Source organism: Vipera berus (genome assembly GCF_964194415.1).
Source record: "Vipera berus genome assembly, chromosome: 7".
Classification (NCBI taxonomy): domain Eukaryota; kingdom Metazoa; phylum Chordata; class Lepidosauria; order Squamata; family Viperidae; genus Vipera; species Vipera berus.
Genome location: NC_138209.1, coordinates 36,363,864 through 36,429,946, shown reverse-complemented (window position 1 = coordinate 36,429,946; position 66,083 = coordinate 36,363,864). Strand labels below are relative to the sequence as shown.

The window sequence follows — 66,083 nt, the reverse complement described above, 5'->3', positions numbered from 1 at the left end:
TACTATTGGATTGCAAAATATAAATGATTTCTATATTGTGTGTTAATCTTTGAAGAGTATTTATGGAATTAGTGATATTCCAAAGTTAGTGACTGAACTACAAACATTGTTCTGAGAACATTCTAATTTTGTTTTCAAAAATCAGATGGGGGGAAAATAGGACCTTTTTAGCTTAACACATTTTATTAAAAGGCATAAGCTTTCTTGAGCTTCAGCTAACATCATGAGATGCATATAAGTAACATTTAAATTGGGGTGAAGCAAAGTGAAGACTAGATAGTTATGTAGACACTGATTACATAAGATACTAATTACAAGTACCTCATAAAATAATAATTGTATTGTGTTAAAAACATAGCATTTGTTTGCCATTTATTTATTTATTTAATTAGTTTTATATACCACCCTATTCCCGAAGGACTCAGGGCAGTTTACAGGGCAAAGTTTAAAAACAATATAAAAGTTAAAATAGAAATAGAATTAAATTAAATTAAATTAAATTAAATTAATTACTAGCCCAACAAATTAAAACAACGTTTAAAACTTAAAACCCCTCAGTCCAGGCCAGATAGATCAAAGAGCCAAGTTTTCAGGTCCCGACGAAATGAACAAAGGTTGGGGGCGGTCTGGAGTTCCACAGGTAGGTCATTCCATAGGGAAGGCGGGCCCACAGAGAACGCCCTCCCTCTGGGGATCATCCGCTGGCTCTCCCTGACCGGCAGCACCCTAAGGAGGCCCTCCCTATGGGAGCGCACAGGACAATGGGAAGTTGACGCTGGCAGCAGGTGCTCCCTAAGATAATCCGGGCCCATGCCATTTAGGGCTTTATAGGTCGTCACCAGCACCTTGAATCTCACCCGGAGGGCAACTGGAAGCCAATGCAGCTCGTGGAGAAGAGGCGTTACATGGGAGTATCAGGAGACTCCCATCACAACTTGTGTGGCTGCATTCTGCACCAGCTGAAGCCTCTGAGTGGTCCTCAAGGGCAGCCCCATGTAGAGAGCGTTGCAGTAGTCTAACCGGGAGGTCACGAGCGCATGAGTGACTGTGTGTAGGGCATCTCGGTCCAGATACGGCCGCAACTGGCACACCAGGCAAACCTGGGCAAAAGCCCCCCTGGTCACGGCTCCTATATGGTCTTCCAAACTGAGCCGTGAATCCAGGAAGAAGCCCAAGTTGCAAGCCCTATCAACCATTGCCATTGCCTCACTTGGAATATAAGTTGATATTTTTAGAGATAGTGTGAAACCTTCTGATATATATGAGTTCAGAAATATCTCACTCAGTAAATTTCATTTCAAAGACGGGCAATCTGTGATCTGGAATGGGATTCCCTGGAAAAGTGAAGTGATATGATATTACTTTGTCCTAGCTTTGAGGGAAAGCCTAAACAGTTTCTTTCATATTTTTTTTTGCCCCAAACGTGGTATGTTTGCCATGAATAGATTCACAGACATATTACTGCAAATGGTGCATATGTACACTTGAATATAGTGCATTCAGTTGCTAGGACCAGAAAACTATTGTTGGTGTAACAACATATATGTGTATGAAATGGTACCATTTGTCTGAAATGGTATAGGGTCTCCTGCTTGTGCATGAGATTGGACTAGAAGACCTCCAAGGTCCCTCCCAACAATAGTTTCAATGACCGTGGTGATCTTGAGAAGATGAACAAGCAACATTTGAATTCTTCCTGCAGTTGAAATACACTAGCATTTTTAAACATTATATTTTCTTTCTAAAAATAAAATCATCCCTATTGGTGCAAGTAGTGTGTTTCACTTTCAGTGGGAACATTTGATACATATGCAGAAGTAAATTATATTGAATTCAATTCCTAGAATTGGATCTTTAATACCAATAGTTATTCTCTGTGTGTTTGATATTCTATATATCAAATAAAGAATACTAAATTACACACTACATGTCTGTATTGTGGATGACTAGGTAGACAGACATGCAACAGTTCCATTCAATCTTTTTTCAAAAGAATAAAAACTAGAACACAGCTCCGAAGCCAATAGATGGCAGCATAGCTCTTCTCATTAGCTCCTCAAATTATTTGCAGGTGGAAGTTGGCAGAAGTTATTATCAGAATAAATACTACTAAACTAGATTTTCTTGAGTTCTCAATTTATTTGTCTGTCTTATTCTTTTGATCTGATTTATTATTTTTACTCCCATTTTTCTTTCGGGGACACTCAAAGCAGTTTACAAGATTAAAACAGTAAAAGATTAAAGCATAGATAACAAACAGCCATCATACAAACAAATAGTTCAAGACAGCAGCAGTTAAAGGTAACCCAAACCAGATTAAAAACAGCCAAGCACAAGAAATCACAAGAAACTACACTAAAAATGGCTAAAGCTAAATAGTTCTGAGTAAATGTCTTAATGTTAAAAGATACTTTTGTTACTGCTTGTGTAGTATATGAAAAGACATGCATCAAAGAGACAGTAACAACACAGATTAATTTCCAGAATAAAAATGGGAACTGAAACCTGTGTGAAAACAAGTCTTTGATGTAGATACCCTTTCCTAATGTTTGATGTGAGTTGACAATTTACTCAATGATCATGGGTGGATTTTGAATCCATTAGGAACATTATTATCTGCTCTTATGGCATATATTCAAGAATAAAACCATATTTTAATCCAATTGAGTTTTGATACAAATTAGAGCTATAAAATAAATCTATTATAGTAAGAGAAGAGGACTATTCTCTTTATAGTAAGAGAATAAAGAGTACTTTATTCAGTAAGTCTGAAATCCAACATACACGTAGAGTTTAAGAATTCATAATTTTGTGAATGCATGAATATTGTCATTCCATAAAAATTAATGAGATTAATTTTGACCATAATTAGCAACATTCACTATTGTACCTGAACTTAGAACATAGAAATATTGAGATATTTTCTTTCTCTGTTGCCTTATAAATTTATTTATTTATAATGAGACTTATATGCTGCCCTATCTCCCGAAGGACTCAGGGCAGCTAACAACAATAAAATACAAATAAATACAAATATTAAAAAAAGAATTAAATTGTGTCAAAGTCCCACTAAAACCAATAAAAACATTTAAAATCATAATTAAAAACCCCATTATCATCAGTCCAGGTCAGCCTGTTGGAAAAGATATGTCTTAAGGTCACGGCAAAAGGACCGAAGGTCTGGGGCCATCTGGAGCTCCCGGGGGAGTTGATTCCACCAAGCAGGTGCCCCAACAGAGAAGGCCCTCCCCCTGGGGGTTGCCAGCCGACATTGTCTGGCTGACGGCACCCTGAGGAGGTCCTCTCTGTGTGAGCACACAGGGTGATGGGAAAATGTTCCTGGCAGCAGCCGGTCCTGCAAATATCCCGGGCCTAAGCCATGTAGGGCTTTATAGGTAAGAACCAGAACCTTGAATCTCACCTGGAGGGCAACCAGTAGCCAATGCAGCTCATGCAGGAGGGGTGTAATATGGGAGTATTGGGATGCTCCCATCACAACCCACGCGGCCGCATTCTGCACCAGCTGAAGCCTCCGGGTGGTCTTCAAGGGCAGCCCCATGTAGAGAGCATTGCAGTAATCTACCCAGGAGGTGATAACTGCATGAGTGACCGTACGTAAAGCATCTCGGTCCAGATAGGGTTGCAACTGGTGCACCAGGTGAACCTGTGCAAATGCCCCCCTGGAAGAAGATACATTTATCTCTTGCAATAAGTGCATATTTCCACTGACTGGAATAACCTGCTCATTAATTGAGGATACATAAATTTAACTAGGGTCAGATTTCTCATGAGAATGTTAAGTAGCAATGATAGTACAAAGAATCATTGCTTCTTCAGATGGATATTGGTGTCTGAACAGAACTTGTATGTAACTTCAACCAAACTTAAAACAAAGCAAATGATAGCCAGTGGGAACACTTAGATTACTGTGGCTATTTTAGGGGTAAAGAACTAAACAATGTTTTCATCTGCAAGTAACTGGGAAATCTAGGATTAAACTAGATTATGAGGTTTTTTAAGAATACCAGAAGAAAGGAATGACAAACTATTTCTATATTTTTGCAATAATTTTGTTGACATACCTACCAGAGTCAAACTACGTAATATGTTGCTTTTTTACATTCCTGTCTCTACTGTCTCCAAATATGCAAAATAGTAACAGAGGACACACAATTCATTTAGATTTCCTTTACTGCTCAACAGTATGTAAAACTATTTGTAGATAAGCAGGGAAACAAAAAGTTTCTTCTTTTCTTTATTTGGCTTCTACATTATTTATTTGAAAACATATCTGTTCTAGGCAAAAGTATGAATAGAAGTCCAGTGACAAAAGTTTGTTCAAATATAAAAACATACAATAACAGATTTTAGTGTTATTTGACATATTTTGTATTCTCTTACTACATCAGATTAGCAATTGGATATAGTACAGTGGATGTTAAAAATGAACTTAAAGTCTGTCAGATCCAAATCAAATTCTGCATCTATATTTCACCTAGCTATCACGACGATTAAAGGCCTAGAGCAGGGGTGTCAAACTCAATTTCATTGAGGGCCGCATCAGCATTGTGGTTGCCCTCAGGGGGCCGGTTGGTTATGGCCAGGGTGGGCGTGGCCTACTGGGTGGGCATGGCTAGAGTGCGTATGGCCTACTGGGTGGGCGTGGCCAGCTCTACATCGTTCGCATCAAGGGTGCCTATGGGGGCCTGGGCAGGAGTGGGACAGATCTGGGGGTCTCTGGCAGAAGGAGGGTCTCTGGGCCAAGGCAGTGGGGGCCGTTCCCTCACTGTTTCCAGGATGGCTTTGCGGGCCGCATGAAACCACTTTGCAGGCCGCATCCGGCCCCCGGGCCTTGTGTTTGACATGTCTGGCCTAGAGACTAAAACATATGAAGAATGGTTGCAGGATTTGTGAATGGCCAGTTTAGAGAAAAGGATGACTGGGGGAGCGCCACAAAGAGGAGGAGGCAATTTATTTTCAAAAGCACCAGAGGGCAGGACAAGAAACAATGGATAGAAACTAATCAAAGAGAGAAGCAAAATGGTATTAAGGAGAAACTTCCTAACGGTGAGGACAATCAACCAGTGGAACAACTTGCCTTTAGAAGTTGTAGATGCTTTATCACTGGAGGTTTTTAAGAAGAGACTGGACAGTCACTTGTCTAAAATGATATAGGATTTCCTGCTTGAACAGGGGGCTGGACTAGAAGACTTCCAAGGTCCCTTCCAGCTCTATTCTGATTATGATTCATTAATTTTAGTTATGTATTAAACAAATTTATATAATTGCCCAGCTCACACCTAGGTGTCTTCACACAGCTTACAAAATTTAACTCTTGTCACATTGTTCTGTTCTTATTCTTTCCTTCCAATTGCCACTTCCCTTACCTTTGGATTGAAGACACTGGGAAACAGGAAGTTTCTTAATATATGCTCTACTATGCTGTACCAAAAGGTGGATGAAGTATACAGTGGTCTCTTCTGATTAACTTTTTTTTAAAAAAAGAAACTAAACAAATAGCAATACATTGTTTTTATTTGATTTGCTATTTTTATCAACAGGTCAAATCTAGACCATTAAATATGTCCTATTTTTTAAAAAAACAAATTGATCTTATAGCAATACTTCTGCTTTCTCCTATCTTGTTTTATTTTTTTATTTCTTTTTTATTTCTTTATTTTGATTGCTTCATTGCCCACAACAACTAAAATACAACAACAACTAAGAAACAATTTGGACTCCTGTTGATGTGGAAAGTATATAGGAACAATCAGGTCAACTATTCAGGGTAGTTTTCTAACTGAAGGCTTCTGTAAGATAGCTAATAACTTATTTATAGACAGCCTCAGGAAAGCCTGTGAACCATCTAATCAATCAATCATTCAAAGGGGAGCCTATTTAATTCATCAAACCTCTGAAGGCTATGAAATCTCATTTTAATTCATCATATAATTATTTGTCCATGACTTGAAAGTTATAATAAGTTATTCATTCAATTATTCTTATTAAACTGTTCCATACCAGTCAAATGCAATATAGGCTTATTATGTATATTAAACTTAATACATATTGGGATAATTTTATGGTTGTCATAGAAGTCAGGAATCCTGAGCCATGTGTGACAGCCTCAATATGCTTTTTCCAATTTTAACTGAATAAAAGAAAAATTGTTAGAAAGAAAATTGTTCAGTTCGGGGTTTTCTCTTTGGGTCCATATATGTCCCACAGTAATTAATGGGACAGCAGTTTCTTTCCAAATAATTTTTGCTTTTGGGTACATTATGTGTTTTTTTAATTTCAAAGAATTAATTTAGTATCATTCCAATTTATGAAATTATTTTGCCATCCAGACTGAATCATAATATATTTCTAAATATATTATTTTTTAAGAAACATCTTTAATATTTGCTTTGTTTCTCAGAATATTTTTTTGAAGAGGCAACATTACAATGTTATGCTAAACCTGCAGTTAAATTAGTTAAGTTTTACTTATGTTTGTTAAAGCTAATGTAAAAGCACCACTTCAAAAAATAACACAAATTTAAAAACACTGTAAGGATGTAGGAAAATTGATTAATCTTGCTAGTGACGTTAGAGGATTAAATAACTAAGAAGACATTAATAATTTAAGCTTTAATAATGAAAAAGTCTACACTATTAAGTCCCAATAACAATCACAATTATACAAAATTTGTCTACTTTTCTAAATATATTAACAGGCATATTAGCCAATAGCATATGAGTTCTTCCACATGAAACTTTCTTGGACAGTTTAGCTGTGGAAACTATTTTCTGGCCAGACCACCCTGATGCTAGGGAGGTATTGTGCTTCAACAACTTTGAAGATTGGTGTCAAGGACACATCATTTCTATTCTGAATTGGCTCCCTTGAACCTGAATGAAACTAAATCCTAGGTTATGAAACCAGAGTTCCTAAGATTCAAATCAATACACTTTTTCAAAAATGTCTTTAAACCACCCCAAAGTCTCAAAGAGGCCACTGTAAAATTCAGAATCCATTTAACTAAAATTTCAGATGACAAAACTTTGTGCTGCATAGTCTAAAACAGGGGTTCCCAACCTCTAGTCCATGGACCAGCAATGGTCTGCGGCATGCCAGCAACTGGGCAGTGCAAACAACAAAGCCCCATCTATGGGATGCAATAGCATGAAAAACCACGCCCCCTCTGGTCCACAGAAAAATCTCCCTCCATGGAACTTGTCCTTGGGGCACAAAAGGTTGAGGGCTGCTGGTCTAAAGAAGCTAGTCAAAACTCTAAATATGACAAGGAGTTGAAAATATTCTAAAAATCATGAAGTACAGATCTTAAGCATTGGAATCTTTAAGGAGTCTTGAAACTTCATAAATTTAAATCAGTGAATCACAACACTAACCATTTAAACTTGATAGAATCTTACAAATTAGGATCAGGCACTGTGCTATTCAGAAAATGCAGACATTCATTTGAGGCTATATATTAATAATTGTGAGAGGGATCTTGGAATGCTAATGAAAAACCAGTTAAATATGAGCCAATAATGTGCTGCAGCCACACAAAAAAGTCAAATGAATCCTAGGCAGCATTAACAGATGGATAGAATCAAGATCACATGAAATGTTAGCACCACTTTATAATGCCTTGGTAAGACCACACTTGGAATATTGCATCCAGTGTTGGTCACCATAATATAAAAAAGATGTTGAGACCCTAGAAAGAGTCAGAGAAAAGCAACAAAGATGGACTGAAGATTAAAACATATGAAGAATGGTGGAAGGAATTGGTTATGTCTAGTTTAATCAAAATGACTATGGGTGACATGATAACAGTGTTACAATATCTAAGGGGTCAACCTATTCTCCAAACACCCAAAGACAGAACAAGAACTAATGGATGAAAGCTAATAAATGAGAGAACTAACCTAGAAATAAGGAGAAATATCCTGATAGAACAATTTATTCAGTGGAACAACTTGCCTTCAAAAGTTGTAGGTGCTCCATCACAGGAAGTTTTTAAAAAGAGATTGAACAGCCATTTGTCTGAAATAGTATAGGGTCTACTGCTAAGCAAGGGACTGGACTAAAGTCCCTTCTAACTCTGTTATTCTGTTCTGTTGGCTCAGTTTTTGACAGCTTTTCTTTGCTCCCTCATTGCAGGAAATCATTTAAAAAATCTTGATATTGAAAATTTTTGATTTGCTCTATAAAGATATTAATTATTTTCCAATTAGAGCTTTTTGGTAAAGACCACTATATTTATACAAGAATAATAAATGCAAGTTTCTTTTTCATGATATAAGACAAGTCTGAATACTTCATTTTAAATAAACGTGCTTTGCAGAGAGGATACAGTAAGTGTGTCACAAGTATAAAGGAGAAATGAAATGTATTAATTAGCTAATTTAGAGGATGAAATTCAATATTGCTCAGAGTTTAGGTTTAGGATAAAGCTAGCTCCTTGAATTTGACCTGGAAGCAAACAGGCAGCCTATGTAACTTGTGTAATATGGGTTCTTCTGGAGTATAAATATTTGAATAGTTTTCAAGGGTAGCCCTTAAGCATTACAGTAGTCTAATACGGAGGTGACTAGGGCATACAGTAAGTATATGTACATGCTTATTCAGACCAATATAGAAATATTTATGTTGTTTATATTTAATGGCTATTGTTTAAATTCAAATATCCAAATGAATTGGAAATTAATTCAGTTTTTCAGATTTACTCAGAAAAATGACTTCATTTTAGTGACAGTTACTTAAAACTGACAAGAGTTTTCCCACTCTTTTTTCTTTGAGCTGAGGACAGGGAGCTTAATGGAAATACACTTACTACATACCACACAGTTCTATCTCTAAAGATCAATTTCATCTATAGCACTTAGCAATAGCACTTAGACTTATATACCACTTCACAGTGCTTTACAGCCTTCTCTAAGCAGTTTACAGAGTTAGCATATTACCCCTGACCATCTCGGTCCTCATTTTTTATCCCCCCGCCCGTCTGCTAGGTGGTTGCAGCAAGTTTTGGTCACTTCACATGACCCTGGGACACTGTGACTGTCATAAATATGAATCAGTTGTCCAGCATCTGAATGTAAATCACAAGACCCTAGAGATGCTGCAATATTCCAGCTGATCAGTGCTTCTGGCCTCAGAAGCACCAAGATCAGCACCAAGCTCCAGCTGGAGCCTGGTGCTGATCCTGGCGCTTCCACTGAGCCCTGACAGCCCCAAAGAAGCACTCATCCTGGTGCTTCCACTGAGCCCTGACAGCCCTGCAGCTCCAGTCATCTCTCACTCAGGGTTGTGCGGTGCTGCCACCGGTTCAGCTCATACCCCTCCCCCGCTACCACTTTTCTAGGATGGTCACGTACCAGCTGCCAGGTGCAAATGTACCACAGGTGGTACTCGCACCACTGTTTGAAAAGCCCTCGTTTAAAGCTCCTCTTGTCATGGAACTAGGTTGTCTGACAGACTGCCTCTCTCTGTTTACATCAGCCAATCCCATTAGATCTGGCAAAGAAAGTGGTACCATCTGCCAAAGAGCCACTTTTAATGAGTCTTAGCAGAAAGGTCTCCTCTGTCATGGTGCCTGCCCTCTCCTGAAGTCAGATTAGCTCTATTCCTGCTATCATTCCAGAAGCCCTTCAAGACTTCATTGGCATGGGGACTCCAGGAAACCAGAGACATTCTTAGATGACTCCATTGTGGTTATGTTTTATTTTCTCCGTGTGCATTTTATATTTTAATTTTTTAGTATTTTTCGATAATGACATTCTATATTTTTAGGATTGTTTTATACTGTCCAGTATACTTTTTATACTTTGTTTTATACTGTCCAGAATTGGTACTTGTTAGATGGGTGACTATATAAATGTGATTAATAAATTTAAAATATCTATCTATCATCTATCTATCATCTATACACACAACTTCCTTAAAATACATTTTGGTAAGGCTGATTAACAGAAGGTGATGTTATGATGAAAAATTGAATTCAGGCAAATTAAAGTGAGTTCAAACTCCCATTTCATATGTATCATTCTGTTACAAATCTAAGTAGAGATATGGTAAATGTAATTAAGTAGGAAGGGAAGATATAGAAACATAGGCATAGAGAGCTACCAAAATAAAATTACTTACAATAGATGGGCAAGCATTTCTTCATATTTTTCAGTTTATTTTTTGTTGGTTGATTTATACAATCAGCAAGGTTGATTATCTCTCATTATTGGGTATGTTTTGAGAATTATAAATCTAAATGAACGTTTATACTTCAATTAAAAATATCTTCTAGTAAATGATGGTAAATTGCACTGATATTTGTTAGCAGTTTACCACTGAAATTCAGAGTCTTCAGAAGGTTTGGTTCCAAACAGCCAGGGAACTGTAATTTATGAGAACAACTGTGCTTGGTCTTTGCTCTTTTTCAGAAGACTCCAACTCTGAGTGGTAACACCTCCAAATACCCACCTGCCCTTTATGAATTACTTATGTAAAGCTAGATCATTGGCAGAAGTTCCCACCCTGCCTGGGCAATCCCAACCACCCAGAAAACTAGAGGCCCAATATAGTAACTGTCACTGTGTTTTTTTTCTGTTTTGTCTTGTAGCTTGTAGCTCAGGGTTTCTCTCAATGTTATCCTGAGGACTATACAAATACTTATTCACCCACAGTGCGGACTGAGAGTGTGAAAATCACCTTAGCCACTGCAACTATCCTTGGTTTAGAGGTTTTCCAGTTTGATGTTGAAACGGTTTATCTACACACTGATCTAGATGAAGAAATCTATGTGAAAGGTCCTCCAGGTTTCCGACAACAGGAAGGGGATACTTGGTTTCTACACAAAAGTCTTTATGATCTGAAACAGTCTGGTTTAATGTGGTACTTATGTCTTTCTGACAAACTAAATTCAATGGGCTTTATTAAGTCCGAAACGGACGAATGCGTGTTTACTAAAAGATCTGATAATGGGTATGAGATAGTTCTTGTTTATGTTGATGATATTGTTTATATTGGTCCAAATAAGCAGATGAGTGAGTTTTTTCCTAAAGGTTTACAAAAGTTTTTCACATTGAAGTCTTTAGGATATATTAACACTTATTTGGGTGTTCAAGTTGTCAAAACTCAGAAGGGGTTTAGTCTCACACAAGAAGATAAAATTGAACAACTATTGCATCACTGCAACATGAAGGATTCTAAGACAGTGAGTATACCCATGCAAACAGATTTTCACAACTTGGCACATGAACCAAGTCCTGAGTTCGAAGGTCAAACACTTTATCGCTCAGTCATTGGGTCACTGCTGTATATTAGTAGTTGGACTAGACCCAACATTACACTTAGTGTTGATCTCCTATCACGACACGTAGGCAAGGCAAAACAGTTTCATTGGACATGTGTTAAAAATTATTGAGATACCTAAAACACACTAAAAACATGAAGTTATTATTAGAACCGACACACACTGCTTATGCAGATTTATGTTGTTATGCAGATTCCAGTTGGGCGAGCGATAAGAAATCACATAAAAGTACTTCAGGTTACATAATGTTTTTAAATGGATGTCCTGTGTACTGGCATGTGCGCAAACAGAATTTTGTTTCTTGTTCATCTACTGAAGCTGAATATGCTTGTGTGTCAGATGCATGTAATTCTCTAACGTGGTTTGATGCTTTAGTCACAGATATCTGGACACAGCCAATTTGACCGATCACTGTGATGGAAGACAACGAATCTGGGTTCAGTAGTCTTAGTTAAAATAATAAGGGAAAGTGAGTTTGGATTTTTTTTAAAAAAAACAAACAAACAGATTGAATAAAAGGTATTTTTCATCTCTTGCTACATTTTCAATAATATGCTATTTAAAAAAATATAGAGAGGAGAATTCAGACTTAAATTGGTTGTTCATTTATGTCCTATGTTGTACTTCTGGGTGTATTTCTGCCTAGCATTCAGTTTAAAGGTTATATAGGTATAACTAAAATACTGTAACCATGGTTTCTTGCAGAACCTTAGCCTGCCAAGTCTAGATATAATTTCATAGTTATACTTTACTCTGCACACACTCCTTTCATGCATAGTTTTTTTTGTTTATCTTTAATTTTTATTCTCTAGAGTCTAATTTTCAATGCTTTCTTTTTTTAATTAAAACTGTTTATTACTAGAACAAGGGAAATGACTTATTGGTTCTTGTTTCAATACAGTAGAATCTTCTGTCAACTTGAAATGCTTCCTTGGAGGCCAAATCTTATCCTTACAGCCACATGATGAATTCATATAAAAGCATAATATAAATTAATTTTATGCATATTTAGGAATTGAACTCTTGCTCTTTCTTTGCCCTTGTGTGTATTGTTTCAAAACTGGGAGTGAATTAAAAGTGGAAACAGACAGGACCAAATGGAATATAAGTGTTTAGCCCAGTAAAATATAGTTAAATATGGTTTGGTAAATTTTAGAAGTGCTAGACCTGCCTTGAAAAATGAGTTTGCTGTGGCAATGCATTTTTAGTATCTCATTTTTACACAATATTAAAAGTTTTCATTTGGATATACAAATATCTCTCTACAACCTTTTGTAATTCATCTGTGTTAGTCATATTTTAGAGAGGGGGGATAGTTGAAAGTGCTAAATATAAAGTAGGCTTGAAGCCTGACAGTGCTTTTCTGTTTTTTATTTTAAAGAATAGAGAATTGCTGAAAATTGATGGTTCTTTTGCTGCATTTTATGTATGATATGTGAATGCTTGGGTGGACCACATATTTACTATTAGTCATGATTCCTATTATCTTGATGTGCAGGATAAAGTATCTCTGGAGGGCAAACAGGCCAAAGTTACAATATCGGCATCAAAATGCAACAGAACACAATCCTATCACACAGAGACATAATTATGTAAGTGTGGAATTTGTGACATGTGCATGACCTAATTTTGGCATAATCTTGCTTTGCTGAGATGCTTTTGGAATACAGTGATCCCATCATTTCAGATTATTTGCTCCTGTGTTCCTATATCATCGACCTTTACTCTATAGTTCCACTCAGAATTATCTTTTACTATCCATAACCCTATTGAGCTGGAGATAATATAAGTTAAATCTTAGAAACTTCTGCACTTAGTTAAAATGCCATCTTCCTTATTCTATCTGTATCTATGTGATCTTCTAAAATAGACTCCAAAGAATAAGAAGAATTGCTGAAACAGCACAGAAGGTTGATACAGGAAACAGCATGGCTAAATGGACTAAAATGCCTTACATCTTAAACAGACATTTAAATCATTAAATCCAACCCTCCTAAGTGGCAACTCTATTTTACAAATGCCCCTTCTGATATATTATGAGCCTCCACACAAATAAAATGAACTCTTCCACCAATAGAAGATGTTCAATGTATGACGACTATACTTTAAAGTTTTCAAGGGTCTCATTTTTGTGGAACATATAGAAATTATTACATTTTCAAGCAAAACCTAAATTACATCTTATTCTCACCAATAACTACTTACCCACTGCAGACAACAATGTTCCTGTGTAATGGCTTGTTGTTGTTAGTTGCAAAGTCATGTCTGACCCATCATGACCCCATGGACAACATTCCTCCAGGCCTTCCTGTCCTCTACCATCTTCTGGAGTCCATTTAGGCTCATGCCTACTGCTTCAGTGACTCCATCCAGCCACCTCATTCTCTGTCGTCCCCTTCTTCTATTGCCCTCAATCTTTCCCAGCATTAGGCTCTTCTCCAGTGAGTCCTTCCTTCTCATTAGGTGGCCAAAGTATTTGAGTTTTAGCTTCAGGATCTGGCCTTCTAAAGAGCAGTCAGGGTTGATTTCCTCTAGGACTGACTGGCTTGATCGCCTTGCAGTCCAAGGGACTTGCAGGAGTCTTCTGCAGCACCATAGTTCAAAGGCCTCAATTCTTTGGCATTCAGCCTTTCTTATGGTCCAACTTTCCGAGTAATGGCAATGAGGGTTAATTTGCAGTGGCAAAATACAAGATGTTTTGTTACATTTAGCAACATATCAAAAAGATGTTCAACATATGTTCAATATGGTTAATTATTATCAATATTTTTCCCCTAGTGATATATATGCCTAAAAGATATTAAACTATTTCTTGTTTTTTCATTAACTTGTTGCATGTGGAAGCATTTGTATATCTGAGGTGCTATACTTATATATTTGGAAAATAAGATTTCATTTTTCCAAATAATTATCTGTGATTGGGGAGAGAGGTATATGGCATGTGCTAGATAGCATAAAATATGCTCTTGAAAAGAAATAAATGGGTATATGGCTCGGAATATTATTGCCATAAAATATAGATATGTTTGGAGATTAGCTGAAGCTTAGAATGGCTGCTTGTCTGCAGAAGTTTTACAATTCTTTTTCAACACCTAAATAATAGGATTGTTCAAAGCTTTGAAAGAGTTTTTTACTTCAAAGTATCTTCAAATAAAATATCTCTCAAGCTTGTTGTGTGAAACAGCAGAAGCCCTATCACTTCTAAGATCAAAGTGAAGCAGCCATGTTTCTTTAAGTCAGGTTCTGGAGCCCTCTTAATCTTATCTGTAAAGCTAATGCTATGGTAGATAGCTGAAAGGAGGCTTTCCTTACAGTACTGGTGAAAGTTTCTCAAATTTCAGTGAAGATTGCAGGGAATTTTTCTCTGAGCTTCTTACCTTATTGAAAAACAGGAAATGCAGAAAAGCTCCTTTTATATTGCTGGGCTGTCCAATCTCTGCCTAGGTGACCAATGATTAAGAGGATCAGTGGTGAGCATGTGTCCTTTCAGGTGGCTTTAATTCTCCTAAACCTGCCAGTAAATGTAGAACAACAATGATACAGAAAGCTTCCTTTATGCCACTAGGCTTTCCCAACTGTTGGAAGTTAGCCAGCAGTTTGGAAAGACCAGAGAAGGGAAAGACACCATCCTTTTATATTGCTGGTCTCCATGTGCAGTATCAGAAAAAAGTCAATACACCAAAGGACCAAAAGATCTTCAAGAAATTTTGAAAATTTTGTTTTCAAACAAAAAATTTGTTGTTCGGTACTATTGTTCAGAGAAAGGACACCTAAATTACTTTGTCAGCATAACTTTGGTACCCTGTTTATCTTTGACACACCAAATGAAGTCACCTCCATAGTCTGAATTACTTCACTAAAATAAAATTGCATTGCTTCAAGTAAGCCTGCTGAACACATTTTCCCCTTATTTTTCTTTCTTGTGCAGCTTGAGTCATCTCCAGGCAGTTTCTTTATCTTTTTTGTTTTTCTTTCTTTTCTAGGAAAACTAATCTTTACCCATATTTCCAACTTATACCCTTCCATTTTGTTGTTTGTACTAGAAGAAGAAAGGCAGATGTATGCAGTGGCATGTGCAGGACCTGATGCATTCATCAAAATGACAAAACCAGTATTGCACTGGTTACAACACAGGTTCGGTTATTTTTATACATGAGTGTGATGTCATGAAACATAAAATCAGCCATCTTTCTTGCTGATTGTATCTTCCTGTTCAGCAGTCATATTTTGTAAAATTTATATGGGAATTTTAAACTTTTCCTTTGCTTACATAATTAATTTAGGTTGTGATTATAAAGCACGGGTGCCAAACTCGATCATGTCATGTGATGTATCACAATGTTTTTTGCCTTTGCAGAGCTGGGGTGGGCATGGTCTGCGGGCCACCAGTTTGACACCCCTGTTGTAAAGGATATATTCCATTACAGCAGGGGTAGGCAACCTTGGCTCTTTTATGACTCGTGGACTTCAACTCCCAGAATTCCTGAGCCAGCTATGCTGAGGAGAAATGGAGAGGTTTCCATGCTGAGCCATGCTGGCTCAGGAATTCTGGGAGTTGAAGTCCACGAGTCATAAAAGAGCCAAGGTTGCCTACCCCTGCATTACAGTATGGAAGCATGCCATGTTACAAACTGTTCAGTTGCATTATTTTCTCTGCTTTTAAATGGATTACATCTTTTTGCTTTCAGGCTATATCACATGTTGATTCTGAATTTGTTTAAATAAAAAAAATCTCAGATATGGAGAAAATATTTAAGATTTCTGTAGATCATACCCTGAAATTATTTTCTGTATTTTCATTGCACGTAATAAAAGTTCAAAAATTGTAAAACTTGTCTACTTCACAAACACTAGCATATTTTTTCTTTTTTCATTTCTCTTTAGGTGTAGCAATTTTTAACATTGGAGGAATGTCCAGAGCTCTATAAAGAAGAGCAGTAACTCAAAATTTCAACACTACTGGTGGATCAAAACACGGTTGCTTTTTACCATGAGTATTATACATCACATGTGGGTAAAATGCAGTGGAGCTTAGTTTGCTTGGTTGGGCCTGCCATGCTGACATTGTGAACCATGCCCTAGATTCATGGAATATACACTTGCTTGTAGGCATGTAATATTATTTGTTTTATTATAGCTTTTAACTGTTTTCATTATATTTTAATGGCTTTGTTTTTAACTATTTTGATTTTTCCCCCAACTTATATACCACCCTATTCCCGTAGGACTCAGGGCAGTTTACAGGGCAATTAAAATAATACCATACAAAAGTTAAAAAAAAAATAAAGCAATTAATTAAATTTAAAGCCCAAAGTTTAAAAATTAAAACTTTTAAAACCCAATTAAAACCCCTCAGTCTAGGCCCGACAGAATCAGGTCCCGACAGAATGAGCAGAGGTCGGAGGAAGTCCTAAGTTCTATCGGAAGTTGGTTCCAAAGGGCAGGTGCACCCACAGAGAAGGCCCTCTCTCTGGGAGTCACCCGCCAGCAATCCTTCACCGGCGGTACCCTAAGAAGGCCCTCCCTGTGGGAGCACACAGGACGATGGGAAGTGGATGCCGGCAGCAGATGCTCCCTCAGATAATCCGGACCCAAGCCATTTAGGGCTTTATAGGTCATCACCAGCACCTTGAATCTCACTCGGAGGGCAACTGGAAGCCAATGCAGCTCACGGACAAGAGGTGTTACACGGGAGTATTGGGAAACTCCCATCACAACTCACGTGGCTGCATTCTGCACCAGTTGAAGCCTCCGAGTGGTCCTCAAGGGCAGCCCCATGTAGACAGCATTGCAGTAGTCTAGCTGGGAGGTCACGAGTGCATGGGTGACTATGTGTAGGGCATCTCAGTCCCGATAGGGCCGCAACTGGCACACCAGGAGAACCTGGGCAAAGGCCCCCCTGGTCACAGCTCCTATATGATCTTCAAAGCTGAGCCGTGAATCCAGGAGGATGCCCAAGTTGCAAGCCCTATCAATGGGGGGTAACACCTCACCCCCCATCATTAATGATGGAACAAACTGGTTAACCTGAGATGCTGGTATGCACAGCCACTCAGTCTAGGCAACGTTGAGACGAAGCCTGTTTCTCCCCATCCAAACTCGGACCGCCTCCAGGCAATGGGACATCACGTCAAGGGCATCACTGGGTTGGTTCGGGGTGGAAAGAAAAAGTTGGGTATCATCAGCATACTGATGATACCCCACCCCAAAACCACGAATGAGCTTACCCAGCGGCTTCATATAGATGTTGAACAGGAGGGGAAGAGGACCGACCCCTGAGGAACTCCACAAATGAGAGACCTTGGGGCGGACCTCTGCCCTCCCGTCAACACCGACTGCGAGCGGCCCAGGAGATAGGAGGAGAACCACTGTAAAATGGTGCCTCCCACTCCCAACCCCCTGAGACACCTCAGTAGGATACCATGGTCGATGGTATCAAAAGCCGCTGAGAGGTCTAACAGGACTAGGACAGAGGAACATCCCATGTCCCGAGCCCGCCAGAGATCATTCACCAGCGCGACCAATGCCGTCTCCATGCTGTACCCGGGCCTGAAGCCCGATTGGTACGGGTCAAGATAATCAGTTTCCTCCAGGAACAGAGGAAGCTGATGCACCACCACACTCTCAACAACCTTCACCAAAAAGTGAAGGTTGGAGACCGGATGATGGTTATTTAAAACAGCCGGGTCCAGGGCAGGCTTCTTGAGGAGGGGTCTCACCACCACCTCCTTCAAGGCGGCAGGGAAGATACCATCCTTCAAGGAAGCAGTTATTACTGCCTGGAACCAGCCTCGTGTCTCCCCCCGGGCCGCATAAACCAGCCAGGAGGGGCACGGGTCCAATAAACAAGTGGTGGAGCTCAGTTTCCTCATGGTCCTGTCCACGTCATCGGGGGACACAAGATCAAACTCAGTCCAGATAACATGCTCAAGACTGCTCGATTCCTCCATGTCAGACTCTGCCCAGTCAAAGTCCAGACCGGTCCGGATCTGAGCGATTTTGTCCGCCAGATGATGACTAAACTCCTTGGCCCGCCCCTGCAAGGGTACCTCCATCTTCTCCTGATTAAGGAGAGAGTGAGTCACCCTAAACAGGGCGGCCAGGCAATTATCTGCAGACGCGATGAGGGCAGCAAAGTAATTAGACTTCGCCATCCTCATCGCCGCGAGATAAGACCTTGTAAAGGTTCTTAGTCACAATTGGTCAGATTCAGACTGGGTGGACCTCCAACCTCTCTCTAGACCCCGTCTCCAATGCTTCATCTCCCGGAGCTCCACAGAAAACCATGGGGCCAAACGGGATCTGCACTGGGTCAGGGGTCGCAAGGGTACAACACGGTCGAGTGCCTCAGTGGCCGCCCTTTCCCAGGCATCCACCAAGGCATCGGCTGGGCTGTGAGTGAGGGAGATAGGTAAAGACCCAAGCACCATCTGGAACCGTTCTGGGTCCATTAGGCACCTGGGGCGGAACCACCTGGTCGGCTCTGCAGCCCAGTGGCAGGGGGTGGCATAGCGGAAGACCAGCCACAGGAGATAATGATTGGACCATGACAGGGGGACAATAGTTGGCAAGCCCCCTCCCAGATCATCCAACCATTGTCCAGATAAGAAAAAAACCCATTGTCCAGATAAGAGTGTGAGCCCCCCATGAGTTGGGCCCTGAATCACTTGGGTCAGGTCCATGGCCATCATGGAAGCCATGAACTCCCGAGCTAACTCTGATGACCTTCCCAGCGAAGGCAGGTTGAAATCACGCAGAACTATAAGCTTGGGAAACTCCACTGCCAACCCTGAGAGGGTGTCCAGCAGCCCAGGCAGGGCCGTTGCCACACAGCTGGGTGCCAGGTATGTTAGCAACAGACCCAACTGAGCCCAAGGGCCACACCTCAGGAGGAGGGACTCACTCCCACCTATCTGCACAACAGTGGTCTCCCATGGGCACAAGGTCTCCTGTATAACCACCGCCACCCCACCACCCCTGCCTTGAGCCCGTGGCCGGTGTAGCACACAGAAACCCAGCGGGCATAACTCAGTCAGAAGGACCCCTCCCTCCGAGCCCAACCAGGTTTCTGTAATGCATGCCAGATCTGCGTGTTCCTCCTTGATCAAATCTCGGATGAGGGGGGCCTTGTTTACAACAGATCTGGCATTAAAATACACCAGCCTGAGCTCAGGGACCTGATCCCCCTCACCCCCAGACAAAAGGGTACCAACCGGAGGGTTGGAGCATGCCACCGCTCGAAGACAGCAGGGGCGCGATCCCAGATGTTGATGTGGCCCTCCGGGTAGACATCTGCTGCCATTCCCAATCATCGTGGGGATTTGCAAACCCACCCCAATGCTCATCGAACCGGAAGCCCCAAACCCCGACCCCATCCCACCAGAGACCATCACAGGCCCAGACTGACAGCCGGCTAATATACACCCCAATTCCCCCCAACCCTATCCTTCCCCCCCTCCCCAACCCTTTTTGACTAATTATACTACCCAGAGTCACAATGTAGGAGGGGAATGTACATAAATTGAATAAAGAAACAAATAAATAAATTAAAATAAGATCTGTTTGCTATATTTCAGAGCTGCAGAAATCAGCAACACAGTGATCTAGTGGTTGATATGAAGACAATGAATTTGAAAGTTTTCTCTCTTTCTCATTATATCAGAACCTGAGTTCATTTAAAGAAGTTGAATGGTAGAAGACTAAAGGAGTTATTCTTTCAGTTGCTCCCTAAGAAAGCTAGAGAATTTCTACTAAAAGATGTAATGAAAGCTGCCAAACTAAACTGCTATAATAGAAAATTGTAGCATTATAGAAATTTCTGAAGGATTATAATAGCCATTGATAGCTAAGAGCAATAGATGTAGACTAAGAGGAAGATTGACTCTTAAAATAGTGGAAAAACATTATTATATTCTACTTGGGAGCATCCCTGAAGGCATTTGTATGTTGTTAGAAACAGGGCATGCAGTGGGGTATAATCTTGATCCAGCAGGATTCTTCTTATATGCTTACATTTAATTATGTACTGAATGTCTATTCCATCGCAAATGTACATTTGGCTACATGTTTAATAATATACTTGCTACATTCACGTGCCAACTTTCTGTCTTGTAATCTAGGCAACCCACAATTTAAAATAATGGCTAATAGCATCATCTCAATATAGCAAGAGAAAGGGATGGGCAAGAACAAAAGAAATATGTGAATTCAAAAAGAACAAAGAATATTATGGCACTTTAAAGCTTAACCAGTGCATGATTGCATAAGCTTTCCTGATCACAGCTCCCTATGTTGGATGCATGGAGTTCAATTCTGTGAAATAGTTGTTGCTGAGACAAGTGAGAGCACACAAGGGAGAATGGTGAATAAAATGTGAGAAATGAAATGGCTTTAGAAGTGAATATACATAAAGTAGATATTAAGTCTGGGCAAACAGTTTTGCATTGAACAGCTAATTAACAAATGTGAAGCTATGAAAGAATCTTGACCTCTGTTTAATCTTTGAGAAATGGTGTTAAATCTTCTATGGAATCCCTGTTCACACATTTTTTCCCTCTCAGGGATTGTCTTCCTTGAGGTCAGTCATGGAGTGTTCTGGAGAGCTTACATAGTCAGGCCTGCTACATGTGCTCAGGGCTTTCATGTTAAAATGGGAAGAGATACCGGTAACATTTTGTTTAGTGTTAGCAGTGGGTTCACAACAGTTTAACGGATATAAAGGATAATAAAGAAATACTGAAAACCACAGATCTACAGAATAAGATGCTGTGTTTTCAGGTCCTCAGCATGCAGCAAAGGCAGGACATGTGGATGCCAAGAAAATTATTTTGACTTCTTGAGCTTCATTAATCTATACAGATTGTTTCAGTAAAACAAGGTATTTCTGAAAAAGGGATTGTGTGTGTGAGGGGGGAGGGGAAGGGGTAGGGAATATGTAGAAATGAAGGTCCAAATTAAATAGTTTTAGGAATTCTGAACCAACATTTTAACTCCTTTAAATATGATCCCTGTACTTCTAGCTATGAAATAAACTTCTTTTTAAAAAATAAATATGCTTTTTCTTCACATTATCCTTACCAGTGATTTCTCTATAGATTTCTTTCTTGCCAGTTATATTTTTTAGTAGCTTATCTCTATTTTTTTTTAAAAGCCAAATCTTTTCAGGATTTTTTTTAAAGAAAACTATTGGATGAAATGCATGTTGTTAGTATTCAGCATAGCATGCAGCAAACTGGCACCTGCATTCTTTAGTACATCACTTTAGATGGAAGTAATACACAATTTAATTGAATTTCCTTTACACTTCAACCTGTAATCATAGGTTCGGGTTGTGTAGGATTAGACCTGCTGTGGAAAACGTGCCTCTGCCTTTTTGTTGCTTCTGTTTAGGGTTTTATGCAATCTCCATTTTAAAAAGGACTGCATAATGAAATGGAAGGTTCTGCATTCTGCCTGTACTAATGGCTTCAATGTCTCCTGGTTTGCATCACTCTAAATTGAATTTCAGTAATTGCATACACAGCACACTATCACTGTTAATACTTTGCTAAGAGCTGCCTGCTATGAGAATAAAGTATAAGAACTTCCAATGTATTTTGGTTGAAAAGATAACCACAGTCTATTCAAATTACTTCACTCTCCATACTCTAATTGGTAATATATAATTACCATGCTCTAATTTGTAATGTCTAACTGAAGAGATAGGGAGATATATAGATTCAAGGACTTTTCAAGCTGATTGATGAGCATTACATATTGACCAGAATCTTTGTTACCATAAATCAGGGATCAACAATGTCACAGGGACCACAGAATGCCAACTGAATTATTCTGCTTCTTTTGATTTTTTAAAATGAAAAATACTAAAAATTAAAATAAGAATTAAACCGTACTGAATCTTTTGAATATTTTCAAACCAAATTGCCATTTAGCATAATGTCTTATGCTTTTACAACATGCTTCTATCCATACTGGTGTGACTCTGTATCGTGATCAAGAATAGTCTTGAGAATAGCAAGGAAAGGAAAAGTGGTTTCTGTTACAAATTGCATTAATTGAGCTAATATTGTGTCATCAATTAACCTCAATTTCATTTTGTTTAATTGAAAAAGAAATGACACTGATATCTAACAGTCCTGGGATGGAACACTGTCTCTGTGTGCATATGGGTATTGATCCATTGTACATCTTGTGTATTTTTCAGAATTTGGGGAAAAGTCAAGGTGCGGAGTATAGTTGTGGTGAGGGGATGAGTTTAGTATCTTTACAGAAATATTTTTCCTAATTTTGTTTTATTTATGTGTGGGTATCAGGGAAGGATAGGGAAGAACTAACAGTATCTGCTTGATGAATTACTCAAATTTTAGTGACAATTCCTTTAATGGTTCCTACATTTGGAAAACTACAAAATGTATCTTGGTAATTTTAGTCCATTTTTGGATTGTTCACAATTATTGTGTTTTTATTCATATTTTCTGAAATATCAGGATGAATATCAGTGAGGGATTAAATATGAATAACTATTAATACCTAATGTGGAATATTGGTTTAAGTGTTAACAAAAAGAGGGAGAACAAGTGGCAAATATGAATTTGCATAATATACTACTAAGGAAAGTTGTTTGAGGAAAAATATGAAAATAAGAAAGCTATGTATGCAACTTTTGTTTCTTCTGTGGAAAAAATGGACTATAATGCTAATAAATTACAAATTGTCTATATTATCTCATGTTCAGTGTTATACAATAGAAAGTGTAAGTTTAAAGTACTTTTCCAAAGTTGATAAAGAATGGCTATTTTAAATATGATAGACTAGGAAATTTATTTATTTATTTATTATTGGGACTTATATGCCGCCCTATCTCCCGAAGGACTCAGGGCGGCTAACAACAATAAAGCACAATAATACAAATGTTTTTTTAAAAAAATTAAACTAACAAGCCCCAGTGATAAAATATTAAAAACATTTTCTTTTTTAAAAAACCCTATCGTCAGTCCAGGTCAGCCTGATGGAAAAGAAATGTTTTGAGGTCACGACGAAAGGACCGGAGATCCGGGGCCATCCGGAGCTCAAGGGGAAGCTGATTCCACAGGGCAGGCGCTCCCACAGAGAAGGCCCTCCCCCTGGGGGTCGTCAGCCGACATTGTCTAGCCAACGGCACCCTGACGAGGCCCTCCCTGTGTGAGCGCACCGGGCGATGGGAAATTATTATATTCATGGGTAAGTAATCTTATTAGCTGTGTTTTATTAATTTGATTTACATTAAATTAAATTTAAATTTAAATAAAATCAATTTTTTTGTACAACAGACTTCTTTGTCCTGACCCTACCTATTTTGAAATATGGCCCTGCCCACATATTAAAAATAAGTACATATTTCAGTTAAAACTGCTTTCCTAATCAAAGACATTAATTAAAATGTTAAAAAGTCTTATTTTTGCAGGTTATAGTCCTGCAACATGCCATTCAAAACATTTTCCCAATTTAATATGGAATCACTGATGAGCACTGTTTAAGAATTGCCTTCTTTCACAGACTTTATAATTATATACTCCCTCCCCAGTTTAATTGCTTTTAAAGAGAAATCTCTGTTGGTATTAATTTAGATTCTCTTCTCATTTAAGTTCTTTGCCACACTTCTGTGATTGATTAAAATACCATATGTATGTGTATTGAATATAATTATATGTTAAAGTTGCCATTGAGAGATGAGCAGTTTATTTATTTATTTACTTGTAAAAGTTGATACTATTGTTGATTATCTCAGTTCTCATAGTAGAACAGTGTTCCAGGAATGAATATAACACTCACACCTTGTTCACTTCCTGATTGCATTACTGCACTGTACAAAGGCTGTCCTTGAAGACCATCCATAAGTTACAACTGGTTCAGAGTGGAGTGGCACATAAAGTCTCAGGTGCCATTTGTTTGCCCATATAATACTACAGGTGTGCTAATTACACTGGCTTCCATTTTTTCTCAAGATATAATTCAAGGTTCTGGTAATCACTTTTAAAACCCGGTGCATAGTGTGGGACAGGTTACTGCCTCCCTGAAATTATCTGCCCATTCCATCCAATCATCCAGGTCCTGCAGATTGTTATCTAGCCAGACTAAGGAAGTGTGTCAGTAGTGGTCCCAGTCCAGTGGAACACGCTCCTCTCTGATACTTACTCCAACCTTCTAGTTTTCTGGAAGGCCTTAAGAAGTTGGGTTTTCCTTTAAGGATGCGAACTAGATGAAACTGGGAACAGCTGATTTAGGGTGGTGGGTGCTATTTTGCGGTGCTTTCTTTTATATTGTTTCTTATGCTTTTATTCTTGTGCTGTGCGCTGCCTGTATTTATAGTATATAAGATGGATAACTATTTAGGTTTATCAAATAAATAAATAATCTATTTCTTCCTCACTCTCTTTTTGCCTGGAAATAAGTTAGGGAAATTACCTTTCTAAATGGACCTTGTTGTTGTTGTTGTTGTTGTTGTTAGCTGTGAAGTTGTGTCTGACCCACTGCGACCCCATGGACAACATTCCTCCAGACCTTTATGTCCTCTACTATCTTCTGGAGTCCATTTAAGCTCACACCTACTGCTCCACTGACTCCATCCAGCCACCTCATTCTCTGTCGTCCCCTTCTTTTCTTGCCCTCAACCTTTCCCAGGATTAGGCTCTTCTCCAGTGAGTCCTTCCTTCTCATTAGGTGGCCAAAGTATTTGAGTTTCAACTTCAGGATCTGGCCTTCTAAAGAGCAGTCAGGGTTGATCTCCTCTAGGACTGACCGGTTTGATCGACTTGCAGTCCAAGGGACTCGCAGGAGTCTTCTGCAGCACCATAGTTCAAAGGCCTCAATACTTTGGCATTCAGCCTTTCTTATGGTCCAACTTTCACAGCCATACATTGCAACTGGGAAGACAATAGCCTTGAATATATGCACTTTTGTTGGCAGGGTGATGTCTCTGCTTTTTAGTGTGCTGTCTATATTTGCCATGGCTTTCCTCTCCAGGAGCAAGTGTCTTTTAATTAATTGGCTGCAGTGCCTGTCTGTGGTGATCTTGGAGCCCAGGAAAATAAAAATCTGTCACTACCTCCATTTCTTCTACATCTATTTGCCAGGAATTGAGAGGGCCAGATGCCATGATCTTGGTTTTCTTAATGTTAAGTTTCAAGCCAACTTTTGCACTATCCTTCTCACCTGCAACAAGAGGCTCTTTAGTTCCTCTTCACTTTCTCTCATTAGTGTGGTATCATCTGCATATCTTAGGCTGTTGATATTTCTTCAGGCAATCTTAATTCCAACTTTTGATTCATCTAGCCCTGCCTTTCTCATGATGTCCTCTGCTTATAAGTTAAAAAGGCAGGGCGATAGTATACAGCCTTGCCGGACTCCTTTCCCAATTTTGAACCAATCAGTGGTTCCGTATCAAGTTCTCACTGTTGCTTCTTGACCCGCATATAGGTTTCTCAAGAGACAAATTAGATGGTCTGGTACTCCCATCTCTTTAAGAACTTGCCACAGTTTGTTGTGATACACACAATCAAATGCTTTAGCTTAGTCAATGAAGAAAAAGTAGATGTTTTTCTGGAACTCCCTAGCTTTCTCCATGATCCAGTGTATGTTGGCAATTTGATCTCTAGTTTTTTTTATTTTTTAATTCCATTTAATTCCATTTATATCCCGCCTTTCTCCGAAGACTCAGGGCGGCTTACAAGCTTAGCAGTAGCCTTCATTCTATGTATATGCCTGTTTATTAGGGCTTTCACACACCCCCCCCCAAGCGGCATTATTACAAAGTCAGCTTAATTGCCCCCAACAATCTGGGTCCTCTGCCTCTTCAGAATCCTGCCTATACTTCTGGTAGTTCTCGATCCACATACTGCTGGAGTCTAGCTTGTAGGATTTTAAGCATAACTTTACTAGCATGTTAAATGAGTGCAATGGTACGATAGTTTGAACATTCTTTGGCACTGCCTTTCTTTGGAATTGGAATGTAAACTGATCTTTTCCAATCCTGTGTCCACTGTTGAGTTTTCCAAATTTGCTGGCAAATTGAGTGTAGCACTTTTACTGCATCGTCTTTTAAGATTTTGAATAGCTCAGCTGGAATACTGTCACTTTTTTTATCCCATTTATATACCGCCCTTCTCTGAAGACTCAGGGCGGCTTACAATCTAAGAAGCACAAATCAATGTGCTTAGCAATAGCCTTCATTCTATGTATATGCCTGCTTATTAGGACTTTTGGCTAGCTTTGTTGTTGCTCAGTTTTCCTAAGGCCCACTTCACTTCACATTCTAGGATGTCTGGCTCAAGGTCAGTGACCACATTATCGTGGTTATCAGGGATGTTAAGCTCGTTCTTGTATAGTTCTTCTGTGTAATTTTCCCCCCTCTTCTTAATCTCTTCTGCCTCTGTTAGGTCTTTGCCATTTTGGTCCTTTATCATGCCCATTTTTGCATGAAACATTCCCTTCCTCTCTCCAAATTTCTTGAAGAGATCTCTGGTCCTCCCTATTCTATTGTTTTCTTCTATTTCTTTGCACTGCTCATTTAAGAAGGCATTCTTATCTCTTCTAGCTATTCTCTGGAATTCTGAATTCAATTGGGTGTATCTTTCTTTTTCTCCCTTGCCTTTTGCTTCCCTCCTTTCCTCAGCTATTTGAAAAGCTTCCTCAGACAGCCACTTTGCTTTCTTGCATTTCTTTTTCTTTGGGATGGTTTTGGTTGCTACTTCTTGTACAATGTTGCGAACCTCTGTCCATAGTTCTTCAGGTACTCTGTCTATCAGATCTAATTCCTTAAATCTATTTGTCACCTCTACTGTATATTCATCAGGGATATGATTTAGTTTGTACCTGACTGGCCTAGTGCTTTTCCCTACTTTCTTCAGTTTAAGCCTAAATTTTGCAACGAGAAGCTCATGGTCTGAGCCACAGTCAGCTCCTGCTCTTTTTTTCACTGACTGTATGGAGCTTCGCCATCTTTGGCTGCACAGCACACAGTCAATCTGATTTCTGTGTTGACCGTCTGGTGATGTCCATGTGTACAGCCATCTATTGGGTTGTTGGAAAAGAGTGTTTGCTAAGAGCATTGTATTCTCTTGACAAAATTTTATCAGCCTGTGCCCTGCTTCATTTTGTACTCCAAGGCCAAACTTGCCTGTTATTCCAGTTATCTTTTGGCTTCCTACTTTAGCATTCCAATCCCCCATGATGATAAGAACATCATTTTTGGTGTTAGTTCTATAAGGTGCTGTAGGGCTTCATAGAACTGGTCAATTTCATCCTCTTCAGCACTGGTGGTTGGGGCATAGACTTGGACTAGTATGATATTGAATGTTTTGCCTTGGATTCGAACTGAGATCATTCTGTCATTTTGGGCATTGTATCCCAGTATTGCTTTTCCTACTCTTTTATTGACTATGAAGGCTACTCCACCCATTCCTGTCCATTTTAGTTCGCTGATACCTAAGATGTTGATGTTCAGTCTTGTCATCTCTTGTTTGACCACGTCCAGCTTTCCTGATTCATGGATCTTACATTCCAGGTTCCCATGGAGAAAAAATCTTTACAGCATCAGACTTTCCTTTCACCACCAGACACATCCACAGCTGAGCATCCTTTCAGCTTTGGCCCAGTCACTTCATTCTTTCTGGAGCTACTAGTACTAGCCCTCTGCTCTTCCCCAGTAGCATATTGGACACCTTCCAACCTGAGGGGCTCATCTTCCAGCGTCATATCTTTTTGTCTTTTGGTACTGTCCATGGGGTTTTCATAGCAAAGATACTGGAATGGGTTGCCATTTCCTTCTCCAGTGGATCACGTTTTGTCAGAACTCTCTGCTATGACCTGTCCATCTTGGGTGGCCCTTCACAGCATAGCTCATAGCTTCATTGAATTACGCAAGCCCCTTCGCCATGACAAGGCAGTAATTCATGAAGAGGAAATGGACCTATACTACCATTTTCAGCAGGTGCAGCTAGGTAAGCCTATGATGAAGAAAATGCTGGAGTATTATTTGCCAATTCTAGAGAGTCATGGTAGTCTAGTTCTAATATATAAAAACAAGAGGACATCTAACTTGGGTTTATAAATGAGAAAATGAGTAGTCTAAAAACTGAATGAAAATGTTCTTCTAAAATGATGTATACAATATAATTATATATTTATCCTGTTATTAAAGTGACTAAAATTCCTAGTAAGTAAGCAGAGAATGTAAAAAAGAATGAAAGCTGCAAAACAGCACTATTTAATTAGAAAGGAGACCAGCCATTTCTACAGCTTGAGATTATGAACGTTGTAATCAGAAGCTATGGCAAGCAGGAATACTATTGTGTGGAGCATATTAGAGTTTTCAGAATGATCATTTTAAACATTGAATCCTCTTAAATATATTTCTCAGGTTAAGGGCAAATTTCAATTTTCTTCTATTTTTAAAGGAAAAGTGTATGAGAGCAAAAACCACAGACCTCATCTCCTGGCTCTAATTATACTTAGACTTAAATAAGCATTAGGCATTTAGAATGCTTCTATGGAACACTAGAAAAGAGTTTCTTTGCTTCTCTTTTTCCAGCAGCACACTTGATTTAGCTGCTTAAAATTCTTCATGCAACAATATAGACTTGATTACAGCAGAGTAGATTATGATTTTCTGTTTGAAAGAATATTTAAGTTCATTATGTAGAGATTTTTGTAGTCTTCTGATTGTCTCCAATGGTTATGCATTTGAAACTCCTGGATTGCTGCCGCTATAATCCAGTCCTAATAAAAATGTAGCATATGCAGCACTCAGTCAGGTTTGAGGCAGTTGCAAGCTATTCATATTATAACCTTGGGAGAGACCTGGCATTTTTTACATTTTAAATAAAGTGTAATCCTCCATATAATAACCAGAACATCCCCTTTTTTAAAAAAATATATTTTAGTAAACTGGGATAGGTTGCAAAATACAAACTCCCCAGGTATTTATTATAAGCAATTAATTTCCCTTCTTTTTAAATTATTGTAAAGAACTAAAAAATATAGTGATAATTGCTGTAATAGCAAAATGAGACGGGGAATTTGTTCATATTTCTGTGCAGTTTTGATGAGAAGAATTCCATTTATGAATATGATATAAATGGATTCTGACACTAAGAGAATGAGTTTGGTATAGTAGTTAAGACACTGAGCTAGAAACTGTGGCACCATGAGTTCTAGTGTCGATTGAGGCAGGAAGCTAGATGGGTGACCTTGGTATAATCACTGTTTCTTAGCCCTGGGACACAGGCAATGGCCACTTCCTAAATCTTGCCAAGAAAACTTCAGGAGTCTACAGTCAACTATTTGAGCTGGGAGTCAACACTAACCTAATGGTCCAAAAAACAAACAAAGCCAATGATCTCATACGTTACCAAATGTTATTTGTCATTTTTCAAAGGTTGTTGTAATGTCATTCAGCACTGAGTACAAGTTAAAAAGATAATATTTACAGCCTTTCTGACTTTGAAGTATGACTGAGGCTAATATTTTGCATAATACCTAAACTTTTAACTCAAAAATACAGATTGCTCACAGAATATGAACTGTTTCTCTCTCCTTTCTCTTTTTCTGTCTTTCTCTCTGTGTATGCTCACATGCACATGAGTGTGTGCATGTGTGTGTAAAAGAGAAAATGTTGCTCTTTCAAGGACTTGCAATGAGACTTGTCCAATTTCCTGCAGAGCCCTGCTGAGCTAGGTTATCTGAATTAAAAAAGTTGAAAGACTGTGAAATACTAGGAATTGGAACTGAGTATATTTGACCTAATTCTGAAATAATCTTGTATTTTGAGTTGAAAAGCAACACTTTATTCCTCTGTAACTAATTCCCTTAATAAGTCTTAATAATATTTTTATTCATATAGTAATTTTCTTTCTCATAACAGTGTCAGTATTTTGCCTATACCAGAGGTACCCAGCAAATATAGTATGTATCTGTAAGATGCAAAGCCTTTTATGAAAACAGTTAATAACAGTTAATGGTATATCCCCTTTGGGATAATTTTTGTGAACATTGTGGCAGACAGTTAATGTCTTTTTTAAAAAAAATAAGGCAACGCAGACAGATTATCTATATTACAGTCAACTGAATGCCATTTAACATACAAAAATGCTTAATATAGGAATATTGTCTGAGTTTTAAAGCACATTTATATACTTTATATAGTTTTATATTTTAAGGAAAATACTATTATTTTCTTATAATATGAAATATTTTGTACTCTTATTGCATTTTCTATTCTTTATTTCTTCTACTACTGCTTTGGTAGCATTGTTTTCTTTTTAAAACCCACATGTTTATGTATTAAACTGATGAATAAGAAATGCATTTATCAAATCAATTTCAGATTGCTTCATTACATTGGAATCATCACTAAATTTGACTATCTTCTTTCTGACAACTTTGTCATCCAAAAGGTAGAGGAGGGAATAGAGGGACAGCTATCCTGGAGTGATAGAGGGGGTTGAAGTTGCCTGAAGTTTGGGGAAGAGTCACCATGTCATATTGGAATTCTCACTGGAGGCTTTTAGGAAAAGACTGGATAGCCACTTGTCTAGAATGATAGACAGTCTCCTGCTTGAGCAGGGGTTGGACTAGAAGACCTCCAAAGTTTCCTTCCAATTCTTTTATTTAAACTATCTTTGCCAATCCTATCATTCAGGATTTTAGGATCATGAAAGATCAAGGGTTCGGTAGATGTTTATTATTTCATATTCATAGGTAACATATCACAAACACTAGTTGTTAGAAAGCAATGCAGAAGAAGGCTATCCCTGTCATTAAGATTTGTGAACTTTCCAAATGCATCCTGTTGGCTGCTGAATTATTCTGTATGGACTGAACAGGCTCATCCAGCAGGGTTAATCATATGTTCTTAAATACTATTAGAATTAATAAAAGCAAATTACACAAACATTGATTTATGTTTTTATTTTTATTTTAATCCCATTTATATCCCGCCCTTCTCCGAAGACTCAGGGCGGCTTACAATCTAAGTACAAATCAAATGTGCTTAGCAATAGCCAGAATTCTATGTATATGCCTGCTTATTAGGGCTTTCCCCCCCCCAAGCGGCATTATTACAAAGTCAGCTTATTGCCCCCAACAATCTGGGTCCTCATTTTACCTACCTCGGAAGGATGGAAGGCTGAGTCAACCTTGAGCCTGGTGGGATGCGAACCTGCACTAATTGCAGGCAGCTGGTGTTACTTAAGGAGGCATTAGCCCACTGCTCCACCAAGGCTCTTTATCAATAGTGTCAAGTCAATAATTATAATACTTATGTTAAAATAAGAAGACCTACACGCATACTGAGGAGTATATTAGCAATTACAAAAAATTGGAAACACTTACCTTTATTTTTTTTACATTCCATCTGTGTTTGTATGCATTTGTATTTGTATTTGAAAGAAACACCATCCTTTTGAAGACAGCATTCATCATTGAGTGATTGACAGGTTTTCTCTCAGGCATAGAGACCAAGGCCAGCAATAATAATAAATATAACTATTTTCTTTTTTAACTTAAATCCATTCAAGCTTTTATACCCCCTGAAGCTTCCTCCATCTTCATTCCTAGAGAAAGACAAATCTGATAGAGAAGAACAAATCAAATTCTGGTCTTGATGGAATACAGTATGCTGCCAATAATAAGGGTTCACAGTGAAATAATTATGTATTGCCTTTTTTAGCCAGAATTTAGAATTAATCAAAGCGATCATTTTCACAGATATTTCTCTGATGTGCATCCAAAGTCTCTGATAGTCTAACTAAATTCTGTTTTCTGCTCTCCTCCATTTTCTTTCTTAAACTGCTCTGTACTGTTTTAGTCATTTTATGTTAAGCTTTTATTTGAAAAGATAAAATGAAAGGTCAAGGAGGTTTTTTTGGGGAAAAAAAACCAGTTCCACAGATTTAATCCAGCTTTTTGCCTGGGTATATTGAAAATGTTATAATCATATAGTTCCACTGAAATGACGGAAACTTCACAAAAAACTATTGCACATGTATTGACTCCAATTAATACAAGATATAAAAATACAAAAGCTTCTATACCATTCATAATAAATAATGGAGAATATATAATTAAATATAATTCAAGGTGCTGGTTATCACCTATAAAGCCCTACATGGCCTGGGTCCGGGTTATTTGAGGGAACACCTGCTGCCGGCATCAAACGCCCTTCGCCCAGTGCGCTCCCACAGGGAGGGTCTGCTCAGGGTTCCGCCGGTGAGAGATTGCCGGCGGGTGACACCCAGGGATAGGGCCTTCTCAGTGGGAGCGCCTGCCCTCTGGAACCAGCTGCCAGTAGAGCTGAGGACTGCTCCTGACCTCCGATCATTCCGCCGGGGCCTGAAGACCTGGCTCTTTGAGCTCTCGGGCCCAGGCTGAGGGGAAAATTTTAACTGGGGTTTTAATGTACAGGGTGAATTTAATGCTTTTTAAATTGGTTTTAACTTTTGTATGTTTTGATTTTTAATTCCCTGTAAACCGCCCTGAGTCCTCAGGGAAAGGGCGGTATACAAATGCAAATATTAAATTAAATTAAATTAAATTAAAATAATGATATAGGAAGAAAACAAATACCTTCCCACTTGCTTTAACAATATTGTAGCCTTCTTGTAAAATTTTAGGGGGTCATTACCCAAGGATCCCTACTGGTAATGTAGGTACCACTTGGGATTCAAGGCTCTGTCTTCCATGTCAAAAGGTGGCATTCTAACCACTACACTATCCAGCCATAGGACTCAGCACTAGGTTACATTTTACAAAAAAGGCTTTATGATAAACTAAAAAAACAAATGCTTATAACATCATGTTGCTAACTTGTATTATCTATAGAGTTTGTCTGTGTGAGTGTATGTGCGGGTGTTTATACTATCACATATACACATAAACATACATGAAAGACGATTAAACTGCAAAAATGTGAACGATAAATAAATGAACTTGATTCTTAGGTTAAAACAAGAGTATTGGCTTCACTAAAATGTGATTTGGGTCATTTGTAAAAAGGATGGATTCTGTATTGAACTGATGCTTGTTGTTCATTTTTGGTTGAGAGTTCCACAATCATAATAGTAATAGCAATGTTCTAGGAATTTTGTTTGTGTTGTTAAATGGCTTTGTGTGAAGTGAGATCATGAAAGTAAACTCTGTCCTCAAGCACTATGTGTTTATTTTAAGATCTGAAAAGAAACTCTATGTGTTCATGTACATTTCTAGGATATCTAGGGTTTTACGTATACATTTTACATGCCTTAAGGTCCTTCACAGAACTTTATGACTACTAGTCCTATTATCATTAGGCTTAGGCAGCTCTAACAAACAGGCTTGCTAATAATTCACACCTTTAAGTTTCTATTGCGATAGCAATGGTCACAGTCAGTTTTCTTAAGGGCATCGTGGAAAATTAAAATGGCTATTAGTTGCTAAAACAGGTAGCTTGACTTAATACTGATAATTCTTCAAAATAATATGAGTTTTTCAAATCTGGATACTTTGATGCCTTATCCTTCCCACAATACACAATTAGACCTGAAAGAGGCCATTTCTCAGTGTAGAATTAAATTATTCTCAGAAAATGTCACTCCAGCTTCTTTTTTAATTAAGCCAGTGGAAAAGGACATCTTTATGGGTACTGACTGTACTGCTGAGCTATTCCCATTATTTTTTTATGCCCTAACATGCAACTGGAATCTCCTGTCTTGTACTAAGACAGTTATTCCATGTCTTTCATGTTGAGACAAGAGAGAACAGGTAATAGATTCCTCCTCATGACATCTCTTTGGGATTTTAAATTAATAGCACTTAATAGCCAAATTTTAAAACTTTGCCCATGGCCCATTTCTGGAACTTAAAATAATATTTAACATATAATAAATTATATAATAAATTATAATAAATTATAAATTATATTTAAAACAAATATGGGACTAAAAAGTACCATTTAGCTTATGAGTAGATTTTAGTGGGATATTGTTATTGGTACATTGTTGGTAGTTATGTTAAAAGAGAGTTAAAGCGCATTATGAATTTGGTTAATTGTATATTATGCATAATTTTTATTTAGAATATGATTATTGTAACTATAATCCTGTATTTAGCTCTGGGAAGTGGGGGGGTTTGGGGTGGGAGGGATTTGGGGATATATTGTAAAATTTTGTTTTTGTAAAACTCTTTAATAAAAAAAATTATATTGACTGGAAATCACAACATTTTCTTTTATACATCTGGGTGGCTGTACGTATCTGTGACAATAAGGGACTTTCAGATAGTATGGTAGTATATACTTAATGTGATTACAAGAAATGTAACATTCCTTTTGGGACCATTTTTAAGAAAGCAAGACAAAACTAAATCTTGCAAAAGTGTTTTACAATTATACAAATTTGGTTTTCAACAAAACCCCACATGAATACTTTTCATGATGACTACAAATAGTTAAAATGTTTGAGTATATATATTAATTAACAGCATGAAATAATCACACTAATTTAAAGAAAAGCTCACACATGATAAACTTTGTTTTTAACTTTTAATACTTTTCTTAAATCATTTCTTATTATGCTCTTGATAGTCACTCACAAACCAATTTCTGTTCTGTAGACAATTCAGAGAACAGTGGGGAATCTGCTTTGCTTTTTAGCACATAATTAATAGGTCAGTTATCCCTACAAATATTTTTTGTTTGAGTGCCTTTGAATGTTTTAGAGTGGCAGATGATTCACTGCAGTCTTAAGATTTCTTAACCATTCTTTGCTTGATATTCTAATGTCAAATCTCTATTTAATATAAATTCTTGTTGAAATAATTCCAAGGAGATATTATCCCCCCTCCTTGCTAAACCCCCACCCCCCAGGAGTTGCAAAGTGGAACTTGACACTTACTTTTAAAATTAAATTTATGGACTAGTAAAACAATTGATGAAATCATTATTATGCACTAATATGCAAAAGAAAAGTCATTTGTTAAAAAAAATAATAAAATGTTGCCTGTTGCAACCATTCAGCTCATCAGACTATGTTTTTTATCATGCCATGGAAGGTAATGGGGTGATGCTTTACATATATCATGATAAAAGAAATTTGTGAATATTCATGCCATCATGATAAGAAATCTGGGTATTGACATCATAAAGGAAAAGCCTACAGCAAGAAAGAGGATACACCTGTATAGTAAAGATGGATGATTTTCATCAGAAAATTTCTTTCTCTTCTCCAGCTAAATAGAGAGCTGGGAAAGTTAGCAGTTAGATACATGAAAAGCTTCCATCAGATGTTCAGGCACACAGTCAGTTATTGAACCTAATGCAAGTAATCCTCAACTTACAACCACAATTGGGATCAGAATTTTGATTGCTAAATAAGATGGTTGTTAAGTGAGACATGCCTGATTTTGCCATATTTGTTAAGTGAATTCACTCATCCCCCATTGACTTTGCTTGCTAGAAGTCAGTTGGAAAAGATCACAAATGATAATCATATGACCCCAGGATGCTGCAACTGTCATAAATGCTGGTTGTCAAGTACCTAAACTTTGATCATGGGACCATGGAGATGCTGTGATAGTCCTAAGTTTAACACTCAGTTGAAAGTCACATTTTTCAATGCCATGAAGGATTGTGCTAGATGTTGGAATGTACAGGTAAACAATTGCATTTATTTATTTATTTATTTATTTATTTATTTATTTATTTAACCACACATCTCACCACATGTGACTGTGGGTGTTGTTGTTGTTAATAAAACTGACACTCCCAACAGTAGATTGACAAAAGCTTGCATAAGAGATAGAAATGGTGTATCGACAGTTAAAAAAAATTATATTTGCACAAGCAGGAAAAGCTTCCAAATTTATATTGTCAATAAAGTAATCACACAAATTCAGGCCTTAAGGATGGTGTCATAGTTTTGTTTCACTTCTTTTAAACTACTGTTTGCCTGACATTTTTATGCCTTGTTATCTGGCTTCAACACCCTTCTTCAGGATCACTTTAGATTATGCTACAGTATCAGAAGATATCCTGAATCCCAACAATTATCTTATTTCTATGTAATCCTCTGTTAATAGAGAACAGTAACTTTCTCTATTTTTAAAGAATTTTAACTTTTAACCTCCACAGTCTGAAAGAGTTATGAACAAGCACAAAGCTGATATGACTTTTGTCTTACTTCTCCAAATCCCAGCCAAGTTAATGAAGATCATGGTTCAATGAACTGGCACAGAAACAGTAACAGTACTCACTCTGGTGGCCAAGTCCTGCTTGAGGAAATACTTGAGGAAAGCAAAGAATCAATGTCTCAGAACAAGGAGAATGGATCCTGAAAGAAGAAAAAGATACAAACAGTGAATAGAAAGAACTACAGTTCTTTCTGCAGATTGAAAAAAGTGCTTCCTCTCATATTGTACAATCTCTTCTAGATCTTTTCTTGGGTTCCAGGTTGAGATCCTTCTTGATTATAGTTTGGCTATCGATAATCCTCCTATAATATATTTCTATTGGATCTGTATTATTAGCTTCCTGGTATTGAGCTTCAATGTATTTTTTCTATTTTTATAAGAACAATTATTTTTTATAAAATCACTTGAATGAACATCTGTGGTTTTCACTGTTATTTTGCCACATAGCCCCAAAAAAGAATCAGAACTGGGAAAAGCTATGTTTCTTTGCAGGTGTGAATGTGAGCTTGAGAGTAAAATTAGATAGACTTGTCAACTTCATTTAACAGCACAGGAAAATTAATTGAATATAATAAGCCTGAAGGACAAAAGGAATTGTTTGTGTTTCCCATGCTCTAAGTTTTGTATGCATATAGTAGACAATCAGGAGAAATTTATTTGAGTGCCTTGTTACAGTTATCTTGACCCCAGAATGAAGATTACTTTGCTGCCATAAGCATTTCTGGTAACTAATTATAAACTTTACCAATGATACTGAAAGAGGAATTGGAAATAATAAGCTAGACTGGACCAACACTAAGGTTCAAGTGTTCTGAAATCTGACATGCTACTACAAAATGTCTGTGTATGTGTAATCAACCAGGCTCTGCAGCACAGTAACCCTGGGAAGGAAATTAACCTATTAGCTTGACTTTTCAAGTGGCAAATTATATTGTAAGTACCACATAATAAACAAGCCTTTATTTATTGGCCAGTCATTAAGGTCAGATCCGAATGATTGGAAATGCTTGCATTGGAAGTATTTCCTAGTCTTTAACAATGATCATTAATAGTCTCTAGATTTTGAAATCCAGGTCTGATCTAGAATTCTAGGTTTGATCTAAAATTTCCAATATACGTTTTTTGCAAGTGTTATATGATTATATAGTAAAAAATTTCCAGAGATACAAGCATTCATAAATCCCTGTGCTTTTATAAAAGACTTTTCTCTGTGTATATGATGTAGCTCCCTGCCAATATCATAACTAATGCCAGCCCTTTTTATACTATGTTATAAAACAAAACAAAATAATATAAAACAATCTCCAATTTAGTAGACAATGTTCAGAGTGATAAATAATTTCAGAATACTCTTATATCATAAACTTCATAGAAATACAGCTCAGCTAAGATGACAATTCTGTGTCATTAACATCAACTGCTGTCACTGATCAGTGTAGGTATGAATATGCCATACAATATGATGAAGATTTAAAACAGTTTTGAGATGTCAGTTTTATTTTATCTCAACTGTATTTTATTTTAGAACTGGATGTTTTAATAATAAAGTTGAGCATTTCTCAAGCATCATTAAAGTGCATAGACTGGAAAAAAAAAGAGCAGTCTAGCTCCTGTATTTCTATTGTTGTCCCTCTTCATGGGAAGGCTGATTACGGTATATTAAAGACTCTCTTCTAGCACTGATGATGTTACCTAGTTTGGGTAATGAAATATCTGCAAGAAAACAAATGAGCTCAGAGAGCACCAAGGACCCTCTTCTCCCCATGGAGATTTTGCATGTAGTTGTTAAAATCCTGTGTTTCATAAAGGATTCCAAATAGAAAACTCTTGCTCAAAAACTTCCTTCAGACTTGTAGGGTGATGAAGTTATAGGGATGGAAAGAATGAAAATATTTCCTCTGTCCAGGAGTTATACACTTTAATAATATATGGAAAGGATTCTTACGAAACAATCAGTTTCAATATTTCTGTCATATTTATTTTGTGGATTCAAAGGTGAAAACATGCAGAAATTTGCTTTGTAGATGCTCTGAGTCTTAACAACTGGACATTTACAAGAAGCCCTGAACTGCAGAAGAGTCAAGCCGCATGTCGCACGTGACACAAAATATTAACATGCAGTCACAAATATTGTTTGAAGAGTGATAAAGTGCTATACCTTCAGGTGAGCTTTAGTTTTTCACATGAATAACTTACTTTTGGTTTCTTGATAGATTGACTGAGATACTAATTGTCAGCTCAAAAGATTGTCTTATACTTTTCTAGTTTGGAACCTTAGTATAATCACCTGGTGCAAACTTTTTCTGTGCTTCACAGATAGACTTCAGGGAACAGAGCAGTCATAAAAGATAAAGAAAGCTATAAAAGGCCACAGCTGGTTTCATCATAATAGCTACTGTTTTCTTTAGATTTCAGACATAGTTTTGCAAATTTTATTTTAAGCATTATTCAAGGTGAATATAGATAAGGAGTCTTAGGAATAGATAATTTTCTCTCTTTCCCCTTGAGGCAATTTCATGAGTCCTTTCAAGGTTAAGACACAATTGCAGAAAGGTGATGCATTTCTGTTCTAACTTACTAACAATTAAATAAGGTTGAATTGAACTGACTTTCAAGGAAGAAATAGGCATCATTGCATTTCTATCTGATGTTTATGCATACATAAGTAATTTTATACAACATCTTTTATACAATATTATACAATCAATTATTGCATTGATTTTCCACTAAATATATGTAAAATTCTTGCCCTATATCAAGTTAAAAAGTCACATTATAATATTCAAGAATATTATTGTCTTTAACAGAACAACCCCTTTTGTTAAAGATACAATGTATTGAAAAACCTTTCAATAAAAAAAAGAATATTATTGTCTTTGTTATATTTCTCCATGTGTTTCCATTGTGGTGAAAAAGGAAAGAGTACCTATTTTGTAGTATAGAAGAAAAAAGAGAATGGGGCATATTTGATCTACATATCATAACACAGACTGGCTTCCCTTTAATTGTGAATCTTATTTAATAAAAAGCAGTCATTTGTAGAGTGATGAAGGAATGAAAACATTATTTAACAATGTTGAGCATTCCTCTAAAGTAGACTTAGAAATCAGGAGCTTTTGAGTAAAGAGGTAATATAATTCATTTTTTACATCTACAGATTTATGATTGTACTTATGACTATTTTATTTCCCCCCCTAATTCTAGAGCTCTTGCTTTATCTTATTCTGTGATAAATGCCCAAAATGTATGTAAAAAGCTCGAAAACCTTTCTTCATTATAGGAAAAAACTTTAAGTGAAAAGCACAGGATGGGGTGCATGAATTTTGCATGCAATCAATCATAAGCTTTTTTCCTACCTTTTTTCATAGCAGACTGTAATTTAAGGATGGGCAGGAGGAAAAACTGTATAAAAACTCATATGTGCTATTTCTTTCAGCATACACACACACACACATTATATATATAATTTTAAACCTTCCATAATATATAAACTATGTTCAGTGTTTACCTTTTACAGTTCATTAAATGGCATCCCAAATATTGAAGTATACAGTTGAAGAACAATGATATTCAGATAAACATTTTATTTAATAAACCATAAAACAGGTTTTATTTTAAAAGCAGACAATAATCTACCATTTTTATTTCAAATTATTTATCAGAGCATATAATGTGTTTCCTTAGTAGTTTTTCAGCAATGTGGATAGACATAGTAAATGAAAACAAGAACTAATACTGTCTTTTTTAATATATGGATTTTTGTTCAAAATAATTATTATTGTTCCAAATTTGAAAGAAAACATCATCCTAGAATGGATGAGAATTTCAAGATCATTTGAACTAGGTCTGAATAGCATACATATTAGGACTTATTGATACTTAAGGGTAATATTTTTTGATCGAAACATTTTTAAAAAGGCAGAACTAATGTCTAATCTAATGTTTAATCTGGTTTTTAACTTCACTATTGGTTTCTTAATTATAAAGTAATTCTAAATTATTTTAACATAATGGGCAAAATTATTTTGTATTTTGAAATCCTAAAACCTCTTTCAGTTTTCTCATAGATTAAATAATGAATATTGTATAACTGGATCAAAATGTATTCTAGTAACTGAGTAAATATATGACACATGAAGCATTACATTTGCATGCACTTTCTGTCAGTAGCCAAAAAGGGATCAATGAACAAAGAGTGAAAAAATGTTAAAAGATCAGATAGTGGTATGAAAAATAGAACATATTACCAGAATGTGCATTAGATTAAATAAATTTCCATAGGCAAAGATTTAATAACTAATTGTTCACATAATTTATCAAAGTAACATTTCTAACACAGACTACATTTTGTCTCTAATTATCATAATATCTGAATCCTAATAATCTCACTATAAGTTTGATTTTTTTAAAATAGCATAGGCATTGCTATTAATGCCAAGAAGGCATCTTATTTGCAAGTTAAGTTGTTTTATTATAAAATAATGAATCTTAGTTAAAAACTGTCAACCATATTATAGCTGTGGGATTTACGGAAGAGTTCAGGAAATCAAGGACATTTTTTCAATTGCTTAAAAAAGGCAATAATGCAACTGGAAATAGTTTTCTGCTGCTAGTTGAAGATAATGTCTAGTTTAATGAAGAGAAGGACAAGGGGAGACATGACAGCAGTGTTCCAATATCTCAGGGACTGCCACAAAAAAGAGGGAGTCAAGCTATTCTCCAAAGCACCTGAACATAGGACCAGAAACAACGGATGGAAACTAATCAAGGATAGAAGCAACCTAGAACTAAGGAGAAACTTCCTAACAGTTAGTACAATTAATCAGAGGAACAACCTGCCTCCAAAAGCTGTGAATGCTCCAGCACTGGAAGTCTTTAAGAAGAGATTGGACAGCCATTTGTCTGAAATGGTATAGGGTTTCCTGCCTGAGCTGGGGGTTGGACTAGATGACCTCCAAGGTTCCTTTCAACTATTATTATTATTATTATTATTATTATTATTATTATTATTATTATTATTATTATTATCATTATTATTATTATTATTATTATTATTATTATTAAACATGTGTAGAAGGAATGCTAATAACAATACTGGAAAGAAAAAAAAGTGACTTATGACCAGTTTCACACTTATGGCCATTCTAGCATGCCTACGGTCACATGATCAAAATTCATATGCTTGGCAACTGGCATGTATTGTTAATGGTTGCAGGTGTCCAAGGGTCTTGTGATCATGTTTTGTGACCTTCTGATAAGCAAAATCAATGGGGAAGCCAGATTCACTTAACTATCATTTACTAACTTCACAGTTGCAGTGATTTCGTTAACAATTGTGGCAAGAAAGTTCATAACAATTGTCTTGCTTAGCATCAGAAATGTTGGCCTCAATTGTGGTCTTAAGTCAAGGCCTCCATGTACTTTCTTTTGGAATTGTATAAGTGACTAATGGAGAATAGAAATCACAAAAAAGTCACTATATATTTCTTTTAATGACCAAGTTCTGTCCCCAAAATACACTGAACTACATCAAGACACAGCAATGATTCAACTTCCACTACAATTAAAAACAAAAGGAAAACAAATCTTACAACTCAATATACAAACTAATGCACACCTCTACTGGAGAGATGGTCTTTTTAATGCTGGTGGCTAAATTTTGAAGCTTCTTTCAGGTGCACATACATTTTTATATTTCTGATGGCAGAAAATATATGGCCTCTTCTTATATGCCTTTATTGATGTTTAAATATTGCCAAATGTTTCAATGTAATTTTTAAGATTATCACTATTTTCCCCATCTTTTAAAATGTTATCTTTGTTCTTTATTGCTTTTATCTTATAATTTCACATTATATGCTACCTTCAGAAGCAATGAGAGAAGTAAATCTCAACAGCCTCAAAGAGCCTGTTTAACTCTAAGTTCTATATTTTATTGGCCAAAAGACATCGGTGACATAATTGGTATTCATTTGTTATCAAAAATGAAAAACAGGACACTGAAGGTCTTTAAAAATCTCTCAGGAATGGCGTTACAAGATTGAGTATCTGGGTAAGTTCAATACATTTGTATGGGAAATGAGATATAAATCTGTAAATCAAGGAGCTGCTTTAACTAAAGGCTCTATTTCAATAAAGTAATGCATCTTTCAAGGTTCGGTGAAAATCTATAAGGAAAAGTAATTTCACATGTAAATTTATAAGTTATATCCCTAGGTTAATTTATGGGTGGTAAACAGGAATCATGCTGCATTGAGTGGAATGAAATATTCATGACAGTGAATCTTTTTATCAAATTAATATTTTTCTATTCTGCTCCAAGCACTTATCTTAAATGAAAACTTTTATTAACAAGAATTGGCAATGTGGAGGAAGACTGAAGGGCTTGCACTGGGGGAGTCCAGTGGCCCTTCATAAACCTGATATAAATAAAGCTGCAATCAGTTCATAGTGTATTAATGAAACATTTCACATGGTGCTTTTCCTTAAAGCAATACATGTCACTGCTATGCTACATGAAGAAAGATACCATTATATTAAAAAAAAAATCCTTTGTATTGTGGCAAGTGTTGCTTGGATCATAATATACTGTCTCCAGATAAGGCTAAAACCTTTTATTGGGTCATGTAATAGTTCATGGCTAGGTATATTTCAGACAATTGTTGGCAGTTACTAGGTAAAATAAGATACAGGTAAGAATAAAATATCTATGACTAAATAACTTTACTATCAATAAGTTCTGAGTTTATTTTCTTCTTTCTCTGATATGTTTAGCTGGGCAATATCACATTTCATCCTGACCTGTCTCATATTTTCTCATTGAACTTAAAGTTGACCATCACCTTGAACTTGATGAAATTTTAATTATTTTTAACAGATGGATAATGAATTGGTTTGGATGAACTGAGAATCACCCCAACTATAATTTGGGTTGAATTTAATAATGGAAATATTATATATACATTTGGTTGGTTCACATGGTGTGGTGGGATGGAGGGTTTGTTGTCACTGTGTGTTGGGGGGAGAGAGCACGGGGGGGGAGGCTCAGCTAATCTCAATGTACACATGTTGTACTTTGACAATAAAGGTTTTTTTATTATTATAAAAATTGAAATAATGAAACATATTATAAATAAATTTAATAAAAAGTAAAATACCGGTATTTTTAAAAAATAAAATTTAACTATTAGAGAAAATAATAATAAGGATCTTGAACATGTAATCCTGTGCTGCATTTATATATGCATGTGTTGTTTACTTACAAAGATTCAGATGTACAGCTTGTACACAGGCCATATACAAACCTCTGTCCTCCACTGTCTTGTCCCTTTCCACACGTTAACAATTGTTGAGAGATGGAGGAATCTACAATCCTGTACTACAAGGCTCTTTGAAATAAGATTGCAGAGAGGAGGGTAAAGAGAGTGAAATACACTCTTAGTTTTTGTCTCAATAAACTATCTTCATATCTACAAGAAGAAGGATGATGGCATCTAATTTCTTCTGTCCCTCAATGGTTTGTAGCAGAATATTGGAGGGCAACAGGTAGAACAATTTTCTCCTTTCCTCCTAGTAATTATATTTAAAATTGAAGTTTCATTCTGTAGCAGGATCAAATGTGCTGTGCAAAAAGAAGTAAACCAATACTCTGATTCTTAATGGACGCTAATTGCAGCCCATGGCCTGTGGCCTGCTTATTCATGATGTCTTAGTAGGTAGAAGAAAGACAAATAAGATTCAGAGAGGTTAAAGGAAATGAAAAAAACAAAATGAATGGAAGTTCATATTGATTAGTAATCCTGTTTTTAATTTCAAATAAGAAAAACAACATGTCAGGGGTTTCTTATAATAGACATAAATATAATTTAAACTGTTCTCTAGTCACTTCATGAAAGTTTTTCCTCTTTTTCCTATATTATAAGACACTATTCTAATTTCTCCACCTCACCCCCAGGTAAGTTCTTTAGCGCTGAGAAGTGCAATTACTATTTAAAATAATATGTTGGTTTGGGGGCAATGAGGAACACTAAGTGTTCTTTATTTGGCTTTCATACAAAGTATGCCGAGAAGAAAATATAGTGGCAGAAGTGTGCAAAGACATTTGGGAAGCAATATCAAAGAGGTCTGTCAAATCTGAAGAGTTGTCTGTGGTCACTTTTCCAGTGGGTGACCGAGCAGCAAATTAATATTTACCAGCTGTTGCTGGTTTCAGCGATCCCACAATTTCAGTTTTAACCAAAAGTATTTTCTCTATCAAATGTGGTTAGAGTTTAAATTCCAAAAGATATGAATTTAATTTAAATATTTATATAGTATATTTATCTTTATACGAATGTTCACAGGCAACAACTATTATATATTCTCCAATTTGAATTTCATGAAGGAAACTTAAAGCAAATGTTTTTCTTCTTCTCACCACCTACAGAGTAGAGCAAGGCAATAAATTTCTTCAAAGTTTCATTTGCAAGTCCTAGACCTATTTTGAAAGGTTAAATCTAAAAAGGATGGACACACTTAGCTATGTAGACAAAGGATAGAAATTGAAACAAAATGTACTCAGAATTGGGATAAAGAAAAACATAGTGTACAAATAAAAGGTTTAGTAACTAGCAGTAATTATTTATATCAGAAATTTAGAAAAAATCAGCAAAATTCTGTATCTCTGAATATCTCATCATCATCATAACCATCATCATCATCTTAAATTTGTTGTAATTACCCATTCTAGTACACCTTGAGTAGTTTACAGAATTTAAAAACAATAATCACAACTAAAGACATAGCTTGAGGCAGGAAACATGACTAAAGCAACTATAACAATAACAAAAATTAAACCAGGACTTCAAAACCACAGTAAAATCAGTCTGAGATCAAATTCCTGGAACTGGGCATTTGCCCCCAAAAGATATACTGTATCTGCAACATGATTTATTAACATTATTTGGAATTCTGTGTTCTTATTTCCTGATGATTTTTTTCTTTCCTTCCTTCCTTCCTTCCTTCCTTCCTTCCTTCCTTCCTTCCTTCCTTCCTTCCTTCCTTCCTTCCTTCCTTCCTTCCTTCCTTCCTTCCTTCCTTCCTTCTGGTTGTCTTATTAAAAACATCCCTACATGCTAGCCTGGACAGCTATATTATGTGTTTGAAAATAAATATTTAATTTTGTTAATTTCTGTATTTTGGGGAGGAAACAATTTTCTATTTTTTCCTAGGTTAAGCTAAAGAAAGAAGCCCTTGGCAGAAAAGCTAAAAACACCTGAAGAGGTTTGTCAGTTTGTCACTGTCATTCGGTTTAGCCTGACTGGTGGCAGCCTATTGTAATTATCTTTTACTGAACAAACTATTGGAAGAAGCATTTTGCCAATGAAGATTTCAATTACCACTCCTCCCAATTTTTAACAGTAGTCATCATAGCTAGCTTGGTTCACTGATCAAGACTAGATTTTTATGCCAGATATGAAATATCTATCATTTTCTATTACTGCTTTAATTATGATTCACATCCCAGAAGATTTGGAGGATTGACATTTTCAATTATCTGAGTCACACCAAAAGCTTTCTGGCTTTGTTATATTCTTGTTATATTCTTCGTTGCCTTCAATGCTTGTTTCATGTATGCTGTTGATTTTCACCAAGTGATATGATAGCTTTACCATTGTGGGTTTGGCATCTTCAATGCATGTAAAAGTATGAAAATGGTATATTATCAATCCTATGAACTAGAGTTCTTGTTGCTGTTGTTTTTAATGCTTTTGAATCAGTGTTAACTCCTGATCACTGCCTGGAGAAGTCCCTACAGTTTTCTTGTGAAGACTTTTGGAACTGAATTGTGTTCCTAGGCCTGAGACAAAGACTGACTGGCCCAAGGTCACTTAGCAGGGTTCATACCTAAGGCAGGCCTAGAACGCACTGATTCCTGGTTTCTAGCCTGGTGCCTTAACCAGTACATTACACTGGCTTCCTGAGTGGATGTTATCAGTGAGAAAACTGATAACTTGTCAAACTGTTAGCGCACAGGCTGGTTGCATCATGCGGAGGCCACAACCACCCCAGCTCTGGCAATGCAAAGAAAATCACGATGTGTTGCGACACATCATGTGACACCTGTGCTTTAGACCAACTGCACTGATAGTTATAACAAGTTAGCATATTTAAATTTTAATTAAAAATTGATAGATTCAGATAAGTAACTTTTCTTCATTAAGAATTTCAATATAATTCTCTGAATCCGTGTTATTGAGACATGGTAAGCATATATATACAGAGCCTTGGTGGAGCAGTGGGCTAATGCCTCCTTAAGTAACACCAGCTGCCTGCAATTAGTGCAGGTTCGCATCCCACCAGGCTCAAGGTTGACTCAGCCTTCCATCCTTCCGAGGTAGGTAAAATGAGGACCCAGATTGTTGGGGGCAATTAAGCTGACTTTGTAATAATGCCGCTTGGGGGTTGTGTGAATGGATTACTGCCTTGTTGTGGTAAAGGGGCTTGCATAATTCAATGAAGCTATGAGCTATGCCGTGCAGGGCCACCCAAGACGGAAAGGTCATAGCAGAGAGTTCTGACAAAACGTGATCCAATGGAGAAGGAAATGGCAACCCACTCCAGTATCTTTGCCATGAAAACCCTATGGACAGTACCAAAAGGCAAAATGATATGACGCTGGAAGATGAGCCCCTCAAGTTGGAAGGTGTCCAAAATGCTACTGGGGAAGAGCAGAGGGCTAGTACTAGTACTGCCAGAAAGAATGAAGTGACTGGGCCAAAGCTGAAAGGACGCTCAGCTGTGGATGTGTCTGGTGGTGAAAGGAAAGTCTGATGCTGTAAAGATTTTTTTCTCCATGGGAACCTGGAATGTAAGATCCATGAATCAAGGAAAGCTGGACATGGTCAAACAAGAGATGACAAGACTGAACATCGACATCTTAGATATCAGCAAACTAAAATGGACAGGAATGGGTGAATTTAATTCAGATGACCATCAGGTATACTACTGTGGGCAAGAACCCCTCAGAAGAAATGGAGTAGCCTTCATAGTCAATAAAAGAGTAGGAAAAGCAATCCTCAATCCTCAAAATGACAGAATGATCTCAGTTCAAATCCAAGGCAAACCATTCAATATCACAGTAGTCCAAGTCTATGACCCAACCACTGGTGCTGAAGAGGATGAAATTGTGGCTCAGTGGGTTAGGAGGCTGAGCTTGTCGATCAGAAGGTCGGCAGTTTGGCGGGTCGAATCCCGAGTGCCGCGTAACAGAGTGAGCGCCTGTTACTCGTCCCAGCTTCTGCCCACCTAGCAGTTCGAAAGCACGTCAAAATGCAAGTAGAAAAATAGGGACCACTACGGTGGGAAGGTAACAGCGTTCCGTGCGCCTTTGGCGTCTAGTCATGCCGGCCACATGACCACGGAGATGTCCTCGGACAAACGCTGGCTCTTCGGCTATGAAACGGAGATGAGCACCGGCCCCTAGAGTCGGAAACGACTAGCACGCATGTGCGGGGGAACCTTTACTTTACCTTTTTATGAAGCCCTACAGCACCTTATAGATCTAACACCAAAAAATGATGTCCTTATCATCATGGGGGATTGGAATGCTAAACTGGGAAGCTAAAAGATAACTGGAATAACAGGCAAGTTTGGCCTTGGAGTAGAAAATGAAGCAGAGCACAGGCTGATAGAATTTTGTCAAGAGAATACGATGGTCATAGCAAACACTCTTTTCCAACAACCCAAGAGACGGCTCTACACATGGACATCACCAGACGGTCAACACAGAAATCAGATTGACTATATGGCACAGGTGCAGGATAACTGGGCAAGAGAGTATTAAGTGTAGAGCTGTTAGCTAGGAATCCAGTTGACTGCAGTCTGAAACTGGCTGGGAGAAAAAAGAAAGTAGCCCCAGAGTAGTTTATATTATAAACAAATTGTAGGAAATTTAAATTGCCTGGTTAAGTTCCAATTATTATGTTAAATAGATATTAGAATACTTGCTTATCCAAGGCAACTATAGATAAATATACATAAAAAGACATGGCTTATAAATCTTATAAATAGATTTTACATTACATTTATATAGTAATAAATAGTACTATCTTTACTAATCGTATGTGTTTGTGTGTAAATCCTCCATCCTATTCATTCTCACTTTCCAACATAGTTAATATAGGAACCCTTCAAATATTGTATGAGATTACAATAATTTGGAAAACCATAATATTTGGGCACTTCTGATCGTAGAAGCATCTGCTGTTGAGCTAGTTTCTTTCCTATTCATTCCTACTCTCTCATCGTGCAGTCTAAGAAGTAGAAACCAATTCTGATGTCAGTGCAAGTAAGAAAATAAATCACAATAATACCTATACAAATAAAGACAAAATAAAATTTATTTCCAATACAAATAATAAAAAAGGTTAAGAATTACTTGCAGTTACAAAGCTAAAAATTAATTTATCCCATTGATTCTCATATCCCTTGTTAATTGTATCAATTTAATGATGAGAACCGGAAGAAGGAAGGAAGGAAGGAAAGAAGGAAGGAAGGAAGTCTATTAGAAAACAGGTATATTCTAACAGAAATATTCCCAGGACTATTTTTGTTTCTGAGTCAAGACAATAAATGCTAGTAAAGTAGTCATAAGTGAACATAAAGCAAAATACATAATCTGTTGACCATTAATTAATTAATTAGTTAATTGTCTAGTTTCAACAGCTGCTTCATCCTTGCAGCTGTAGTTCATAAGGCTAACATATTTAAGGCATAAAATCATGATTTGTTAAAGGTTGAATTAATATATAAAAGCCAGAAGATGAGTCTGGGAATACCCATGTTTTTTCCATCTCTTTCTGCTAAAGGCATTTGTTCCAGATAATCAGCATTAAGTTATAGAGAAACTACAAGCAATTATCTAGGCAGGAATGAAAAATGAAACATTAATTAAAGAAAGGACGGGATAAACCATAAGAAATAGTGCCAAAGCCATAATTCACTTTATTGCTTTAATTAGAAGTAGGACCATAATATCTTTTGCAAGTATCTGGCTAAATTTACTTGGAAATATTTGAGCACTGCATAAAAATTAAATGAACTTCAACACCAAATCTAACCTACATTGAACCTCAGTTCAATTACACTAGGAACTCTAAACCCAGAGTTCTAATAGTATGCTATGTAATTTGGCCAACATATACTTTTTCAAGTCCAATAGCCTCTCATTGAAACTTAATTGAAAATTATAATCTTACTTATTTTTGCATGTGCACCCCATGGTAACTTATATGACTTTGCCATTAACAACACAAGAGAATGATTTCTATTATTATCATAATGTATCTTATTAAGAGTAACCCTAGCTGTATTCGTTGGCTTCTTCTTAGGTATTTATTCAGTGACATTCACTCTTTTAAAAGTTCTGATTACAACTTTTTAAAGGATTTCATCAAAATATCATAGAATTAAAAGTTTGAAGTTGAGATTTGATGATTTGTTTTTTTAAATTAACCACGCTAAGTTTATTTTCCTAACTTATTAATTGAAATAATGTTTTGTGACAAATACCAGCAATACTGCATTCCATGCTAATGAAGCTCATTTTAATAATTAAAAACAAAATGCAGAAGTGGATTGACAGCACTGAAGGGGAGTCATTTCTCTAGATTTTTAATAAAATAACATCATGTGATGGTGGTATCTTTCTCCTTCATGACAAAAAACTGCATCATTTACATTTTTAACTGATTAAAATCAACACAGTGATCTAAATATTTATGATTGCTCCAGGAATGTTCCTGCCACTACATACCCATAAAACCAGGCATTTCAAAATTCAGGATGTTTATTAAGTTATCTTTGCATGCAAATAATAATGCTTCACTGATGAAGATGTCATCCTTCGGGGAATTCCAATGATTTGATAAGACAGAACCTTGTTTCTTCACAAAGAGACAGAAATTTCTCAATTAGTTTAAGCATTCTTTATTATGCCCTGCTGACCTTTGTCTCTGGCAAAGAACAAATCAACAAACTCATGGCAATGTTTAAGGTTTCTTTTGAAAACAAACAAGAAAGGAGGCCATTCTCAGTTTTGTCTAGCCATCCAGTTCAGATACACTTTGTTTAAGAATCTGAAGCACATGGTTCTTGGAATAGTGCCTTAGCAGTTTTTTCCGGTTTTGACCTCAAGAAATATGTGTTTTATTATACACTAGGGTGCTCCTCACATTAAATGGCCTTTTCAGTCATTGCACAGAATGAGTTGCTTGCTTTGAGGTAGTATCAGGTATACAATGACCTTTCAAAATTCTCCATGGGGTTTGTAGGGAAAGGAATGCAGTCCATGATTTTTCTGAATTTTTCCAAGGGAAGAAAAAAAAAGTTTTTTCCAGTCAGCTGCCCCTTGAGAGTAATAATTGTAGTAAATACATTAACCCCAGTTGCAGTCACCCTTGGCAAGCAATCCAGAGCCACATGGTTATGAGTCTGCTTGCTGCCTTGCAAGGCAAGGTGCAGGGCTGACAAAGGGCAGTGACACAGAGAGAGAAATGGGTGGGGAGAGTTGAAGCCAGTGCCTTACTTTAGTCACTAGAATTGGGGCTGCTGGAGGCCAAGCCCAGGATGTTTGAATTGGGATGAATGCTCACTTAAAAATCCTCAGTGTGACATATTGCTTTATGATACATCACTCAGAAGTGGAATTTCTGATCTCAACTCTGGATATAAGCCCTGGACTGCTTGCATAGAAAAGCTTTTGACTTTGCAGGATAATGCCAGAATGAGCATATTTTAAATGCAATGTGTGTATTAATATATATGTTTATTACTCTAAGGAATGTTTATAATCAACAAAAGGTTATGGAAAGAATTAAACTGCAGAAACAAGGCAGGCTCAGAATCAGAAAAAAGAAGTGAGGTACATATTTTTATCCTGTATCTTTACATTGATTTCATTGTTTCCAAGATCAAAAGCATTTCAAATAAAGTAACAAGAGTACATATAGTATGAGATGGCAAAGGGCAGCATGTTATTGTCCTGTCTGATATTGTATACTATGAATATTGTACAGGCCTGTTTTGTTTTTCTTTTTCTCTTGGGAAGGTGAATCTCAGGCCTGACCAGAAACTCTTTGTAAAGGGTTTGTCTAGGCCTTTTTTCTCCCATAGCTGAAACGCAGCCTGTCTTGGCCCTGCACCAAGTGACAGAGGGCCAAAAGATGGGGAAGTTAGATGGGGATGATAGGCAGGTAAGGGAAAGCACCCCTGCAGCCTTAAGCATGGGCAAGCTGCCTAATGCCCAAGTTTTGATCACATGATCACAAGGACGCTGCAACAACTAAGACTTTGAATGTTATAAGTCAAGGAGTGCCTTTATTATATATAATAAAGTTTTGATGAGGTCCCAGTCATCATCTTCAGGCTTGTGTCTTCGGCTTTCTGCTTGTGTGAGCAAAGCGTGATCGGAGCTGCCATCTCTCTATAAATATTGGTGGGGGGGTGTGGTGCTGGCTTTGTTGCTGTAAGCGATGAAATGCAACCACCACCCAGAAGCCAAACCACGGCAGCATCTCCAACTGCTGCACACACACCCCAACCCCCACACAAAACAAACTGACACACACCATGAACACAAGGCCAGACCGCAAACTCGAAGACAAACCAAAGCCCGGGATGTTACACCACAGCCTTCTGCTCAGGACATTACATCACAGAACGCAGGATATCACTACACTAGAGCTCAGGATGTCATCACACAGCCCATTATCCAGGTCGTTACAATACAAAAGACTAATGGGCACACAGCCAACACCTCAGCCACACAGGATGTTACAAAACAGCTGACTAATCCACAAACAATAACCCCATCAACCAATCAACATGTAACAACACAGCCAACCAACCTGCTTTCAGCAACAAGGCCAACACCCCCCACACCCCCACCAATATTTATAAAGAGACAGCAGCTCCGATCACACTTTGCTCGCACAAGCACAAAGCCGAAGACACAAGCCTGAAGATGATGACTGGGACCTCATCAAAACGTCGCCAAGACACCCTCAATCTTACATGGGAAAAACCCGAATACGCCAAGACCTACATACCTGTACCCGTGAAAATCTACGAAAACAAACAAATATATATATATATATATATATATATATATATATATATATATATATATATATATATATATATATATATTCTTGTTTTCTTTGTTTTCCATCTTACATTAGTTACCAATTTTGTCTGTGCATTTTTCTAAAAACTTCTTGTATGTTTTTGTATGATTACATTCTTCTTTGCCACGATTGGTACAAAACATGGCTTGCATGACAAATTAGTATAAATGGCACATAAGAAGCTTTCCATTTTACGTCAGCATTTTGTTTCACAAAGTGATCAGCCAAATGCCTCTGTGATGCCCTGCAAATATTCATTTTCCAGTCTTGTTCTTTTGCAAGAGGTATATAGAAGCAGGCCTCTCTCATTCTGGAGACAAAGTTGTTTTAAAGCAAATTGTTCTTGATGGAACTCTCCTCCGTGAATTTATCCAATCTGATTATCCACATTAGCAGCTTTCTCTGCTTCTTGCAGTAATGAATTCTACAGGTTAATTATGCAAGGTTAGAAGGTATTTTATTTATTATTTTACCCTGTTTTAAGTCACTCAGTTTCACTGAATGAGCAAGTAAACATGTGTACCCATATTTAAGGATAATTATTAAAGTTATATAAATGAAAAAAAAAAGTGTTTCATGCTCAACAGGCAGTCAAGTTGCAGAAAAAGCAACAGGGCACAAGAGAATAACAGCAGAGATTGGCATTTGCAGAATACCTTGGAACATCTAGAATTTTCTAGAAAATAACTAATATTAAATTGTCCCAGGGCCTACAACTATCATTTTTAAACATTACTGGGACAATGAACATTGAGCATTTCTGCATTGTATTATTTCAGAGTTTACTCCAAAAATTCTCTGATGGTAAAAGTTTCAGTATTCATCTGAATTGGATGTACATCTCTCATTCTTACTTATTCTTCCACAGCTTAGGTCTAATCCATAGCATCAGGTGAGAAACAAAGGCGGAAGATGTTGAGTGTTCCTGTCAGCATCTGGGAATTAGAAGAGTAATGACTTGTATTAGAAAGGATTCATTTTACAATATTAAAAATATGTTCTTTGATCTTCCTCTACATCACCAGAATGAATATGAATTAACCAATGAAAAATTAAGGATCTGGCTTCTTTTTTGTTTACTTTTTAAACAAAAAGAATAATGTATAAGAAAAAAAAATCATTTGAGACCCAATATCTCAATGAACACAAAACATTTTGACTGTTGATTTAATACAATGCTACGATTCTTTTATAGTTATATAGCAATAAAATAGAAAATAAATCAATACATACACATTTAATATAATAAAGAGTACTATATAAAGAGTATTATATAAAATTAACCCATATATTTTATTTCACACATGGGCTCATTTATGTATCTACGGCATATTTTAAAAATGAAGTTATACTTTGGGAATTCTTTTGACAACATTTAAATATATTTTATTTAAAAATAAAACAAGGAGAGCTTTATTATTTTTGTTTTTAATCTAATACCCATTTTGAAAGTAATGTTGCTTAGACTTCTATGGGGAAAATGGCAAAGCAAACATGTTTCTGTAAAAAACAGAGCGAATGACTGAAGTGATATGAGGAATTGAGATCATCACAAGTGCTCTGAACTTGTGAAGAGATGAGGGAACAGCCATCTTGCTCAAACCAGGGTCCATGTCTTGAAAGGACACTGATTGTGCTTATTTTCTTTTCTAATAACATTTTGAAATTGATCGTTAATTATTTTCAGCTATTAGAAACCTTTGGATTGGCAAGTTTTGCAGTGCTGAATTTCCTTAACGAAAGAAGTTTTAAATACAAATTTAAGGAATTATTATTTTTCCTTAAAAGGATGGTTTCACTTTCATTTTATAAAGTTACAAGGCTCTGTTGAAAGAAAAATCTTCAGCATCCAGTTCAAGCTGGGAATAAACAAAATGGAGGCTGCTTAGGAAAAAGGTTTATTTTATTGAAGAACAGAACAGCAACAGCATGCAGTTCTTGGAATGCTGATGAAATGGAGTTGGGAGTGGTGGGCTTTTATACCTTTTTTGGGCTTTGTATTTTTTATTCTTCCTGTTCCTGTGGCTTTGTATTTGACAGGTTTTCAATACCATTTTGCCGAGCACTCTTATTGAAAAGCTGACTTACTTGAATTTTCCCCCCTCCATCTGCGATTGTATTAAAGACTTTCTCAGGGACCGCCTACAAACAGTGAGGGTCAGGTCTGTTTTATCCACCCCCCCTGAAGCTTTGCACCAGCTCACCAAAGGGCTGCCTGCTTAGCCCCTACCTGTACTCATTGTACACATATGATTGTGTATCGTCCGACCCATCTACTGCGATAATTAAGTTCGCAGATGATACCACCATAGTGGGTCTTATTACAGGTGGAGATGAAACTGCATACAGGGGGGGAGGTACAAAAATATCCATATGGTATTCCAAGAACAACTTGCACCTGGACATCGTCGAGACAAAAGAGATGTTGCTAGACTTCTGGAGGAAAAGAGAGGAACCTGCCCCACTTTACATTGGGGGTGGGGGCTGTGTGGAGTCTTCTCCTTTAAATTTCTGGAAGTCTACCTCTGTGAAGATCTTACCTGAAAAGTTAATACAACCCAAGTGGCCAGAAAGGTCCAACAGAGACTCCACTTTCTCAAGGTCTTGTGGAAGAACAGGGTAGAACAATGGTTAATGACCCTCTTTTACTGGTCTACTATAGAGAGTGTCCTCTCGCACTGTATTTTGGTTTGGTATGCTGGCCTGACTGCCGCAGATAGGAAAGTATTATAGAAGGTGGTAAGCACAGTACAAGACATTGTGGGATGTCCCCTGACACCACTGGATGACATCGCCAGGGCTCACTGCCTTGGAAGAGTGAGGAAAATTCTCAGGGACAACTCACACCCTGGTCGGTATCTCTTTACTCTCCTACCATCAGGTAGGAGATACAGGAGTATAGCCAGCCATACCAACAGGCTGAAGAACAGCTTTTATCCATGGGCTGTTGGGCTCTTGAATGGGAAATAATTTTATAATTTTATGTATGACTGACTTGCAAGGCCATATTACATACGGTGTAATAAGATGGTGGGTTTGTTGTCACTGTGAGTTGTGGGGGGGCACGAAGGGAGGCTCAGCCAATCTCAATGTATACATGGTTGTACTTTGACAATAAAGGTTCATTCAGGTTCTTCCTATTCCTGTGCGATGAACTTTGACCTGAGGTTGAGTGTGCCCATTTGGTATTCTAATGGTGGTGGGTTAATCCTCCTAAAGGTCATGTGCATTGGAGTCTTTGCTTTTCTAATCCCATCAACTCAAACATTCTCTGGGGCTATGGCTGAAAGGATTTAGCTTATGAATAAGTGGCCAGTATTTCTGATTAGGATTATCAAATCTGCATTTCTACAGAGCTGGTTTCTGCTTGGGACAGGGAGAGAAGGTTGGTTTCTGGTGGGGGGCTGGTTTATGTCTAATATTTTCTATTATTCCTTTGAAGAAATATAATATTTTGCATTTTTAATATCCCCCAAAATATTTCCTTCTCTGGGGGGGAAGGTGATAACTTCCTACAGGTTCATATAAATGTTAAATAAAATTTGGAATTAATTATAAAGAATATTTCCTGTTAAAAATGCTTTTGTTTTGAATATTTAAAAAAAAAACATACAAAAATTGGAACCTAGAGCAAACTGGAAGGAACTAAAGAGTACAATTAAAGGAGAAGAATACTCAAACTCAACTTACTAATTCAGAATGAAGCAAAATATTTTAACTTTGGACATACTGAAGGATATTTTTGAACAATGTTTCCAAAAGTTAATTTTAATAGTGCCTGACTCTTTAGATGGACTGTGTTTGAAATATGCTCTGACAGAGGAACAATTATTACCTGATATGACTGAGACTTCTTTGAAAGTAGATTTAAAAATGACAAACTTCAAGAGTGACATAGAGAAATATATCACACAAGATATAAAAGAAACCAGCTAATGTTTTATTAATTAAAAGGGATATGCAAATAACAAGCCAATAGACTGACCTGGATATTTTTTTGCTATACTGGATTTACAGAAGAGGCTTGTTAAAGCTTTGAAGAATGTTATGAGAACAAACAAAGAAAAAAAGTTCTTTATACTACAATCCCTACTCTAAATCTGAGTGATGTAGACTTGCTACATACTGTAAAAATGAAGAAAACATGTGCCTGTTTAATGAAAATAATGCATATGTGTACAGACATATATGCATGCATGCATGTGTGTATGCACACATCACATACACACACATACATATCTAGCAAAACACATTAATTGGTCCAAAATCATGAACACTAGGTCAAAAGAAAGAAAGGGGATTATTTCCTAGATGAATTCTCAGGCATTATTTATAGACAAACAATACATAAAAAAATTACAAGTTTTTTCATTTTTTAAAAATCCTCCTCTTCAATTACTGTCTTCACTACCTATTTTTCTGTTGTGCACTCTAATCTGCTCCTTCTCTATTGGGTTTTAAACAGACATCTCTTTATTAATTGTGTTAACTGTAAAGTAGTCTGGGCTTTCACTATAGATTTAGGCTGTGCATGTTAGTATTTCTGGTCTTAACAAGAACGTTTACAGCTCCATGCCCTCCACGAAAGTATGCTATCTAAAATGTTTTAGTACATTTTAGGGTTTCATAAGAGACATGGTGGCTCAGTGGGTTAGGATGCTGAGCCTGTCAATCAGAAGATCGGCAGTTAGGCGGGTCGAATCCCAAGTGCCGCGTAGCAGAGTGAGCACCTGTTACTCGTCCCAGCTTCTGCCAACCTAGCAGTTCGAAAGCATGTAAAAATGCAAGTAGAAAAATAGGGACCACTACGGTGGGAAGGTAACAGCGTTCTGTGCGCCTTTGGCATCTAGTCATGCCGGCCACATGACCACGGAGACATCCTCGGACAAGCACTGGCTCTTCGGCTTTGAAATGGAGATGAGCACCGGCCCCTAGAGTCAGAAACGACTAGCATGCATGTGCGGGGGAACCTTTACCTTTACCTTAGGGTTTCATATCAAAGCTGCTGAAATTTATTTTCTTTGTTGGTTTATTTTTGTTTCATATCATTTTATAAAATAAAATATTTAACACTATATTTTAAAAATAAGTGAGAGGCATGTACATTCTCACTCTTGTAAAATGGGTGGACAGACAAATATAAATATAAAGAAATGTTGTACTGTTGCTTATTTAACACATTTTGGACAAAGGAAATTTGAGGATGTTTATAATTTTATGCATAAAAATTGAAGATCAAACTATTTTAAAATGTTTATGTGCCATAATACAGGAGTCCACATTTAGGAACCAGGCTGCCCAGCTGGAGGTGCACTGAAAGAACATCTTCCACCACCAGGAATATGGCAAGTCTGCAGAGGTCTGGACAGGGGTAGGAAACTGGCAGAACAGAAGCCGTCTTGCTCAGTGCAAGTTCCTCTGATGGCTGCGCTTGCAACTGGTTTGCAACATTTGAGTTCTGTGTCCCTCCTCTCTCTCCTCCTGCTTCTTCTGCTTTCTCTCCTTCTGCCTCCTCCTCCTCTTCCTGGTCCTGCTCCCTCTCCCTGATGCTTCTTTTTCTTCCTCCTCCTCTTCTTCCTCACTTTCCTCCTCTTCCACTCCTGGCTACCCCAGCTGGGCTCGCACTCCCTTCATGCAACTCTCCAAATTTGCAAGACAATCATGTGCCATCCCAGCTTGCAACCAGGGGCTCCCCAAAGCCTCATTGGAGGGGAACCCCCCCTCCAACGTATGTGTGTAAGGTGTCTTTCTCAGAGTACAAATGGGGGTAGGGAGAAGCTACTGTACTTGTCACCTTAACACTGCATCTCCATGAGATTTTCTCTCTCATCTGAACCTTTTCGAAGACCGCTGGGCTCCATTGCACTTCAACTGGAGTTTTTTGGTTTTATTTTGATGCTCCAGGTGCCTCATGTTTTGGCAACATCCTGCCTGCTTTTTGAGGCTTAATTTGGTGCATTTTGTGTGTGTGTGTGTGTGTGTGTCCTCCTTTCTTTGTGTAGCTCTCCAAGTTTGCAAGCCAAGTGTGCTCCTAACCGGCTTGCAGTAGGGGAGGATTTTGCTGTAAGACTGAGTTTAGGATTGTCTTTTTTCCTTCCCACTTTCTTAGAAGCAGAAAGTCACTGGTCTAATCTAATACAATAATATAAATAAAGTGCATTATTTTATTTATTTGTTTATTTTTTTAGAAAATTTACAATAAATGTAATGTATTTGAATCATCCTGAAACCTCCCCCCTCCCGGGTCCATGGAAAAATTGTCTTTCATGAAACCGATCCCTGGTACCAAAAAGATTGGGGACCTCTGCCATAATAATTTTTACTAGTCACTCTAGTGGATTATCATGACACATTTGTTTATATTTAATTTCCTTGTCTTATTTTTATTATAAATATATTTTCCAGATTTGTGATTATTTTGTACAATGTTACAGATTCAACAAAATTTGAAGTCAGTGACCATTTCTAATATAAAAATGCATCAAAGCCATGCAGTATATACATAGAAATGTACATTGTACAAAAACTATGTGCAAGATTCCACTCAACTGAATAGAATATCTTTAGTCAGTCATTTACTCTTTATTAAATTGCTTCACAGAATTGTTGGAGGAGAAAGACAGAAAATAAGCAACCATGTGACCATCTTGAACATATTAGGCCTTTTCTGACATAGATATAACCACAGTATAAATATTGTCTGGTATATCAGTTAGCTATTCCAATTTTAATGTATCATTTTCCTCATTAAGTTTTTAACAAAGCATGGTAATTTAATTTAATTTAATTTATTATCATTTCTATACCGCCCTTCTCCCGAAGGACTCAGGGCGGTGTACAGGGCAAGAATAAAACACAGAAATTTACAAAAATTAAAAGATAATTAAATGCATGCCCGATTAAAATACAATTGATACATAGTAAAAACCCCAATAAGAATGATAAAAAACCCCACCAATCCCCCCTCAGGCCAGGCCGGCTTGCTCGAACAAGTATGTTTTCAGATCGCGGCGAAAGGAGCGCAGATCGGGCGCCATCCGGAGCTCAACCGGTAACTGGTTCCATAGCTCCGGGGCGCCCACAGAGAAGGATCTCCCCCTGGGGGCCACCAGACGGCATTCTCTGACCGGTGGCACCCTGAGGAGGCCCTCTCTGTGGGAACGCACAGGGCGCAGGGAGCTTGATGCCGGCAGCAGATGTTCCCTGAGGTACTCCGGCCCCATGCCATGGAGGGCTTTGAACACCATTACTAGCACCTTGAATCTCACCCGGAAGACAACTGGCAACCAATGCAGCTCACGGAGCAGAGGTGTCACGTGGGAGTATCGGGAAACTCCCAACACAACTCTCGCGGCTGCATTCTGTACCAGTTGGAGCCTCCGGGTGGTCCTCAAGGGAAGCCCCATGTAGAGAGCGTTGCAGTAGTCTAGACGAGAGGTCACGAGCGCGTGAGTGACCGTGCATAAATCATCCCGGCTTAGATAGGGCCGCAACTGGCGCACCAGGCGAACCTGGGCGAAAGCCCCCCTAGTCACGGCCACCATGTGATCTTCCAAGGTAAGCCGCGAATCTAGGAGGACTCCCAAGTTGCGAGCCCTATCTACGGGGGGTAATAATTCACCCCCCATAGAAAGAGATGGAATATCCGAATAGACCCGGGATGAAGGTATGCAAAGCCACTCGGTCTTGTCGGGGTTGAGTTGAAGTCTGTTCCTCCCCATCCAGACCCGAACCGCCTCCAGGCAACGGGACATCACGTTGAGGGCATCACTGGGGTGGTTTGGGGTAGAAAGAAAAAGCTGGGTATCATCAGCGTACTGATGATACCCAACTCCAAAGCCACGAATGATCTCACCCAGCGGTTTCATATAGATGTTGAACAGGAGAAAGCGAGAGGACCGACCCCTGAGGAACTCCACAAACGAGAGACCTCGCGGTCGACCTCTGCCCTCCTGTCAACACCGACTGCGAGCGTCCCTGGAGATAGGAGGAGAACCACTGTAAAACCGTGCCTCCCACTCCCAATCCCCTGAGACGCCGCAGCAGGATACCATGGTCGATGGTATCGAAAGCCGCTGAGAGGTCCAATAGGACTAGAACAGAGGAATGACCCCTGTCCCAAGCCCTCCAGAGATCATTCACCAGCGCGACCAATGCCGTCTCCGTGCTGTGCCCGGGCCTGAAACCCGATTGGTACGGGTCTAGATAATCCGCTTCATCCAGGACCAAAGGGAGCTGATGCGCCACCACACTCTCAACAACCTTCGCAAGAAAGCGAAGGTTGGAGACCGGACAAAAGTTGTTCAATACAGCTGGGTCCAAGGCAGGCTTCTTGAGGAGGGGCCTCACCACCGCCTCTTTCAAGACGGCAGGGAAGCTACCCTCACTCAAAGAAGCTGATATAACTGCCTGGAACCAGCTGCGTGTCCTCTCCCGGGCTGCATAAATCAGCCAGGAAGGGTAGTGTCATGGTGTGTAAAATGTGATATGCATTGAAGACAATTTTGTCAGTAATGCAGTCAGGTGTCCTACAGAAGTGAAGGCTGTTCTCTGCCTCTTGGCTACTTCAAGCTGATGTGGGCATGCCCTCTGCCTGGGTTCATTACATCCTTTGCTTGCCATCTTTCCCCACTTTTGTCAAGAAAGAACAGGACACAGCACAGATTCAAAATTATGGATCCTTAAGAAGGGAAGGAGAATGTCCTTACTCCAATGGCTTACAAAAGTTGAGAAGAAGAGGAAAGCTTATTTTCCTGAACAGTATGGTAATGGTGTATGAAAAAGGAAAGGAATGGAAAATCTTATTCAGTGCTCTATATATCTTCATTTATGGGATGAAAAGTTTTGATAAAGCACATTGGTTTGTGCTTAAATTGTAAGCCGCCCTGAGTCTTCGGAGAAGGGCAGGATATAAATGGGATTTAAAAAAATGAATTTATAGATTAATTTACCAAAAATGAGTATCATATTTTTGCTCTATGCCTCCATTACACAAAGTCAGAATACTTCTATTCCAGTAACATTGGAATAGAGGTTATAGATACAGCTTGGGATTGGTAGTGAAGAAACCAAATTCTATTCTAATTTTAAGGTGGATAAAGGTTTTGCTCAGCATGAAAAGTTCCTTCAAAAATAAAAACAAAAAAACAAAACATTAAAAAGGAATAAGTCAAAGAAAATACTGTATGTTTAGGATTGATTAATCCTAACATATAAATAATGTACTGTGTGTGTGTGTGTGTGTGTGTGTGTGTGTGTGTGATATTGCTTTGATTAGTGTGATGCAAATCCCATAATACTCACTCATTCTCTCTCTCTACACACACATACTCTGTCTCTGTCTCTGTCTCTGTCTCTGTCTCTGTCTCTGTCTCTCTCTGTCTCTCTCTCTCTCTCTCTCTCTCTCTCTCTCTCTCTCTCTCACACACACACACACACACACACACACACACAGAGTATATTGTGCAAGATTAAAAAAAGAGTTATACTTGTCAAGCTTATATTTTTCATACAAAAAATTCCCAGGTTTATTTCCTGTCAATTTCAGGCAGCATTGGAAAAGGTTTCTGAGTGAAATGTTGACAAGTTGTTATTATTATTAAGCAGTAGCAGTACTGGGCAAGATGGACCAAAATTTTGATTCAATATAGTTACAGAGCTTTTTATATTGTTTCCTTTCACTGTGTGAGTTTATCAACTTGTTACTGCAGTAGTTCTTCCATGTCTAAGTCAGCACTTTGTATACCATAGAAATCCATACAACATAGAAGCACATTTTTATTTCATTTGAATTTTCTGAAAGTTCTGTTCATGCCCTCTGCAAGAGGAATCCATAATGTCCCAAATTCTATTGTATGTCCAAAAAGAGTAGTGTATACTGATTAAACAAAAGTATAATAAATTAGTGGGAACAGTTGCTGTGGCAAAAATATAGACATTTCTACAAGTTAGAATTTCAACAGCTTCCTTTTAAAGATACAGCAGGATGCAAATTAATCTGTCTTTGGGATGACTGATCCAAAAGCCAACCAATTCAATCAGTATGTGCTCCTGGCACTTGACTGAAAGGAGAAGGTAATATAGAGATTCAATAACACCAGGAACAAAAAGGTTAAAAATAATTAGAGTGGAGTTCTTGGAAAATACATGTTTGCCAAAGAAGCAAGACAGAATGTAATAGCTTGTCAACAGATTTCTAGCTTCCATCAGACATTTAGTTTTCTCCATGCAAAATTTGCAGTATTGTTGTTTATACATGTTGCACATAACCAAGTGATGAAAACTCATATTAAAACCTGATTCACCTCAATTAGTTGCTTCTTCCACATGTTTGAAAATAAACCTGGAAGTCATAAACCTAATTCATCAGATCTCTGAGAACTGTCTCCAAGTTATTAAAATGATGTAGTAAATATTTATTGCTTGACATTTTTCAAAAGGATATTACTTGCTTTATCTAAATACTGTAACTCATAAAAACTTATAATATGACATGAAATATATTATAAACACCACAATAAAATAAATACTTGCCTATAACAATATTTTGTCCTTTATAACTAATGAAATGAAATGAACACAAACTAACTGCATATATTCATTAACTAGTAATAGTAACCTAAATGAATCTTTGTTCTTTTATTATTTTTATACAAATATTATATATAGTCTTTGAGTAACTGCCTCTTAAACTACTAGAATTTTAGTTATATTAACATCCATTCCTAAAACCAGATCACTTTCTCATCAATAGGTTATGTGTACCTCAGTTTATGTATTCTAATAAACATACATACACACATCCCTAAACATAGAATCTGAAATCTTTAAAATCAGCATCTATAGAAATAATTGCAATGCTTTATGCCAAGTCTCCCCTTCATGGATTACTGCCTTGTCGTGGTGAAGGGGCTTGTATAATTCAATGAAACTATGAGCTATGCCGTGTAGGGCCACCCAAGATGGAATGTTCAGAGCAGAGAGTTCTGACAAAACGTGATCCACTGGAGAAGAACATGGCAACCCACTCCAGTATCTTTGCCATGAAAACCATATGGACAGTACCAAAAGGCAAAATGATATGACGTTGGAAGATGAGCCCCTCAGGTCGGAAGGCGTCCAATATGCTACTAGGGAAGACCAGAGGACTAGTACTAGTAGTGCCAGAAATAATGAAGCAACTGGGCCAAAGCCGAAAGGACGCTCAGCTGTGGATGTGTCTGGTGGTGAAATGAAAGTCCGATGCTGTAAACATTTTTTTTTCTCCATAGGAACCTGGAATGTAAGATCCATGAATCAAGGCAAGCTGGACGTGGTCAAACAAGAGATGACAAGACTGAACATCAACATCTTAGGTATCAGCGAACTAAAATGGACAGGAATGGGTGAATTTAATTCAGATGACCATCAGGTATACTACTGCGGACAAAAATCTCTCAGAAGGAATGGAGTAGCCTTCATAGTCAATAAAAGAGTAGGAAAAGCAATACTGGGATACAATCCTCAAAATGACAGCATGATCTCAGTTCAAATCCAAGGCAAACCATTCAATATCACAGTAGTCCAAGTCTATGCCCCAACCACTGGTGCTGAAGAGGATGAAATTGACCGGTTCTATGAAGCCCTACAGCACCTTATAGAACTAACACCAAAAAATGATGTCCTTATCATAATGAGGGATTGGAATGCTAAAGTAGGAAGCCAAAAGATAACCGGAATAACAGGCAAGTTTGGCCTTGGAGTAGAAAAATGAAGCAGGGCACAGGGTGATACAATTTTGTCAAGAGAATAGGATGGTCATAGCAAACACTCTTAAACTGAAGAAAGTAGGGAAAAGCACTAGGCCACTCAGGTATGAATTAAATGATATCCCTGTTGAATATACAGTAGAGGTGACAAATAGATTTAAGGAATTAGATCTGATAGACAGAGTGCCTGAAGAACTATGGACAGAGGTTCGCGACATTGTACAACAGGTAGCAACTAAAACCATCCCAAAGAAAAAGAAATGCAAGAAAGCAAAATGGCTGTCTGAGGAAGCTTTGCAAATAGCTGAGGAAAGGAGGGAAGCAAAAGACAAGGGAGAAAAAGAAAGATACGCCCAATTGAATGCAGAATTCCAGAGATTAGCTAGAAGATATAAGAATGCCTTCTTAAATGAACAGTGCAAAGAAATAGAAGAGAACAATAGAATAGGGAGGACCAGAGATCTTTTGAAGAAAATTGGAGAGATGAAGGGAATGTTTAATGAAAAAATGGGCATGAAAAAGGACCAAAATGGCAGGGACCTAACAGAGGCAGAAGAGATTAAGAAGAGGTGGCAAAATTACACAGAAGAACTATACAAAAATGAGCTTAATGTCCCTAATAATCACAATGAGGTGGTCACTGACCTTGAGCCAGACATCCTAGAATGTGAAGTGAAGTGGGCCTTAGAAAAGCTGAGGAACAACAAAGCAACTGGAGGTGACAGTATTCCAGCTGAGCTATTCAAAATCTTAAAAGACGATGCAGTAAAAGTGCTACACTCAATTTGCCAGCAAATTTGGAAAACTCAACAGTGGCCACAGGATTGGAAACGATCAGTTTACATTCCAATTCCAAAGAAAGGCAGTGTCAAAGAATGTTCAAACTATCGCACCATTGCACTCATTTCTCATGCTAGTAAAGTTATGCTTAAAATCCTACAAGCTAGACTCCAGCAGTATGTGGATCGAGAACTACCAGAAGTACAGGCGGGATTTCAAAGAGGCAGAGGAACTAGAGATCAAATTGCCAACATATGCTGGATCATGGAGAATGCTAGAGAGTTCCAGAAAAACATCTACTTCTGCTTCATTGACTATGCTAAAGCCTTTGATTGTTTAGATCATAACAAACTGTGGCAAGTACTTAAAGAGATGGGAGTACCAGACCATCTTATTTGTCTTTTGAGAAACCTATATGTGGGCCAAGAAGCAACAGTGAGAACTGGACACAGAACCACAGATTGGTTCAAAATTGGGAAAGGAGTCCGGCAAGGCTGTATACTATCGCCCTGCCTATTTAACTTATATGTAGAGCACATCATGAGAAAGGCAGGGCTAGATGAATCAAAAGTTGGAATTAAGATTGCCGGAAGAAATATCAACAACCTAAGATATGCAGATGATACCACTCTAATGACAGAAAGTGAAGAAGAACTAAAGAGCCTCTTGTTGTGGGTGAAGAAGGAGAGTGCAAAAGTTGGGTTGAAACTTATCATTAGGGAAACCAATTTCATGGCATCCGGCCCTCTCAATTCCTGGCAAATAGATGGGGAAGAAATGGAGGTAGTGACAGATTTTATTTTCCTGGGCTCCAAGATCATCGCAGACGGGGACTGCAGCCAAGAAATTAATAGACACTTGCTCCTTGGGTGAAAAGCCATGGCAAATCT

General features: G+C 37.6%; 1 long non-coding RNA gene across 2 annotated transcripts; it reads left to right on the top strand.

Annotated features, from left to right (window-relative positions):
• The first annotated feature begins 12,756 nt into the window (after window positions 1-12,756).
• LOC308670584 lies at window positions 12,757-36,907 on the top strand. Of its 2 annotated transcripts, XR_014027039.1 has the most exons (8): window positions 12,757-12,895; window positions 15,347-15,437; window positions 16,188-16,313; window positions 20,423-20,675; window positions 21,081-21,180; window positions 23,297-23,522; window positions 35,768-35,963; window positions 36,506-36,907. It is a non-coding gene; the product is annotated as an uncharacterized lncRNA (long non-coding RNA). The 2 variants fall into 2 exon arrangements; XR_014027038.1 differs by lacking the exon at window positions 21,081-21,180.
• The last annotated feature ends 29,176 nt before the right edge of the window (window positions 36,908-66,083 follow it).